Source organism: Talpa occidentalis, unplaced genomic scaffold (genome assembly GCF_014898055.3).
Source record: "Talpa occidentalis isolate TD23 unplaced genomic scaffold, MPIMG_talOcc4v2.1 talOcc4.13, whole genome shotgun sequence".
Taxonomy (NCBI): domain Eukaryota; kingdom Metazoa; phylum Chordata; class Mammalia; order Eulipotyphla; family Talpidae; genus Talpa; species Talpa occidentalis.
This window is the reverse complement of record NW_023601322.1, coordinates 99,471,231-99,542,871: the sequence shown is the minus strand read 5'-3', so window position 1 is coordinate 99,542,871 and position 71,641 is coordinate 99,471,231. Positions and strand designations below refer to the sequence as shown.

Genomic DNA, 71,641 nt, shown 5'->3' with positions numbered 1-71,641 from the left:
AACGTGCCTTCAGCAGCCAGAGTGTACCCACACTAATGTGGCCAGCATGCTGGGGACGGCCGCAGGAGCTGGCGCTGCGCTGCCCTCCCAGAAGCTGATGTTGGACTCGGGGGGAGTCATCAGACCCCATCACTTGTCACTCGCGGGTGCCAGTGCACAATGGGGACAGCCCTGTTCCCCAGCAGCCATGAGACAGCATTCTCCCCACCGTGCCCCAAACACAGCCACCTCTCTCCTTAAAAGAAATCCCTCTTTTCACAATCACTTTTATAGTCCGCCTCCCTAAAACACACTGGCCGAAAGGGGTGGACTCACGAAGCCTGGGCAGGGTCTCCCCTTCATGCTAACGCTACGTCCACAGCAGTTGAAGCATCCACATGAGTCTGGTCAGGATCCTCCCAACAAACTCACTTGCCTCCTGCTCCCTTCACTGTTCTGTTTCCAGGTAGCTAGCCAATCCCTTCCCATCTAGGTTCAGAGAACTCCGTCCCGGCTTCCTCGGGAACATCAGGAGGGACTGTGTGAGGACCAGGCGGTCTGCCACACACACAGTCAGAAACCAGGACTCCGGCTGGTCCTTCTCTCTTACCTGTTGGGGATGAGCCCACAGGCCCTCCTGTGAATGCGCTGGACACAACCAAAATAAAGCGGGAGGTGGGTGCGTTCTCTGGGCACCATCTTCAGTATGCGCACCCTCCACCAGAGGAATTCTATCCAGAACAACTGAATTAACTAGCTTCTCAGGACTAGCTTTATAGTAGATAAAGTGAGATTAGTAGCTACAAGTAAACACTATCCACATTTTTTATTTACCACCGTAAATGTACCAGACAACTGCTCAATCCTCGGGGTAACCTCTGTTGGGCAAACCTATGCTTTTTTGGACATATTTTTATATGTAATTAGTGTTTACAGTTGATAGAGTCAGTTGCCTCATTACTTAAACTGAATGTAAGTAACTTACATTCTATGAGAATGGAATTAAAAAGACTTTGTTTATGTAATGACTGTAATCATATATAGGTATAGATGGCAATGTCTCATGTTTCACATACATAAATATGGAAAACACTGGAAATATAAGACAGAATCCCAAACAGGCTTCCAAAAACTCTAACAGGTGTTTCTGAACTCATTTTCTAAGGTTATGAAGCCTGTTTTTAGGACAGCAGGTGTGACTGGCACCAAATCCCCCAGTGTGTACATCAACATGACTTCCCTGCAGCAAAGCCTTTCTACATACTCGCTCAGCACAGGTCTTCTTTCCACTCCACTGGAGGAATCAATCCACGCAGCCAAGCGATATGAGTAAGTGACACCCAGGATCCATCGCTGGGTTCTGTACCAGAACCACACAGGACCAGCACCTGAGAGACACGTGCACTGCAGCCACCAGACTTCCTCTGCAGCTCAGCCTCCATGCCTCTCCCCTAAACCACCTCAAACACACCTTCTTGTCTATCCAGAAGGTTCAAGCCAAAAAGCAGCTTGGAACTTGTCACTCCCCCTCTCTTCCCCACCCCTCACCCCCATGCACATGCCTGGGAAAGTCCTGTTTTAACGTCTCTTGGTTTGTTCTGGCATCAGCCTCCCTGGCACTACCCATAGTCGTGTTGCCTTTGTCTAGACTAGAATCTGAATTACTCCCTTTAAGCGGCCTCTCTCCATCCATCCACCCGTCTGTCTGTCCATCCATCCATCCATTGATCAAAAAGTAGTCTTCTTAAAGTCTAAATGTGATATTAACACACTTTGACTCAAAATTTTCTCTAGGACTGTATTTTCTTCAGGGTAAGGTCTAAACATGGAATAAAAATGTCCTTCAGAGACTGTGTGACTCTACCACCTTAATTTTACCATTGTGCAAGGCAGAGGCTGCTCTATGTCCATTAAAACCCATCTATTCTTCAACAGTTTCATAGAGCTGGACTACATTTCCCAGCATCCTCTGTCACTGCTCACAGGTGCATTGCTGACCAGTGGAGTACAAGCTGGATGTCTGTGGCTCTTCCCAGCCCCGTGACTAAGGCATGCCTGTATCTTTCCCATGGTGTCTTTTTCCCTGGACCTGCTAAGTCCATGGAAGGACCTGAGGACCTAGGGGGGACAGGGCCTGAGGACAACCTAAGGGGGACTGGACCTGAGGACCTGGGGGGACAGGACCTGGGGGCATAGGGAAGGAGAGACATAAAAGACAATAGAAGGTTGGATCCTGGGATTATTACCTGGGAGGCTGCTGCCAGGAACACTGGCAGTAGGTTAGACTTGTTAGTCTCCTCTCCTTTCCCCATGGCCTTGTCCACCTGTCCCCTGCTGCTATTTTTTCCTGGAAGTTTCGCTGAGGTCTAGGATTGGCACATGCTGTTGAATGGCTGGAGTCCTCTGCCCTCCTGTTTTTTTAGTTTCTCTCCTGACCAACTCTCAGATTTCAGATGAAGCTCCATTCCTGCTGAAAGCCAGCCTTCCCCAAGACGGGATACACTCACCTCTGGTGTGAGTTCATCACTCTCTGTGTCCATCTTCTTTAAGCATGCACTTATCACACACAGTATTGTAACTGCCTATCTATCTGTCCGTCCCACTAGATCTCTCTAGCTGCCTTCTCAAATACTTGGCCTGTGTCTTGCACTGTGACGTACTGAAGCGCTCACACAGGGACCGGCATGCAGTGTGCGCTCACTCTGTGATTGGTAAGTGATTACACTGCTTGTATTCATTCCGCTCACATGTATGTGTCGATACCAGGATCCCAGACAAAGTTGCTGAAGTTCTTGCCCTTGTAGAGCTTAGTGTGATGCAAATGGTGAGCTTTAACATAGATCGAAACAAATGACATGCCTACTGGAAAATTAGAAGGAAAATTAGCAGCAGCGGGAGGATTCATTTGGATTATGAATTGGACCTTCCATGGCCTGGAATTCTCAAATCGAGTTTGTTCTCATTGGGCAAAGAGCCTCATCACGATTTACAAATGAGAGAATAAGGTCGCTGTAACAGGGAAGTCGCGTTGGTACACGAGCCTTTTCCCCAGTATGTTAACACGTTGTTCCTCCACATCTCACACAGCTGCACCCAGCTGACCCAGGACCAGGCCTCCTGCAGCTCTAGCCCTCAGCTCGTCTGTCTGACCACTTCTGTTTGATGATGACACCGCAGGTCTCCCTGATGGTGCATTTCCCTCATTTCCATAACTCACCAACCTCCACCCTAACTTAAAATGCTGACATAAACTGACCTTTGCCTGTTTGCCAGTGGGTAAGTGTCCTGCATGCATTTATGCTCGCAGTTCTTTACATATATGGGACTTAACATCTTTTAAACAGCGCCAAATGTTTTTCCCAGGATTATATTTGGTTTTTGTGCATTCATTAATTTCAAACATTCAAAGATTCTTGGTTTCACAAAACTAAGACAGTTTCAAGTGGCCTACCTCGAACTTCTGCTCTTGCTTATGCCTGCTCTTCTTCCATAGATGTATGGAACACGGGATACTCAGGAGCTGGCATGTTGTGTCGTAGCAGAAACCCCCCTCCTCTCCGCTTCCTTCCTAGCTGGCCTCCAAGGAGTTTCCTCTGGAAATGACTAGGTGCCAGCTCTTCCTGCCATCCACCGAACACTGGGCACGTCATTTGCTTCGATCTGTGTCAAAAAACCTGTCCAGATCTACTTGTCTAACTGTGAACTTGGCCTCTTCACCCATCTTGGGGAGAGTTTTCTGTACAAGGCATTTCAAACTGGATGTACTGTCACTAGCAGAAATGAAACGTGGAGGGGACAATTCTGCGGATCATCCTGCAGTGACAGAGCTCTGTGCTGGTGCCTCTGTCACACTGGGTGATGCCCCTGTATCAGCAGCCAGCCGTGCAGGAAATCTTGGAGCAATTGTCAACTCATCACTGTCTTTTGTTCTGTAGATCCATTTTCTTTAACTTTGGCTGTAATTGTATGTACTCTTCCCAAGTGTGGTCCTTCTTAACTACGCATTCACTTTATCCCCTTGCGTATTTCACAGTGAAATCCTCTCAGTCAGACCTGGTGTGTGCAGCTCTAGCATAACCTAGGAAAGTGAGCAAGTTTGGGGTTTAACGCGCATCAGACTTTCCCTCACGGGATGCAAGGCAGATTAATCAACCTGCCCGAGTGTCTGTTTTTCTCTTTCCTAGGCAGAGTGGGAATACAAAGGTTTAGTGTGAGCAATTGTGCTATCTGAACAACCACATAGACATTAAAGGGCATATTCACAACCCCTGAGTAATAAGATAAAAGACAAATTGACAAATATTTGCCAAAAGTTGAAAGGGTTAAAATTATACTTTAAAAAGTTTTATAAGCTATTATGAAATCAACTGAATGCCCAGTAGAAAATGAGAAAAAAGGGCCTCCCCTGGTGGCGCAGCGGTTGAGCGCTGGGCTGCGAAGCTGCCCTCAGCCTCTGCAGTGCCGGTTCGATCCCCGGCCACCAGCGAGGGTCCCACATGGCGCGCAGACCTCTCCTGTCTCGCCCGCTGCTCCCCTCAGCAGTGTATTTCGCCAGTCTGCCTGTTCTGTTCCCTGCTCTGGCTCTGGTGAATTCTCTCACCCTCCAGTGCTTCTGACAGGAAGGAAGGAAGGAAGGAGGGAAGGAGGGGAGGGAGGGAGGGAAAAAGAAAATGAGAAAAGAGATATAAATGGTTTATAACAAACCAATGTGAAAACTAAAATTAGGGAAAGACATTAATCATACTAGTAAACAGAAAAATACCAATTAAAATGTCTAACAGTACTAGCCTATCATAAAATTGGTAAATAATAAAATAATTAAGTCCAATATTGAAATAAAGTTGTACTAAGCAAAGATACAAACTGGGATTTAATTGGGACAAAGTATTTCAAGATTTCCCAAAATGTATTAGAGCTCTGCATTTTAAAAATTTTGACTTGGTGAAATACCTTCACAGAAAGTTCATGCCATCGGCATTTTCAGAATTCTCCATTCATACGAAATAAAATATAGTGAATCTTGCAATAAATTGTGATATATGGGATCATATAGCTAAAATGATTTCTTAGATAGCACCCTTTGAAAATGAGATTTTATATTTTTTGAAAGTCCGAAGTATGTAGTTTTTATTTTTTTTAGTTTTATGCTAGACATTTGTTCCTGAAAATTTATTATATATATTTAAATCTTTTAATTTGTTATTTTATTATTGAGGTAACATGGGTTTATAGCACTGTATATGATTCAGGGGACGAGGTTCACACCTCCTGAGATGCACCTCACCACGCCACATCACCATAGCACCCAGTGACCTTCCCCGAAGACCCTGGACCCTCCACCTACCCCTGCCCCACCTCGCTCTAGTAGCTGGAAAGGAGAGGACTTTAAACAGACACTGAGCATGCCAGGCCCCTCTCTGTAACAGGCTTACTATGTACAAATCAATTAGAATCTAACTGTGAGATGTGCACACATTTATATGCATGAAACAAACTCACTCTGTTTAGCAGATAATCAAGAGAATACTGTCCAAATATGTACTTTAAGCTAGGTTGCCAGATGTCTACCGAAAGGAGAAAATGTCCCTTAGTCTGTCCTCAGATCCTTTTGCCGTAATAGTCTCAAACAGAACATCTGGAGTATTTGCTCTTCTACTTTTTCCAGTTTCTTCTCCAAGAAGTTTAAAATCGAAGACAATCATTTTCCTAAGCCCTCTCATTCCCGAGGGTGGCCCTTTCCAACAGTCCCACACCACTTTCCTCCGCATTTTCACGTCAACTCACCGTCCACTTCTGTCCTGGCGCAGCTAAGTCCATCTCACATCACGATGATCACTCCGTCCAGAAGCAGAGCTCCGGTGCTTCCTACTTCTCCATTTCTTCCTGCTAAGTCCAGCTCTTTGGTGCTGTTTGCACTCCGCTGGCGACCGTGGATGGAGGGAAGTACACAGCCATGAGCACGGTTTCCAGGGCACTTCACAGCACCCACCGCCATCCACAGTTCCCAGTCAACTCCCTCCATCCTCTCAACTGCTCATCAGCATGCTTCCCTCCCCTGTTCTTGCCCTGTCATCAGCACCTTCTCCCTTCCTGACTCTCAGAAAAGGTGCTTCCTATTTCACTAAGACAAACAAGCAGAAAAGTTTCTCTCCTCCTCCCACTTGAGGAAGGAGGTGTTCTCTGGGGTCTCTGGTACTCGGACCCCCTCAGCAGCAGAAGGAGTGATGGTGCCCAGGTGAGGCCCCTTCCATCTACTTTGTTTCTTTAAGACTCACTGTAAGCTGGCAGCAGGCTTCTCAGAAATTGATATTAGGGTATGTAAGGGGTTTTCTCATATACTGGTTTCCATGAGTAAAGTATCCCGTGGCTCCTGTGAAAGTCAGCCATAAATGATTACATAGTGGTACCTTCTGTCTAATAAGAACATTCCAGTTTATGGGTCATGATGCCTAATGCACAGCATTACCTTTAATCTGGGGACTCTTATCTTTGCAGTTTCCTCCATGAGGCATTTCCAATTCATAGCCTTAGATCATGATTCAGGAAACCACTATAGCTGTGGGAAGCAGGAATCCAGTACAAATGCTCTTCTCTGTTTCCAAATTAGCCTCAGGATCTATACCCCTGTGAATACGAAACTATAGGTGAGCACTGTAGCAGTTCTGAGAGGAGGACAAGGCAGTCTTTAGAGCCCTGGTCCTTTCAACTCGGCTGCAGCGTCAGACAGTCAGATGACGGTGAGCAAATGCCACAGTGACAGCCAGGGAGAGCAGACAAAGGATGCAGGAGGCTGGGGTTAAGAAAATAAAAGGGGAGAAAGTAAACAAATGGAATTTGAGGCCCATTTTCCAAACATGTAAAACAAATAGGGCCACATTCCTCAAAAAAGCCCGTCTTTGACAAACACGCCACAGAGGACAGGCAGACACTCCGCCCCTGGAGCCACTTTTCAGGGATCTCCCCAGTCCTTTGTCTGTATTTTTTCCTTGTCTTTATTCCTTGTCCTGTGTTCATAAATATTGCCAAAGTAAAGCAGTAAGTAGGATGTGGAAAAAGAGCTAAAAGGTTTGAACTCCAGCTTCCCTCTTACAAGCGGGGGTGGTGTGACTGATAACTAGGTCAGTGTGGTCTCGTTTGTGAAACTAGAAAAATAAGAGTCTGACTCCACTGTGCAGTACATATCTACTGAGATAGGGAGGAAACTGATGGTCAAAATGCCCAGCATACTGGGGTACGAAATGCCTCTTTCTTTATATGACTGTTATCCTCGTCCTCCTCTTATTAAGGGAGACACCCTTCCTGGGCAACCTCGGTCATTTCTGGTTTTGGCAGCACAGTTATTCTGTGCTGACGTTCAAATCAATGTCATTGGTCCGGAACGCTGTACAGAGCCCCAGGGTCTACCTGTGAGGGCCCGGAAAAGATTCAGCTCAGTGTCCACTACCCTATTATTTTATCCCCAAAGGATGATTGTGCTTGATTGTGACTGTGCTGCTGGCCTCGGGGACCAGTCCTACCAGTCACCCCGCTGGGGTGGGGGAGGGCTGCTGTCTCCTCTCCACATCCAACACAATGACACGTCTTCTGCCTGTTTAGCCTCCCGTCATGTCAGTGGCGTCACCAGTCTTTTCCTCCTCCCTTTTCTCCTCCACGCCTCCAGTCCTGTTCCACCACCGAGCAAGTTTCATTGTCACCAAAGTGATGTGTCTACAGACAAAACTTATTTTTTCACTTCTTAGGGTACAAACTTCTGTGGCTTCCCATGGCCTACAAAATGAGGTCCGGATCCCTTAGTATGACCTTGTGGGCCCCTAAGAACTGCGGCTCTTCTGGACTGGGTTGCATCTCTACCTCTGCAAGCCGTGGCGACCAGCAATTTGCAGCTGTCCATACAAGGTCATACCTCAGACTTTCTGGCTTCACCCATTCCATTCTCTCATCTGAGAATGGCCTTTGCACCCCAGCCCCATCCAGTCTTTCCATCACCCACCGAGAACCTGTGCATCTTTCCAGGCTGGGCTCATTCATGGCTCCAAGAATCCCTCTCTGATACCTCTTTCCAGACAGAACTGGTACCGCCTCCCAGGTCCTCTCTGTAGTTCTGTCTGCCTCTGTCCTGTGTGCCATGATCACACGTTGTTGATGTGTTTGCATGGTTGGCTCTGCTTACAGTTCAAGTTCCTTAAAGGAAACAACTGACTATCTACTTCATTGTGGTTCAGTGCAGGATACAGAGGCCACCCCCAAAGTTTGCAATTTGTGGAGTGGTCAGTAATGAGATTTCTTTCTTTCTTTCTTTTTTTAAAAGATTTATTTTTATTTATTTGGGCCTCCCCGGTGGCACAGTGGTTGAGCACTGGGTTGCGAAGCTGCCCGCAGCCTCTGCAGCACTGGTTCGATCCCCGGCCACCGGGCGAGGGTCCCACATGACACGCAGACCTCTCCTGCCACACCCACTGCTCCCCTCAGCATTGTATTTCGTCAGTCTGCCTGTTCTGTTCCCCGCTCTGGTGAATTCTCTCACCCTCTCACACTTCTGACTGTACCCAGTGATTGTATAAATAAATAAATCAATTTTAAAAAAGATTTATTTTTATTTATACAAGAGCCAGGGTACAGGCCAGATGCCCAGGAGGGTGAGAAGATTCACCAGAGACAGAGTGGGGAACAGAACAGGCAGGCTGACGAAATACACTGCTGAGGGGAGCAGTGGGCGAGACAGGAGAGGTCTGTTCACCATGTGGGTTGTTCCGAGGCCAGTGAAGATCTAACCAGCACCGCAGAGTCTGTGGACAGCTTCACAGCACTGCACTCAATCACCTGCACTACCAGGGAGGCCCGGTAATGAGATTTATTTCAAGAGCTGTGGGTAGGAATTTTGGAGACCAAGAATGGATAAGTCAGGGCTTGGAAGCTCACATAGAGGAAAGCCAGCCTGAGCGTGAGGAGGGAGTAGTCACAGACCCCAGGAGGGCGGCTGCATGGGGAGGACCTTCTAGTGCCCAAGAGCGGGGGTCTTTTCTTCAGGGACGCTGCTGGCCTGAAGCAGTGCTCATGGGGAGAGAATGGGGCACTACATCCTCCCCTGATGTTGCCCATACTCTGAACCCAATCTGCACCTGGGAGCATGGCAGGCCCCTGCATAAATCTTCAGGGGTGTATGGGTTGGGGGGGGTAGAGCCCACTGGAATGACAAAGGACAATGTACAGAAGCCTAGAAGGGCTGACCATGCTAACTGCTAAAAAGGTAGAGTTTGAGTGAAAATTCATCCCCTGAGAATGTGTCTTTGCAACTTGTTCAAAACAGACAGGAAAGAGTTAAACACAAAGGCTCTGAAATAGCTTTTCTGCCAGCTTTCTACGGGATTATGTTGTGCAGCCACTTAGCTGCTTCAGCAGAGAGATGCTTTAAAGGGGAAGAACAGGAAGCAGTGGAGAGAAAGGTCTGTCATATTTCCTGAGAGAAATATATTCCCAGTGGTGTCACCCAGAAGGTGGTCCTCTCTGACAAAATGGTGATTTTTGCAGAGGAAAGATGCAGAAAAAATGAGGAAGGCGTACCTGTGACCACAGCTTGCAAGTAGACATGACAAGAGCGACGCCTAAACGCATGTGCCAGTGGCACGGGTAGACAACAGAGCGTGGCAGTGATAGGTGGAGAGACACAACGCCTTAGTGAAGGAAGGAGAAAACAGAGAAATATAGTGAGCTAACAAGGAGTTACCGCAGGGAAAGCAGGTGGTAGCATCGGTGGGAAGGTGAGGGAGCTGCAGAAGGAATCTGTAGATCTCCCGTGGAGCTCATAACTGCTTGAGAATCCGGAGCAACCTATCGGCCTGGACTGTCCAGGAAATGATGCCGTTCGCCTGCCAGCAGGCCCTGCCCCAGGCCAGTGCTTCAGTAAGGCTGGGGAAAATGACCAGGAGGGGAGGAGCACCACCCCCCACCGCCTACCCCGCCAGACCTCACCGTCAGTCAGAAGCAGCTTGCGTGGCCTGTACGCGTGCAAGCTAGTTCTTGGCTAAACTGATGGTCGTTTTTACATTCTGTGGGTCTGGAATTAGATTTAGGCAAATCACATGGTTGAATAAGGTGCTAGTCGTGTGGCTGAGAGGCCCCAAGTGCATACAGTCTATGGGGAGAGAATGGGGCACTACATCCTCCCCTGATGTTGCCCATACTCTGAACCCAATCTGCACCTGGGAGCATGGCAGGCCCCTGCATGGAGCAGGGTTTGACTTCAGACGCTCCAGGAAACCTGGAAGCCGTGGCTAGTGTTTGCTCCTGGAGCGCCCGGCATCAGACAGGTCCCTGGCAATAGTCGCTCTACCAGTGAGCTGGGTTTCAGTCTTACTTTCTTTGTAAAGTGTGGCTAATACTAGCCTCTCCTTCAGAGGTTGAGACATTTTAAATCACAACTGGTGCACGTTAACACAGGAGACGGCACAGGTTGTGTTCAAATCCTAGGTAATATTAATAACCATCAATATTACTAAACTATCATAGAACCTGCTTTTTACTTGATTTGTATGAAGTTGAAAGGAAGAAAAATTGTTTCTGTTTTGAAGATTGCAGAATATACATATTTAAGATATCATTATTATAAGTATGTATTCACGGTAGAGGGGGGCTGATCTGAAAAGTAGTTTGAAAGAAGCAGTTTAGAGGTCACCAAGAGCCACACCTGTTGGGGAAGGGACTGTCCAGCCACCACGCTGTAACTGGGATGGCAGATCATTGCAGAATAGTACTTTGGGAATTAATCGTTACAGTCCTAAACTATAATGCCACAAAGTGTCCTGGTTTTTTAACCACATTTTTCTTAAGGTACATAGTTTTCAGAAGTAAAACGGTGAGGCATCTACCATACATACGTGTGTCATCTAAGTGTCAGTTTCAAGAGTTACTACGCTTTGCAAATAAAGCAAGAGCCTGTGTTTACACACATAGTATGCTTTTAATCTTGAAGTTTTCTGACTAAATAGATGAGACTTGTTTTGGTCAAAATTATGATTTGTTGGGCCTCTCCGGGTGGTACAGGTGGCTGAGCGCCATACTGTGAAGATGTCCGCAGCCTCTGCAGCGCCGGTTCGATCCCGGCCAGCTGGTGAGGGTCCTACATGGCACGGCAGACCTCTCCTGTCTCACCCGCTGCTCCCCTCAGCAGTGTATTTCGTCAGTCTGCCTGTTCTGTTCCCCACTCTGGCTCTGGTGAATCCTCTCACCCTCCCGCACATCTGGCCTGTACCCTGGTTCTTATATAAATAAATAAATAAATCTTTAAAAAAAACTAATTAAAAAAATGATTTGTCAGGAATCAAGCAAATGGAAATAAAATCCTCATGGACAATCATTCCAAGGTAAATAACAGTTCTTGTAACCTTAAGAGTTTCGCCCACCTGGATGGCGCACCACAGGCCATGTGAGCTGAATCCGTGAGCTGAGGCCAAGGTCAGGACTGCAATGCACCCACCCTCCTATCCACACTAGCTCCCAGCAACTTCCTCCAGTGGGTGAAAAGTACAGGTCAGCCAAAATCCATTCCCCCATAAAGTAGTAGTTAACCATTGTGGAATTCCTTTGCCGTGACTTAAAAATTATGATTTTTTGAGTCAAAACAATGGATTATTTTCTGTTCTTCGTTTCTTTCTCTAACTTCATTTAGAAAAATGTAAAAAATAAATACAGTTTCATCAGATAGAGGTAAAGGGATAGGCGGATTATGGGCACTTAACTAAGAGTCAGAGTCTGAGGGGCAGATGGGGGGTGGGAGGCAGGATCCTCTTTAGTATTTTAGATAGTGCACTGTTCATCCACGATGGAACTCTTTCTGTTCTGTATCTAGAACATCTATAAAATTAAAACCATTTTTCTGCAACCAACATCCCTAACCACCAACAGTGATTCAGAAAGCAATGACGGTCCTTCTGAAATTGGGGTGTAGAAGGGAAACCAAATGGATACATGTCTAGAAGACCTCCAAGTGATTCTTGCTGAGTCTCCTAGAAGAGTGGATCCCTCTTTCTGCTGTCTCCCTGCTGAGAATGTCTGGGTAGAATTATGGGTGAAAACGAGGTGCAGTGGGCATGACTTATGAGAAGTGTTTTAAAAAGAAAATGACATTAAATCTTCATAAGCTGAAAATTTTTAAGTGTTGCTTGGTTAGACCCCTTTGTACGTGTAAACACACTGCTTTACTCGATGTCCACAGCAACTCTGAGGGGTATGATTCCCAGCCCAACAGGGGAGTGTCCCGGCGGGAGAGGGCAGGATGTTCCTCTGAGATCACAGGGCGAGTGAACAGGTAACAGTGCTGAGATCGGCGCCCGGGCCGTCTGCCTCCAGAGCCCACACCACAAACCACGGCCCTGTGTTGCACAGTCCTGTTGCTGTGTGGCCACGTGGCCTTGCCTGTGCCGCCATGCCAGAGGCTCCAGGTTTTCTCCTGTTGACTGCCTGCTTGATGACAGCCTCCTTCAGGGTGTCCTTGGGATAAACAGAAGCTCTGCCCTGTGCCCCACATGCACACATGCATAACTCCAGCAGAGGCCTTCCTATTCCTTCTCTGCCCCAGCTCTTGGGGCTACCAGCTGGCAGCTCAGTCTTGGTCTGTCACCTAAATTGCTTGCTTTAAGAATCTCCTTGCTGGTAAGCCTTCCATCTTGCATCCCCCAAGTCTAGTAAAATGGCTGCCGGGCAGTATGTTTAACCCTTCCTCTTACTGAAATTAAGATTAATACGTCCTAGCTAGTTGCATCAATACCAATAATCCAGAGCATCAGATAGGCCAGTTCAGAAGTCCAAGAAAATGTAGGTTTCAGACAGAACTGTAAGCCTTTGCTATTACCAGCTTCCAGTCATTTTTAAGTACTAGGTTCAGCATTTTTAGCATTTCTATGGGTTAAGCCCTGTGTTAGGTACTGAGGAGAATTTAGGCATCAAATATGAATAAGGCTTATTCCTAGCTCACAAGGAACATGTGGTCTAGTGGGGAAAATAAAGAATGTATGAGGCCATTAAAAACAGTGTAGTAACATCATAGTGGTAGTAAACAGTGTGGTAAAATCAGAGGAGGAAACACTTTGGACCGGGGTGATTCAAGATAACCTCCGAGAAGAGGAGCCTCCACACTGCAGAGTAACTGGAGTCAGAAGAGACAAGAGCCGAAGCAATAAGGTGGCTGGGAATGATGTTTTGAGATATTAACTCAGATTTGCCTCTTGTAATGTGTTTCCTTTTACACGTTACCCCTCCCCAACCCTCCTCTCATTATAGGGGAGAGATAATATATCACAATATATGAAGAAAACCTTTTGATTTTTAAAAAGTAAAGCTTTTAAATCTCAAAAGGCAAGGCTTTTGCAGTGAGGGAAGCTAAGCCTTGAACCATTCAAGGCACACAGTTTATGCCATAAACAAGGAATAAAGAACCAGACCCCCCAGCTCAGACTACCTGAAGATTCCCCAGACTGAGGAAAATGGAAGCTAACCCAGGAGGAAGCGAGGGCTTAGATGCTCTTAGCTTCCTGAAAAGCACCCTGTGTGCTGCTTACCCTGCCTTTGGAAGGTATAATTAAACTCTCAGGACTGAAATACTCAAAACAGGATGCGACCTATTCAAACCAAGGATAATAAGGAGAGCCAGCCTTCCTCAGCACCTCACAGGCCTGAGTCTACCAAGCATGGCGTCAGGCAGGTCCTGAGGGTCTACCTTCACAGCCTCACCTTTGGGTGAGGCGCTCTGCTGGGTCCCAGAGGGCTGAGTCCTATATCCAAGGCTACCCCATACAAAGGCAGCCTTCAGAGTCCGACCCGAAATCCTGCTCCTCATCATCGTGCCGTGTGAGGACCTCACAAAACTCCCCGAGTCACATGCCAGCACCAGCTGGGATCCAAACAACATGACCTCATGTCAGACGCAGGGAAAGAAAGACACATTTTTGAATGACTGAGCAGGGCGCAAAGCCATAGTAGCAAAGACAGGTTTTCGGGAATGATCTCTTTGAACCCTCCGACGGTTCCTTGTGCAAGGATTACCAACTTAAGTATGAGAGAGTAAAAATTCATGTATACTAACCTGTGCCAGGCTCCGTGGTGAGTAGGTGACCAGCAGGCTCTGACCTCGGGACCTGACTTGTCCATCCGGGACCGCAGTCACCATGCCACCTGTGGTCCTGGAAATGGCAACCACGGGGTGGTGTCAAAATGCCTGGCTTCCGTCTGTTACGGGGGAGCCCCCTATTCTCATCTTGACACCTCCTCCTGGTGGCTCCGGTGCTGTGACTCAGTGTGGTAGACCCCACATGGCCAAGCCTTGTCTGTATTAGAACGATGCTGCTGTCACAGCCGAGATGTGCCCCACTCCCTCCTGCCTCTCCCCTGCCCAGGCTGCTAAACCTGCATCATGACCTAAGCTTGTGCTCTCCTGCGGCTGCTTCTTTCCCCAACCACCAGCTCTTGCATGTCTCACCCGCCTTTGCCATCTGCTACTCAGTAGACCCCCAACGAATGTGATCGGTTCTAAGACTGGCCTGAGAAAACAAGCTGTAAGATGGGGATTCAGTTAGAGCTCATTAGCCACCCATCATGTCTGAAAAGTGGTCCAAGAAAATCACTGGCACAAAGCCCAAGTGCCCGAGATTGCACTGGGTGGTGATCCGCCTTACAGGAAAGATAGTTCTGGCACTTGGAAGCCAGTGGAATTGGCTAGTTCCTGCTAACTCCTGTTGCTGTTGAGCCCCCCACCGCGGGGAGACACCAGGTCATTAACAAGCATTTAACAAGTATGAGAGCCTGAGGAATTCATGGTCTCTCTGGGAAAGCCCTTCCCTCCAGTACCGGGAAAGCAGCCCAGAAGCTGAGGAAAGATCAGCTGGCGTCACGGGGTTCCAGAGGCCTCAGCTGCTCAGAAAGGCAGGTGTGAGCTCAGCCCAGGGTCCTGGTGGGGGAGGTCTTGGAGCATGGCATGGGGACGAGAGGGTGGCAGCCTTGGACGCTGGCTCTGTGCTGGCCCCCGAAGCGGCAAATGGGCCTCTGGCTTCCCCAGGAAGGTGCTGCTGGGGCCCCTGCTCTGTGAGGCAGCCCGTGCGCTGCACGCTGGGCTCCCCCCCTCCCCACCGCGTTAAACCCCAGAACCACCCCTGCGTCTTGCAGGCCTTGAAGAGGGAGGAGAAAGACCACATCTGAAAGCACTTGTAGGAATCAGCGAGTACCAGCGAGAGAGGACGAGGACACCTGAGATTGCATTTCCTAAGCGCTTCCCAGAAAGGACCAGGGTGTAAGATCTCACTTCCTGGCACAGCCTGGAGGTCAGAAGAGGCTCCCCACTTTTCCCCACTAATCCCCTAATTTTTTCCCATAATAAATTCCCTGCACCTCTCCCCCAGGTCTGCTTCTAGGCAGACCTGAACTAACACAAACAGTGAACACAGCCATGGGCTTTAAGCAAGCAACTCTAGGAAAGGAGCCACAAGCAACTATGTAAGAGCCCCACTGATCCGGCACCCTAAAAGCCGGGCTGAGACTCATGTCCTCACCCCTCCGCAAGGTGTCCGAGGGGAAGACTGAGGAAGATTTAGAGCCGGTACTGAACATAAACAAAGGGTGCTGGGGGTATAATAGTTTTGGCACCAGAATTAGGAATCAGATATTTGAAAATCATTTCAAGTTGTTTGGAACTTGAGTACTAATGCCTGCGCCCTCTGGGCGTGTGAGGGACCTTGGCCGTCAGGAAGACTCTCTGTCATTCTGCCTTGAGCTGTCCCAGAACCCCTGGGCCCTGCGTCACCCTCAGAGCCCCCAGATCTGGGGAAATGAAGGTGACAGGGTGCCTTTCAGTGAAGAACCTGCTACCTGGTTCTGTAGGGGAGGCCCTGACCTTTCCATGTGGGTGTTTCTCGAGAAACTGTGAAGGACCGAGACTGTCCTGGGTGTCAACAGATGCCAGAGGGATCCCAGGGCCTGTTTCAAAGTTGCTGTTTTTTTTTTTCAGTACTTCCCATTTTGTGAAATATTTTCTTGATTACAAAATAGAAAATTTTGTGCCACCCCTTGTCTCCACGCCATGCTCCAAGATCTCCCCCATCAGGGCCCTGGGCTGAGCACACATCTGCCTGTCCTGGGCACGCTGATGTCATCCATTTCAACAAGCAAAGTGAACTAAAATATCATGGTGATAGCGCCAGCCTCTAACTGAGAGGCCGCTCAGGTAAATGTAAGCCCGTTGGGAGTCTACTTTAACTGTTACTTATTTCACTGAAGGTTTGGAAGAATATAGTGTTTTATGGAATGATGTAAGTCTGTGAGTTATCTGTGACAGTGACTCTAGTACCGTGTTAGCCATGACGAGGCGGTGCGCACATGTCAGTGACGGGACATTGAGTCTGTGGAAGGTGGCACAGCTGTAGCCATGTGTGAGCTGCCCGCTATCGAATGATGCGAGAAGCCTTTCTGCCAACTAAAATCAAGCAGACTTTTCACTTTGGGACACTGTAGGAGGGACACTGCTTCTTGGTAAGAATCAGTGTTCATGCGGATGGGTGTGCTTTCCACTAATGACTCAGGAATGATAAATAATTTGAAAATTCATAAATATGGAGATAGACTCATTATTAAGTCTAACCACTTATTTTAAATAAGATGGTTCAAGTAGAGTGAAAGCATTCATCGACATAAATGAAAGCAAGTGTAATTAAATTTCCTACAATCATATTTAAATATCACACTCCTTACATTCCACAGCAGTGACCCTGGATCAAACTTTTCATGTTGATACCTGTAACAAAAAAGTTCTCTTTTAATGCCCCAGGTTATCTCTTATTCACACATCCATAGAACCCTAATTCAGGATGTTGCAAATTATTCCTGCTTAGCATTACCTAGTTGCGGTCTTGATTTCTATATGTACATGTTTTAAGCCCTGTACATGTTTATATAATATAAACGGCCAAATTATCTAAAATTTTAGAGCTATTTTCTTCTATTTGAAATTGGAGAAGGGAAAGTGTGTGTATGTATACATACGTGTGTGTTGTACATACATGTGAGCACATACATACATGAACCAAATGTAAGCTGTATCTTCATAAAGCAAACATGTATCTACTGACTGAAGAGTTTCTTTCCAAGTTGAATATTGACAAGGAGTAAGGGCTGACCCATTGGGAAGCCTCTGACCCTCGGGACATCAAGCCCCCCCCCCCCCGCCCCGCCCCGTGCTTATTCCTCCTCCTCCAGCTGAGCTGACAGGCAGTTCTGGCCGCCGCCACGGCCTCCACTCTCCCAGGCAGTGGGCAGTGCCTTGCCAATCCTGCATCACCACACCCCACTACTGTGTCCTGACTCCCGGTTTTCCTCAAACACTGATTGTCTCCTCTGAGCACCAGGGGCCTGGAGACCTGGTTTCACACCCGTGGGTGGGGAGGAAGGGCCGGAGCCCATCTTTTTAATACTTATATGGACAAGGGATGCAGAAGGGGTGCAAGATCCACACCAAGCCAAACCAGGAGCTCTCGCTCTCATTCTTGGAAGCCAGTAGAGGAAGAGAATCATTCTGCCTGCTAAGGTTGCGAACAAGGAACAGGCCAGCCCAGAACTGCTGGTGCTTACCCCACGAGGAGCATCTGCCTGGAAATAAACCCAACATAAGCCAGGCCAGAGTGGAGGGAAGCCCCTGCCAGCAGAGCTCCTGAGTCCAGGCTCAGCCACAGCTGGGAGGGCCCTTCCCCTCCCTGGTCACCCGATTCTTGCTATTCGTGAAGGGACTTTAGGTTGAGGCTCCATCACTTGCAGCTTAAATAGATCGTGGTATTTAGGTTCATCTATAGAGACTGAAGAGGGCACGAGGGAAATGACACCTGGCTGAGCTCAGGGGACCCGCAGGCAGCTCAGTGGAATCTCTCCCAGTGGGGTCTCCCTGGGAGGGAGTGGGCACCAGCTGTTTGCCTCTTTGTGGCTCGTTGCATGTTGAGAGCCCAGGTAGTGCCCAAAGAACAGACATAAAGGAAAAGAACTGAACTAGCACAGTTGGCATGCACGTGCCTTCTAAGGGGACTTGACGTCTGCTCAAGTCAGAACCACGTCGTGGGGATAATTAAAGACTATGTTCCATTTTGTACGTGTAACTTTACCAGACCCATTCTTTTATATCAAATACGCTACTTGATTACCTCCCAGTGCCTCTCTGGGACTCATTTGCTCTTTCTCCCCTGCGTGCCTCAGCTGGGGCATGTCTGTGGCTCTCTCCTTCTGGACACAGAAGCTTTCTCAGCTGTGTCATGTCTGCCAACTGCCCCTGGAAATGCATTCTTCATCCAGGGCTGTGTGTTTCCTCTCCAGTGTGTCCATGTGATCCCTCCCACAGCTCCTCTCTGCTGAGACCACCAGTTGTCTTGCCTGCTACCCACCTGTCCATGACAGCCACGGTCCGCTTTGTCTCTCCTCTCTAGATGCCTCTCTGTGGATTTGGGCCAGTGTTGGCTTGTGATATCAGTGCTCAGAGCCTTGAGAAAAGCCATGGACTTGCTGTGGCAGCTTGTTTTCAGTGTGGAGTTGAAAGTAATACACTTTCTAGTGTCTCCATCTTCCTCAGTGGAAGCCAGGAGTCCTGATTGAGACTTTTACCTGTCAACAAAGTACATCTGAAGCAATCGCTTCCACCCATGGTTCATGTCTTCAACTCTGCCATCTTTGTCTTCGTAGCCATGTTATTCAAGTATTGTATTACATATAGTTTTATTATTTGATAAAATAATAGCATAAAGCAGGAAATATGACTGTTATTCTTGAGAAAAACAAGCATTTTCTTATGAGCTCAAAGAAGTTGCATCCAAGACTAAAAACATGAAGTGCTGAGACTAGTAGACTTTGGGCTTCGATCACAGTCACTCGGGCAAATTCAGTTTCATGTAGACTCGGTGAAGAGACAGCAAACACAATTAAGGAATCAGTATGAAATGCATGGCATGGCTATTCGCAGAAATCTGGTTTGTATTTCAGGATTTTGTGATTTTGTCTTTTTTCTCTGAAAGGAATGCACTCATGCACAGCCAGCATTTGCATACATTGCTGCAAAGCAGTGCGGTGACTAAAAGTCTTGCTGTAAAGTCTGTCGAACTCACTGTGTGTTGTCTTCTTTGTTCCAGAAAAGGTCTTGGGTTCAGGGAGACCCAACTGGAGACACAGTGTGTATATCACCCATATACATAGCTGCTCAAAAAAAAAAAAAAAAAAAAAAAAAACAGATCTTTCAAGTAAACCAAATAGAGTCATCATACAATTATTCAGAAATTATCCTATTAGAATTCTAGTGAAGGGCTGCCAGCAGCCTCTACAGCACCGGTTTGATCCCCGGCCGCCGGGTGAGGGTCCCACATGGCGCACAGACCTCTCCTGCGGCGCCTGCTGCTCCCCTCAGCAGTGTACTTCGTCAGTCTACCTGTTCTGTTCCCCACTCTGTCTCTGGTGGATCCTCTCACCCTCCCACGCTTCTGACTGTACCCAGTGTTTGCATAAATAAATCTTTAAAAAAAAAAAGAATTCTACTGAAGATCTCAGTTTCTGTCTCCACCCTCCAGCATTTCCTGGCCCATTAGCCCTTCAAGCAGACATCCTACAGTAGTCCTTCATTTCTTCCTTCCTCCATCCCACCCTTTTTGCCCTCCCTTCTTCCTTCTCTTTCACTTACTTTCTTTTTCCCTTCTGTCAATCTTTCTTTTTCCTTGCATTCACTTTTTCCTGCCCAATACTAATTTTCCTTTTTATTCCCAATTGTCATACCCTGAATTTCCCTGGAGAAGTACTTCTCTTTCATTCTCAAGGAAATGAGATTGGGAGAGGTGATGTCCATGCAGATCCTCAGGACAGGCTAGATTAGACTTGGCATATCACAGTCATGTAAGATTACCCAAACTTTCCTCTCTGTAATAACTGCTTAGGTGGGGGCCTCCCCAGTGGCGCAGCGGTTGAGCGCTGGGTTGCGAAGCTGCCTGCGGCCTCTGCGGCGCCGGTTCGATCCCCGGCTGCTCCCCGGCCACCACAGGAGGGTCCCACATGGCGCGCAGACCTCTCCTGCCGCCCGCTGCTCCCCTCAGCAGTGTACTTCGGTCCTTCTGCCTGCTCTGCTCCCCGCTCTGGCTCTGGTGAATTCTCTCGCCCTCCCGCACTTCTGACTGTACTCAGTGCATGTATAAACAAAACAAAACAAAAAACAAACAAATAAATAAATGAAGAAAACATGCCTCTATAGAAAAAAAAAAATAACTGCTTAGGTGGTGGGGACATATTCCAATTTAGGGCTCTTAAATACACCAATACTCAATTCTGCAATTTTTGCTGGCCATGTCAGGAAAGAAAATTTCTTCCCCCTAGCCAGGATTCCTACCAATGGAAAGTAAATGTTTGGCGGTGCTAGAGGTCACAATATGAAGACCTGTAGCCTCAGAATAAAGTCACCTGAGAGTATTGCCCAGACAAAGAATAAGACAGGATAGTGGGATAACCCCCTCAGTCTTTATTCAGGATCTTTCTTTACCTGAGATAAGAAATTTCCCTATTATTGTTCCCTATTTAAGCCACTGTGACTAGTTACACTTTCTACCCTCTTTAAGGAGTAAATGATTGACTTTGGGGAAAAAAGATCTAACAGAACACAGAATCCAGAACTCCATTTACTCTTCCAGAAAACAGAAGGTAGATTATCTAATCACTGGATAATGTGGTTCCAACTTGGCAAGTCAAGAAAAGATTAGGTTGAGAATGAGGTTATGAAGATAGGGATGGAGGAGTTTGTATGTGTAATTTATTCTTCACTCCTCCCCTCTCCAACTGTGCTATGAGGTGTAGAGGAAGCAGTAACACACTTATTTCCTTTTAAATTTTTAGAACTTCTAGCAAGATGCCTATTTCCACTCTAATCCATTTTAAAGCCTATTTTTTGCACTAGCCTACAAATATGCCACTAAGTAGTCTACTAGATCATCTTCACCTAGAAGTCTAGAAGTAAGTCATTACTTAACATCTCTTTTTAATAGTGAGTATATAAGACAATCACCTACAATACAAGCAGTGATCAAATGATCAAAAACAGCCATTGAGGGACATTACAATAGCTTTGGTTAGTACCACTGTGTTAAAGCTCCCAAAGTAAGATGACATACTAACTTCATGTCACAAGTAAAAGGCAAATTTATCTTCCAGTGGGTATTTCAGAGCTTACTGTTGGTGGCAGTTGTAGGCACAATTCGAGAATTCTTGTTAAAGCCACTTGAAGCAGATGAAGTCTACACCAGATTCCTCCATCTAGTGCAGCCTCTGGCTTTTAAAGACAGGACAGGGCTGACAGACATTTTCAATCTGCATCAAGAACAGGTTTATTTACCTATTACATGCTACTTCCTCTGATAGACTGGAGAGGGCATACAAGGATGACGTAAAGGGGGAAATAAATGTGCAGCGCTGGCAGAGTGTGTGGTGATTACAGACAAGAATTAATCAGCATTCTCCATGCCATACACAATGCCATTAGAATAGAAACTGCAAATCTGTTCAAGTAATGCAAACACACTGCATACATAGAAGGCTAAACAAGTAAAAGTATATCATCAGCCGTGACTCAGATTACATTGCTAAATTGTGAGCCAGATTCCTTTAATTAGCCTTTTAAGAACTCCATCTCTGACAACTTTATAAGCTGGAAAGTACTACATCTTCTCAGGTTCACAATTTGGTGATGGTATGGGATACATTGAATAATGAGCCTGCAAATGAACACTTACTGGCTGTGACAGTTCTTGCTGTGGATACTTCTGTGATGTTTTCTTAGTGAAGAAATCTGTTGATAAGTCTCAGAGGTTCAGCTGCATCCATGGCAATCCACACTCCCAAAGCAAGTACAGATTGTGGCTTTATTGCTAAATTTTTTTTAAAGATTTATTTATTTATTTATTTATTTATTTATACAAGCACTGGGTACAGTCAGAAGCGAGGGAGGGTGAGAGAATTCACCAGAGCCAGAGCAGGGAGCAGAACAGGCAGACTGATGAAGTACACTGCTGAGGGGAGCAGCGGGAAGCAGGAGAGGTCCACACGCCATGTGGGACCCTTGCCCGGTGGCCAGGGATCGAACTGGCGCTGCAGAGGCCGCAGGCAGCTTCGTATCCCAGCGCTCAACCGCTGTGCCACCAGGGAGGCCTGCTAAATTCTTTTTGACAAGTTTTTTTTTTTTAATTCTTGACATGTCATAAGAGTCTCAACATTTTCTACAAAATTGAAATAAGCATTTCACATGTGAGGTAGTCACTGCTTGTTTGTTTTCTTGTTCTATATTATATTGAGGATCCTTGAGATTTCAGTGTCCTGAAATACAGACCATAAAGTTCTTCCAGAGCTGGAACTACTTGTTCAGTCTCAGGACTCTGCTGCTGAGCATTCAGCGTGGAACCCGTGAGATGCAGATCTCCCTGCGAAGTGGCAGCTTGGCCCCGAGACTAGTGGCAAGGAAATGCTGGTACAAAAATGTTTCCCCTCACATACAAAATAGCAGGAAATGCTTCTTGCCACCCATGCCCCCTGTGAGGCGTTTAGGCTATTCATGAAAATGTGACCAATTCTGTAAAGAATCAAAGGCAAACAAAAACCGTAAATATTGAGAGATTTGTATTCTAATACTTCTTGCCTTATGAAGGAAAATTTAGGCAAACCTGGAAGTCCTATAATAGTCCTTCTGATTGGGAGTCAACCAAGCTCAGTTTCAATTGTCCATATGTGGCTTTAGTATCCACTCATGTTCTGCTTGTTTTAGTCCCTGGAGATACCAAATAAGAGATAATTCATCTCCCTTAATGCAAAACACAGAATCATATTTAATTTTTTAATGCATTAATTCTAGGCCTTTTAACTGGATGGATTTATATCTGTGTCAGGAGAAAGGTTGTCATGTAACTATTGCATTAGAATGTGTGTGGACAGACATGCATGCAGTGGAGATGGGTAAACTGCAGGGGCCAAACCACACACCACCTGAGGAAGAAGTCTGTGGATGGGGCTTGCTGAGATCGAAAGAGGATGGATGAGTCGTAGGAACAAGACAGAATGGGAGGAATTCACCTGAAAAACTTTCCCTCAGGTTCCATCGCTCGATATCTATGTTGGTCAGTGTGGGAGACGAGCGTTAATCAAACAATGTGTAGAACGGAGACAGAAGTTGTAGATCTGTCCCAGGTCTCAGTCCTTGCCATTTCTCTCCCTTATCCATCCACACTCCTGCCCTGATCATCTCATCCAGGCGGATTGCTTGTAAATACCATCCGTATCCCAGCCGGTTCATCCACCTTGAATTCCAAGTCCACATATTCAGTTGTGCATGCGACACCTTTACTTGAAAGGCTAACTGGCAGCTGAAACCCGGAGTTCCGAAATTCAGTCTTCTCCATCTCAGTAAATGGTCTTCACTTTTCCAGGAATGCACATCGAAAACTCTGGAGTCTTTACTAATTCTTCTTTCTCACATCCCTACAGCCCTACTTGTCCACAAATTCTTTATTTTGAACTACATGCTGAAGTCAAGCTCTTTACACCCTCTGCTGCTACCACCTGATCCTACCACTTGGGTTAGGGCACTGGCCTCACACTCTCCACTCTTCTACACTGTTCTTAGCACAGCAGGCAAAGCGGGCCTTTCAGAACATGTCAGCTCACATCTCCTCCTCCACAGCCCTCCGAAGACTTCCTTCCTCGCTCTAAATCAAAGGCAAAGTCCTAGCGCACCAACACACCATCTTGCGTCTCTGACTTCCCCAACCCTGTTCTGTCCATGCCCTCTCGTCCCTTGCTCTCCCACACAGGGACTCCTGCTCATGCTGAAAGCCCCAGGACTGCTCTTGTCACAAGGTCTTTAACTTCCTAGCCCCTTGGGGAGTAGGCGGTCTCCAAGATGTCACACCGCCTTCCTTCTTCCTTGCCTCCCCAGGTCTCTCTTCACGTTACCTTCTCAGATAGTGTTTCCTCAAGATCCACTAAAATGCCAACATTTCCCCATCCTCTTACCCTGCTGGCATTCTTGATCTCATTTACCCGCCTTGCACATGTACATCACAACACTGTCACTGGCGTTCATAAAGACTCGCTTGTTCATGACCACTCTACTGCCACAGAAGCTCCATGAAGGCACAATCTTTGTCCTAGGTTCTCATGAATGTATTCCAGGCACCTGCCTACATGAGCGAACGGCACATGGTCTGTGCAAAATACGTATTTACTGGGTGAATTAATTCATCAAGATTGCCAAGAGAAGGTAGAAGGTACCTTGAAGACCCATGAGTGGTAAATTTGATAGTCACAAAAATTAAAGAGGACTTCCTGTTAGAACGCAAAGCTTTAGTTAAGTTCTGAGGAACAAAGAGGACCGATCCAGGAGGGGCAAGGAGGAGACATGACTATGGGTATTAAGGACCACAGGAACAAAATGCCCTGAGGTGGGAGGAAAATGCTTTGTATACACGTGAGGGTAGCCAAGGATGTCTAGGCAGCCAAGCGTCGAGAGAGGAAGGGATGAGGTGAAGAGCCAGGCTGGGTCCCTGCAGACTATGCTGAGGGGGCTATGCTAACAGCAGTGGAGGACCACTGACACTGAGCATGGGGTCACATGGACTTTACATGTGTTCTGGGGGTGTGGGGGTGTGCTGTGCTTTATAAGGCCTGCCCAGGCTACAGTGTAGAGACTGTACTGCAGACAGAGGAGGACAGAGGGAAGAACTCTTAAGGCAGCTCCTGACAGGTGAGCGTGACTCAGCCTGGCCTGGCGGGTGGTGCCCCGGGGCATTTGCACCTTCTCCCTTAGCTTCCACAGCTGGTCCCTGGCTCTCTACTTCACATTTGAGTTTCACGTCACTGGAGTCGATCCTCGCCTCCTTCTCTTAGCTGGGAGAATTCGAAATGAGAGCTTCACCCGGTGGTCTCTGCCACGCCTCCACCCGACACCCACTCCATCCACAACACACGTGCTTTCCCCGGCCTTTGTGTGCCCCATAGTACCTTACACCCTGGGGCTGAGTTCTGGGGAGGCGGAATTGCTGTGTGCTACTCATCTTGATAGCCCTGGGAGCTGGTACACTGAAGATATACAGTAATACTTGGGAATAAATGAGGAAGTAAATCAATTTCTGGTTTCCCAACACACAAAATTCATGAGATTCTAGTCGCTGCTCTGCAGACATCATGAATGGGGGGCGGGGAGGAGGCAGTAAAGACTTTTTCTGTATAAAGTATAGAAACAACGCATTAAGTCACCTATTAGGGGTCGGACGTATAGTTGAAGCTCAAATACATGACACGCAAACAGCTCAATAGTACATAAATATACCTAACGTTCCAATTATATGAAGATAAGTAACACATTTGGGAAGCAGACTGCATACATAATTTTGAACACAGCCTCTTAACTGACTGGAAGTCGGACACAGTGAACTGAACACTCATTCGTTAGAGAGCCTGACAAGCCCAAGAGCTTCCATGTGGCTCCCCCAACTCTGATTCAGTTCCCTAGGTCCCGAATCATGGAATCCAGCGGCAACTGCACAATCACGATAGTGTCTCCAGGAAGAACAATCTAATGCCCTTTACTGCCCCTCAGCTATCATGGGTATGACCTAACCTCTCTGGCTGTGTGGACGCGTATGTGTGCACAAACACACACACACACACACACAGTATGTACAGATCGATGGCTCCATCTACCACACACAAATACACATGCAGTAATTCTCTATCAATGTACAAAATTACAAATTATAAATATTTAAATAAGATATAAATAAAACTACAAGGCAACTCATGGAAAGGTAAGAAAAGTTCTTGAAGAATATAATGAATAAGAATGTGAGCTACCAATGTTTTATGAGGGATGATGGTATCGAAGTTTAAATAGTATCTTTTTTTTTTTTTTTTTTTTTTTTATAGAGGCATGCTTTATTTGTTTGCTGGTTTGTTTGTTTGTTTTGTTTATACATGCACTGGGTACAGTCAGAAGTGCGGGAGGGTGAGAGAATTCACCAGAGCCAGAGCAGGGAGCAGAGCAGGCAGAAGGACCGAAGTACACTGCTGAGGGGAGCAGCGGGCGGCAGGAGAGGTCTGCGCGCCATGTGGGACCCTCCTCCGGTGGCCGGGGAGCAGCCGGGGATCGAACCGCGCCGCAGAGGCCGAGCGCAGTTTCGCAACCCAGCGCTCAACCGCTGCGCCACCGGGGAGGCCCTAAATAGTATCTTTTAAATGTTGTTTTCTAACCTCTCAGCCAAACTTGCAGGTTTCCTAAAGGCATGAAATTTTAAATACAAAGTCACTTTTTCAAAATGCTTATAAGCAGAGGATTTTAATTCAAACCAGCCAATCAGATTTCCCTACCCTCTATTAGAGAAGTCATGTCATTCAATACTGTATTAGCAATGCTTTACAGTAGCTTCATGCACTATAAGAGTAGTTTTTTAAAGTACTGTCTTGGAAAGAGATCTGTACACTGCTTCCAATTTGTGAAATTACAACACCTGTTAACCGGAATGATTTTTGTCATAAGAAACACACTGTAAACAAAGCACAGACGTAGACTACGATGATAATTTAGTTGACATTTCATTATATATAAATACATTGAAAATAAGAAATATTGACTTAAAAAATAGTCCAAAAAATCTGAATTGCAAAGGAAACAAAGTTGGATTGTAAGTCATGATATTAGAATAAAAGATTAGAAATAAAATTTTCAAATAAGCAAAAATTGCATCTATAAGCTAGGCTACTTACGTAGTATATGCAAATAAAACTTAGTACTTGTGTTCATCTTTGTTTACTTTCAATAACATTTTTCTCTATAAAAAGAAACATAAACAATGGAAATATGATGGAGAATGGCTTCTTAGCATAAAACATGCAAATAAAAACAACTTTCACCAATAAATACACTTCAGTGTGATTTTGCACAAACCACATGAAATTATTACCTGGTTCATTGCCTAAATAACTTACATCTTCCCCTCCCTTTTTGGTTCATTCAAACTATTTGGAAGAGTCACAAGCTCATCGTTAAAGATAAAACTTCAAATATCTATGCCTTGGCATATTACCTGTGCAGTCCAGTTTTATATGTACATTTTGTTGTCCATGCCCAGATATCACAAGGTTGCTCAGCAACTCACCTGAAGAACGGCAGGGGATCCATGATTGTTCGTTATTCATGTGACTTAATCCTCCTTTCTCACCCCACGTGGTCACTTCTGCTGCCATGGCCCAGGAATGTTCTCTCTGTGATATCATACTATCAGAAATTTATAAAATCTGCGACAACCTTCCAATGTGGTGTTATTTTTGGCTGACAGAACCCCATCAATTGAAGTTTTGTGTTTGTGACTGTATTAATGATTTCCAAGATAGAAAAGTGGGGTCTACAGTTCTTGTATTTTATAAGACATCCAAAAAAGAACTAGACGTTTGTTCTAAGAAGCAGTATTATAAATACGGCAAAGCACACTCACCACCAGATAAGCAGCACATGGGTGGATCGCAGTATTTGGTAATAAAAAATGTAACACAGTAAAAATCTAATCTCAGAGAGCTGCGGGAGCTGCTGGAGAGAGCCCTGGGTTTTCCACGCCCACTAACTCTTCTGGCTGTCGGCATTATCAGGAAGATGGCTCCTGGGAAGCCTGTCTGTCACCGGCCCCGGAGAAGAAAGGAGACCTTGATACATCACTTCCTCTCTTTCCTCTCTTTCCGGTGACCTTGTAAAGCTTTCAACAAAAATATATCCTTCAGAAATGTGAAAAGAATGGTGTTTGTTTTCCCTTTCAACACAGAAAAGACAAAAATATATGAGGAAAAAACGAACAGAAGTGGTATATTTTATGAAAGGCATACACCGTATTCGTTCTGCTGACATCAGGGTAAACGCAGAATTATACATTTTTATCACCAACAAAATGAGATTTTCAAGTTCAGAGGCTCTTGACTTTAAAATCCTACAAACAAACATTTGTTCATGGAAAAATAGAGATATTTTGAATACTAAAGTCCTTTATTCAACAACACAGAAATTTCACAAAAACAACTTTACTGGGCAAATTGAATGTGTTTTTTTAAGTTTTTTTTTTTTTTTACAATTTTGTACATGCCCCATAAGTGATTTTCTTTAATAAATACACTGTTTTTCCAAAACTTTTTTTTTTTTATAATTGCACAAGCATACATACACCGTACACAAATACCTAGTAGAGAATGTAATAGATCTCCGCACAGCTCGGACAGGGGGACACAGTGACAGGAGCGCGTGGGCGCGTCTTCCAAATCGCCTCTGGCTTCCTCGCCCTCGTGGGAGTGGAAATCCCTCCTAACATAGTGGCTGTCTTTTATTCACTAGGATACAGATCTCAGTGTGAAACTGCCAAATTTAAAGAAAAACAGAAACAAAAAACGGGGAACATTCCGCTGTGGCGGGAGCCACGAGCTTGGCCCGGCCAGGTCTGGGGGTGCAGCCCCCACCGCGGGTCACGATCGCTCCCTCTTCTCCTTGAGCAGACACGATCAGCCCAAGACTTCACATGCTTTCGTACTGACTATGGTGCACAGGCCTGACTCTGAGGGAAGGGTAGGCCCTTTCTTTCGGTCGTTGTGGGTGTTGTTCATCACGACCCCGCCATCTCCTGCCCCCTAGAAATGTTGGCATTCGGGAGAAGGAAGACGGGTGCCGGATGTCAGCCAGCAGAGGCCCCTGCGCCATCTTCCCCTGGGGGAAGACATGCCTGCTTTCTCTCCCGAGCAGAGGGACATTCACCACTACTTTGGGACCATGCCTCCACCCACCCGTACACAAGTTGGGGCCTGTGTTCTAGACGTGCTAGGAGGCTGGGACTCGAGGGAGGTAGGCTCAGGTGCCCTGGGGGTGCTGGGTGCAGGTGCATGGGTGCAGGGCGCTGCCTGCGTCTCCCCAAGGGTGGCCCAGACTCCCCAGACGCCGACAGAGCGGAGGTCCCCTCGTCCGCACCCACCCAGTGTAGAGGCCTCTGAAGCGGGTCTGAGCTTGGCTGACCTGATACGTGATTTCTCAGTTGTATGGATATGGATAGTCCACACAATGCGCATTCTCGTCACTACATTCTGAATTTTCCTGGTATTGAATATGAAACATACATAAAAGTCACATTTCATTGGTATTTTAGACTCATGGAAATTGTAAACCTTTCAGATCATTCCCGTAGGGTCGCAATGATATGCTTTACAAGTTTCGGGTACCCGGACTGACAGGGAGGAGAAGTAGAGGGGGGCCAGACAGAAATATTTTTCTTCCACATCAGAGAACTTTATATGCACCCTACATCATATAAATAGAGCTACACCAAAAACATCTAAAAAGTGGGTGGTGTAAAAGAACAGTATCAGGAATAAACACGTAAGAGAATTAAAGAAAAGCAATACTTTTCCATTACGGTTATCGACAAATTTCCTTTCATTAAAAAACTGAATTGATATGTAAAGCACCACATTGTACAACATACAGATTAATTAGTTCTTTAAGAAAACAAGCAGAAACACACCGAGACCACCGCACCAGCCTGCGTTCTGGACTCCGTGCCCTGCCATGAGGTCTGGTTGGGGCCTGATGGTGCCTGAGTCCAAGTTCATTTCACTTCCATGACAGTCGTCATTTTCCAGAAAGCTAGAAGAGCTTACCCTTCAAGTGTGAACATGTTTCTTCTGATCTGTAATTAATTAGCAGGTGGATTTTAAGCAGCAAAGCAAAATAAACACGGAAGAGCGGCGCCCATGGCTCTCATTGGTCCCACAGCAGAAGGAGAAATTCTAACTAGAGCCCCTAGAAGGGCTACCCACTAAGTAGAATGCTGTCTCCAAATGGACCTACAGCACATCCGAGGGTGTGAGCAGCTAATTCCTGTCTCTAGACATGGACAGGCAATACCTGACCAATTTTCCTGACAAGGCCCATTTGGCCATAACTTGGACTTGGGGCTCATCAGTGCTCCAGGGAGAGAAGTAATGCAGGTTTTCCACGTTGGCTTTGAGGGGACTCACCCCCTCCTGTCATGCCCTCCACACATCTTAAAGACCTGTCATATTATTTCCCGCTCAAGTCTGCAACTAGCCTTTTAAAATTATTCCTTTGCTGATCTTTCTAAAATGTCCAGTGTTTTTCATCGCCCTTTTCCTTCTCAAGTTATTTTTCTCCATGTGATCCATTTTGGTAACATTTTCCTGGAGGCTAATGGGTGTCAGAGGCTAAGATAACTAATGGATAAAGGACAAGATGTTACTTTGTGTGTTTCTGCCAAACTCTGCTAGTCTCCTGAAGCTGAAAATGGTCTTTGCAGAAGGAAGAAAATTCTTAGTTATTGTGTCATCAGAAATCATATTTGTCCCATGGGACCACCGTAGAGACTGAGGCTGCCCTAAAAATACCTGGTCCTCCCAGAAATGAGCGCCGGCCCTGCGAAGCTCTGTGGCAGTGTTGGGGCTGTGTGGCCCTGCCTCCCGGGCAAGGAAAGCAAGGAAAACCCCTCTCAGAAATGAGAGGGGCGAAAGCAATGGAGCACCCTGGGAGGCTAGGAGGAAGAGATGGAAAAGCCTCACTTTTATGAATGTAGTTGATTCGCTTCTACTTAAAAATACACCCTGTCACGCCTTGATGCAGGGCACCTTCATGTAGTCAAATTTTAAGACAAAACTACCCTTGTTTAATATCATACATGGAATTAAAACATTTGGATACATTTGATATAGGGTTTATTTCCCTACCCAAAGAAAAAGCAAACCATCAACAAAAAATACCTACAGCTCATGTTGGGCTTGGAAAAGAAGTTAGTCATGGATTTCTTCCCCTAAGATAAGAGACTTCATCCTGTACCCTAGAAGACACCGCTTAAAAAAATCACACAACTGATCATCTGCATGTCCCAACTAGTCCGAGTTCTCCGCCTGACAGTGCGACCCCGGACCAACCAACCGCGCCAGCCAGCGTCGGAGCTGCATGCTCTGCACAGCGTCTGGGTGCGGAGCCTGGCAGGACACTACCCTACGACAGTGCTCCGTGTCCACCGAGGCGCTGGCAACACCGTCCCCTCTTACAGCAAGACGGTGGAGGGCCACTGCCGGACGCACCATCAGCCTTGAGTTTTGTCAGACTTGGCAGCGAGTCTCTGCGGGGAGGGGCGCAGCGCAACGCGCCACGGCTGTCGTTGCTTCTAGAAACAACTGGCAAAAAAATATTTAAAGCTAAAATTTATTGCTCCAGATTTAACTCGCAGAACCATACTGTGGTGTACAAACTGTTAATCTCCATAGATGCTCAGACGTGATTGTCTCCTTGTGTCCAAACACACAAAATACAAGCTGCTATCTGTACAGTTTACAGTACTGAAACACATATATTTGAAAATGAAGTATAGATATGTACTTTGCAAAGATACATGATTTTACAGCAGGGGTTTACCCAAACTTATTTTTTTTTTTACAGTCACTTTCAAAATAGACAACAACTTCACTAGGATAGCTAAATTACATCAAAGAAAGATTCAGTGTATCGAAATGAAATAGACCGGCCGATTCCCCACGCTCCCAGATTATCTTTAAAGGTCTTTTTTCTCTTTTCTTTTCCTTTTTTTTTTTTTTTTGAAGAAACCCCGATACATAAAATGAAAATAATATCTGGATATTTTCTTCAGTGGTGGACTAAGCAGTTTCTTAAAACAAGACACTAGTGTGCCCTTCACTTCCAAATGCCTTGAAAATAAGATAAACTACTGCTTTAAAAGAACCATCGGAATGCTTCGGCGCTGGGAACAGGCGTTCTCTATAAAAAAAAAGCAAGAAAACAAGTTAAGCTTTCTTTCTAGGCCAAGAGCAAGTTAGAGTTCTCTCCTTTACACTCGGCAACACTTTCAGGCAGCAATACACAATATAATGTTTTAATATTTGATTAGAAATACTTGATGTGAGAAGATCATAAAAAATATATTATTGGATTTAATGCTGATTTATTGAATGTAGCTATTAAAACACATTTATCTAAAGAAATATAGGAAACAGCATGGGATGCAGATAGCCACCACAGTAACTGAGGAAGCTTCAAGCTAGTAATCAATAGCAGGGAGACTGGCCAACAGGAGTACTTAAAATCTGTGTCTGCTGTCCATGTATGCTTCCTATGTGAGGCTGACGTTCGGAACTCAGTGAAGTCATTTCCTTATGCTGGAGAACTTCTTTTAGGGCCGGATAGTAACTATGATATCAGTGTCACCCTGTCACTCGTCAGTTACCAGAGCTACACATTCTCCCACATGCGCTAATGGGGACTAAACAAAATATGTCAGTATTTCAAAGTATGTCTTCACTTTCAACAAATTGAAATCCTATTTGTGAAAGGGATACTAACCAGTAATACTCAATGGCACTATTTTTTTAACCATAAAAATACTATGGTTTTCCAAAGAACTCATAGGCTAGCACCAAGAACGTAGGAGCAATCCTTTGAACAACATCTGTGAGCATTTCCTGTTAAGCAGTAGTTAGGCTACTGACTCTTCCGCCATAGGCTAACAGTCCAGTAGTTCACCATGCATATGTGTCATTGCAGAACAGAACCACAAGAGTCCACATGCAAGGGACAGGAGAACAAGCTAAGAGTGAACTTTCCTATAGGGGCAAACGGAAGAGAGTTGGTTTCATTCCTTCAACCTTTCAACAAGCCAGTGCAGACTGCAAGATGGCTGCTAAGAGTAAATGAGTATATCAATTGCTAAGCAGACTGTTACCAACATACTGGGTAAGTCCAGGACAACACACCCACCCACACACATGTGCACACACACGTACACACACATACCCCTTGTAAACATCTTAAGGTTGTTAGGAGGAGCGCTTAAATTTCCTCTATGTGAAAAATTCTACTACAAACACTTTAAAAATTGAGGATAGCTTTTATTTTCTTGCACATGGTGTATTTGGCTCACAGTCCTGTTGTAGTAACATCATCTAAAAAGAAAAGTGTATTAATTAAGATGTCAACTGAGATTTAAATAGCTAGCTGCTTTTCACTATCCTCACCAAAAATAATTTTTTAAAAAATTGTCCACAAGTCCCTATAATAAATTTCAAAGTGAATGTCTTAGAGTAAACTAAAGATATACTACAATTTATCTCATAAGTTTGCATACATATATATACACACACACATATATGTAAGTGTGGGCATATATATTTTCAGGTATACGCACACACGCCATACTTGCGAAATATTTTCTAAAAGCACAAAAGGTCCATTATCCCCATAAGCATAGCATTTATGAATATCTGAATCCTTACCCCTGATTATTTAGCTTTTTTCCTCTCCAGTTCACTATGCATACCTGAATCCCCAACATTTAGTGGATAAGAAAACAGACTTTATTTTCTAAAATTAATTTTTGAGTGACAAGCCTATCCCTTCTGTATGCTCTTTACATTTATTCAATCATTATTCAAGGGACCATATGAAATAACAGGAAACATAACAAATTCCTCTGATAGTTGTGTTTCTGCCATACACACACACACGCACTCACACTCACACTCACACATGGTCACACACAGAGACAGTCAATGACAACTCAGTGGTTGATACCAGATGCTAACTTGCTGCCTGACGCCAAATAAGTATAAATTTTATATAAGTGTGCATACTTATATAAATGTAGTCATTTTTAACAAGATAAGCTTGATCCAAGCATATTCATGCAATTACAGATTCACATATGAAAAATAAACATGTGCATATATATTCATATAGATTCGCATTTACATGTGTGGTGTGTGACACGGGGACGCCAACCGGCTCTCAGATGCCAATTGGAAACAAGACAGTGCGTATGTACTTCCATAATCTTGTATCTTGATAAACATATATGTTTATGAAGATAAACATAAAAAATACATGGAGTACATTTTTGTAGCGAGCTGAACCCCTTATGTTGCAGATACATGTTGAATTAAACCTCTTCCTGCTCTCAGCTCTTTGCTGGACCTCTCCACCGCTCCTTTATCTGCAGTGTTCAGGGACAGCAGGATGCGGAGGCCACCTGAGGCACAAGGCCAGCCATGCAGGAAATGGTCGGTTAGTTGCTCACTGCCCATGCGTGCTGCGAGGTGACCAGCTAAGGGGAACCTGAGAGAGGCATAGGGCTGCTTTCTGACACCAACACGGGAAGTCAGACACCCCCGTGTCTCCACACGGAGGGAGGGACCCACCTCTGCTTCAGGGGAAGGGAGGAGGCTGGGAAGCATCTTCTCGAAGTCATTTCTTTCTTCTATTAAGGAAGGTGAAGTGGTGAAGTATAAGAGTGATTAGTGGGAAAATAAGCTAAAATGTGAGAAAATTTAGCAAAGCCACAAGCTCCTTCCAGAGACAATGACCAAGTCACTCCCCGGAGTTCTGAGGGGAGCTTTCTCTAGCAGTTTTATGTCAGGGTTAAAAACCACAGAAGTACTGAGTGGCCTGCAGTCGCCTCCAGAGGGTGCACAGGCACCTGCCTGCCCTGTCGCAGCCAGTGGGCGCGCAACCTGGAAGGGCACGTCTGGTTGGGAGGCTGCCATGTCCTCAAGCGTGGAGGGCTGGTTCCTGATTCAGTCTCCACTCATCCGGGGACCTATCCTGTCTAGTTCTGTCAGCGCCTGAGGTGCACTCTGGAAGAGACTTCTGTTTCTGTGTTGCCAGGGCTAGGTGACTGGACCAGCTTCTTTCGGGTTCTATAAATGCCAGAGTCGCAGCTGGGAAATCACACTCCTGATGAGATTACAGTGACTTTCTGGATCTCCGTGATGCTAGCAGGAAATCGTTATCCTGAGTGACAGGAAAGCCAGATTCCCAGGAAGAGGGGGGCGGGAGGGGAGGCGCAGGCCAGACTGGCGCTGATCAGCATTGGTTAAGGCAGCCTTCGCTGCTGCTCATGCAAGGGCGAACACTCCCTCGCTGGAGGCAGCCTGGCTCCCTGGGGGCCAGGCCAGCCCTGCAGCCTGCCCTCTGCAAAGCCTGGTCTTCCAGAGAATTTGCCCCTACCTGCCAGATACAGCACGACCTTCAAGCAGAAAGGCATGCCTGCATTTCCCTCTGACGCTTGAAAAAGCACAGGTAGTTCCTTGAATGAAAGGATGACATCATCCAAGGTCAAGTGTATTTCCCACTTACTTTAAAAAAATACAAAAATTATGACTATCTCTGGCAGACATGTATTTCAGTTTGGTTTCTGTTAAATCAACAATGAGGATGAATCAAACAACCTAAAATAAGGATCCTGAAAGCCTCCCCCTGAAGAACATCAGCATAAGTGTCTCTTTCTTAGGGCCTCCTGAAAGTGATATGGCTGGGATAGCTTCAGGCACAGCAAGCACCTACACAGCTGTGCTCACTACGTCAGCTTCCAAAAAAACTCTTCTCCTAAAAGTGGAAGATGGGGTGCCCATGATCTCCACAAACACGAACGAGGCTATTCCTATCTAGGCAGAGCTAGCGAAATGCAGCGGAATTCACACCCCAAATAAGACTGACCGGCTTTAATCAAATGACACGTGAGTTTTCAAAGACCAAATTATGGTAACCTTCGATGCTAAAATGTACTTCAAAATAGACAGTTACAAACTGAGATAATGATTATGACCCAAGCAACCCTGTAACTCAAGGTGAATCTGTCTTTCCAATCCTCACACACAGACCTCGTAGCCCCCAGAGCTCCGTGCCCCACGCAGGCTGGGAGCCCCACTGTGAGTAGGGGGCACATACAAAGATTCCCAAGCTGAAGCCAATAGTTTGGGGACCATTATTCCTACGCTGAGCGAAAAACGATCCCCTGTTCTCCCCACACACATTATAAAGGAAATCCGAGTCATCCAATCGTTCCCTAACTCCCATGTCATGACGTGAAGCCTGCTTTCTCCATGTCTCTCTGAACTGCCCACAGCCCTGTGTGACCTTCCAAGATTCCGCCTCCCCAGGAGGGAAGACTCCTGGGCAGCTACGTCCTTGAAGCTGGCTGAGCCATCCCTGAATCTCCGTTTACCTCTTCACACCAGAAATTGAAAACCTTAGTGAAGCACTAAATTTTGCAATGGAAAGGATGAGACTAAATATGGACAAGATGACAAGGTTCCGTTTTCCGCCTGTAGATAGTCTATTACATTTTATTTTGGCTTCATCTGAAAAGTTCAAGCTCTGGGGCATTTTAGATGAACAAAAGCAAAAGGATTCTTGATGGTTGGGGGAAAACTACATTTTCCCCTGACTTGACTGGTAAGGATGTCAAAGTACCAAGCTATGTAGGCTGTCCAATGTTTTAATTGACAAAATTTCAAAACTTACTTGGACAAAGAGAAAATGGTAACACACATGCAACGCTGTTCATGTGAACACACAGGACATACATTAATATCAATCTTTGGATAATTAATAATTAAGGTCTAAAATGATACCTAGCTAATATGAAAACCTTCCCAAAATGTTTCTAGCAGAAAGATTTTTCTATATTCTACTTATGAATAATAAATTTAAAAATAATATTTCAGTAACTATAACAGAATTATTAGCAAGCATAGATACAGCACAGGTCAGTAAGTCTGGGAGAACAATTTACTGGGAAGGGATAATTTCACAGCCCAATAATTAACTTATAGAAAAATTTTAATCAATACCTCTACTTTAAAATACATGTTCATATGAGTATATACTATTTCTCCTTTTTAATGACATCTAACTTTCTCCTCTCCTGCTATAATATATGTGTCATATATGTCAAATCTCATAATCCAGATTCATTTATCAAGTAACTGTATAAATCTTTGGTATCCTCACATCTCACCTTGGCCATTATCCAGGTGTAATCCAGGACAACTATGAAGCCCACCCCTGACTTGCATATTGCACCCCTGTTTAAAGGGGACAAAACAGAAAGGGCGCCAAATCAATACCTGGATTGCTTCTGGGATAAGGGACATTCTAGCTTCTGTTTCCAAATGGACAACCGGGGCCAAGGCTTCTCTGACTGATGGTGGAGAGGACAGCTGCCTCCTCGTGTGGGCCCAGACACCAGGGCTTGGGCCTCCCCCCTCCTGCGTGGCTGCCAGCCTCACCAGTGCCTGTGCCTCGCCGCCAGGGCAGCCAGGAGGGCACGTGTGTAGGAGGGACAGCTAGCGCAGGTCTGTACAGGGGAGAAGGTCCATCATGTGGCTCTGCGCCAGGCCAAGACAACACTCGGGCAGAGCAAGTCAGGAACACACGTGTGCACAGGTGCACTTCCATCCACACCTCGGAAAAGTCTCCCACTTTGGCCCTAGAACCTAATAGCACTTTATTTAGGCAACTGATATGCTACAAATGATCAGATTTCAATGTGTTTTGGTAAAAGCACTTCCTACCACCTCGTTCCAAACAACAAAATATTTCCTATTATAAATGGGAAGCTGAGTGATGACAATATTCTTAGCCATACAAAAATAACTATGCTATCAAGGTACCAGGGCAAGCAGAAAAAGGAAAATTTTTCAATGATCTACAAATTAAAATGGCATTTTTAGGAAATTATTTTATAGTATATGTTTAACTCTATGTGCAAGAGGGAGTGTGAAAGGAAAATGAAAACGGAGATTAAAAATACAAATATTAGGTTGATGAATGACATCAATACTATCCTGTCCAAAATGATTTAAAATTTAGGATTAATTTTATTTATATGTTTATACTTCATTTGTGAATCTTTGCATACACAAATGTATATGGCCGTTTGATAAGCGGATCTTAATACCACCTCCACTCACATGCACACAGCAGCGACAAAAGTTAGTAACTATCTCCCTCTAGGTCAGTCTGCTGATTCCTGCCAAGTGCAGAGGTACCTTTAGGTGAGGTCACTGCCAGCTACTGAAACACCACCTTCAACCTTACCATGACCAAGTTGTTGGACAGTTTTGAAGAAGACACTGGAGTCTCACCTATGAGACAACTTAGTCATCTGGACACACCTTGGAACAATTTTGAAAATGTTGGTGATTTTTTAAAGTTGTCAGTGAACTGCCTACTTCTTTAAAAAAGAGAAATATTCATATGAAATGTGAGAAAATGGAAATCACTTGAAAATATTAAGAAGTGATTTGTACAACTGCCCTCACGAGGACCACATCTAATAAAGTAAGGTACAATGTAGTCAATAAAATACAATGTTCACTCCCGACCTCTACACTGCAATTCGAACTGTGGTTCTGCTCTCTGATTATCAGAGTTCTGGGGAGCTAAAAAGTGTTTCCCTTTTCTATATTACATAAAAATGTGAAAAATATTTTTTCTTAGGCTAAGTTCTGTAGCATTTGGTATACAGTCACTGAACTTCCTTTGCTTGAGAATCTTTTATGACAAAAAATACAGCCACTGGGATAGTCCCAGTCTAAAAACCAAAGCCCTTTAATGTCCCTGAGTTACTTAGAAGAATGCAGACACAATTCCTGATACTTTAGTCCTTCAGATACTCCTAAGCCACACTTAACAGACCAACATGCTGCTTGTGGAGTATTTTTTTTTTTTTACTTTTTTTAATAATAAATTATTTGCTGCCACAGCAAGTACACAAACCAACCCCTCTGACTTTTCGGTCTCTCTCCTTAACTTCTTTTTAAATAATAAAAAGTCCAGAGTCCACAGCACTATAATTTACTTCTATCAAGTGGGTATACATTACTTAGCTCTTTAGAAACATATTTGAGGTCATCTCCCAGTAAGGGAAATGCACTTTTACGTGTTCTCCACCACCAGGTCTACAGAGCCTGTGCTAGAGCAAGCCCTCAAGTGTCTCCTCCAGATTTGTCTTCAGGGGATGGCCACATCCTACTTCTTTCTGTAGCCACCCTGTGTCCCATATTTGTGCAAAGACAGTTGCCTTCACGTATTTACCTAACTGGCAGTGTCCATCAAGAATCCTGACTCTTCTCCAGGTATGGGATTGATAAGATGTAGTGATTAGTAGTCTCTTCATTCTTTGCCACTTTTTTTTTCCTGGAGTCTTCTCCATATGTGCAATTCTCTATTTCCTAGTAAGTTCTCCTTAGAGCCACTTAAAAATCACACTGATATTGTGGAACAGCTCACTGTGCATTGATGCTGGGTGGCTTCTCTCTCCCTGAACACCATCGTTGATTTTGAGCATATCTCGGCCTCGCTATGTTTCTCACCACCCTCTTGGAAGGAGGACTCTCCAAAATAAACAGGAAGAGAGAAATGAGTGGTCAGTTGTCCCTGAAACTATTTTTTCTGCTGTGGCAGATGAACAGAAACAAAGCTCGGTGGATTTAGCTGGGTCCCACTCAAGACATCTTTGCTAACACTGTGAGACACTGATCTAGTCTCATAATTTCTTATTTACACAGGCTCAAGGAGATGATGTCCTGTGTTCACCCTTGTGCCCACCCACCCCTTCCTGATTTGCCTTCAGTGTGTAACTGACATTGGCCCACCATTTCTGCCTCCTTCCCTCCCTCCATCCCTCTCTAGCATCTTTTTCCTTTGTTTTCTTCCTTGCTTTACTTGTTTCTGTTAATATAGCCCTTTCTCTTCAGATCAAACAAGTGTCCCTGGTACTTGGCAAAACAGCCTTAAAATAGCATGTCACACTGTTGCTCCTCAGTATGTTCAAACATCCAAGCCAACTATTCTTTTCTTCTTACTCCTTGAAAAACTCTGGGATACTGATAGAAAGCGTGAGGCTTTGCGCCGTGAGCACTGCAGTGGCCAGGCAGCGGGCAGGTGAGTCTCTTCTCACTGTCTGGGGAGACACTAGGCCAAGGGTGAGTCACAGACTCCCAAGGCTTTATGAGGCAGCGTCAAGAGATTTCTAAAATTTCAGTATCTCAAAGGTGTCCACTTCTTATATAAGTTAGATAACTAAGCATCGTGGATGAAGGATGAACACATAGAGTCAGGGAATAAAAAATTGGGATAATGAAAAAAAAAGGTGTGAATAAAGTTTTGAGTTCCCTAAGCTGTGTGTGTGTGTGTGTGTGTGTGTGAGTGGGTGTGTGTGTGTGTACAGCACCTACTACAAGTCTTAGAAAATAACAGTTCCCTACCTACAGATTTGTTAACTTGGATTGCATTTATTTATATTTATCAAGAGTCTACTGTGTGCTTATTAATAAACCATGTGCTCGTGGTTTTAGCAGCAAAGGTACAGACCTGCCTAGAAGACACTATTTATAGAAACACATTTACTATCTCATTAACATTGTTCCATTGACAAACATAATTTCTTTCCTCACTACACACTTGTTCAGTTGGGTTGTTGCTGTCACTCAACGAGTGTTCTACAAACTTTCTTGGGCTGGAACCACCGGCGGGCGATCCGTCGGACACAGCGGCGGGGCACACGCATGCACACAGCCGCACACAGCCGCACACAGCCGGGACAGTCGCCTTCAGTCAGAAAGAACATCGACATGTCACCCAAACAACATACTCACAAGGAGAGAATCACGTGTGGAAAATCCTGAGCCATTCCACTTCCTACCCAACTGCTCTCTCTCGGGGCGGCCTCACGCAGAAGGCCCAATATACATTTCCTTCCGGGTGGAAAAGGCCAGTGTTCTGTTTTATTTTCATGCAGGAAAATCCAAGCACACAATGTATCCAATGCTTCCTAGGAGACGCCACATCTTCGTTCTCATCCACCTGCACACAGCTGAGAATTTTATCTGTTCCTCATTCTGGACTCCACGAAAACCATCACTGAGCTCATTTAACACATAAACAAGAAAGGTTCCCACAGAGGAGTCTCTCTCCAGCGCAGTTATTTTTCTACCCCTGATTCCCCATCACTCATAATCATCACTTCCACACTGTGAAATTTACGCCGCCTGTTATTCTTTTACATTTTGACTTCATCTCTCTTCTCTCTGCAAGGTTTTGAGGAAAATTCATCTGGAATTTGCCGGATTTGCTGAAACATACGGAAAGGCCCGTGGCTGCTCCTGAGCGACACACACAGCCAGCCCCAGCTCTTCTCATCCTGCCTGACCTCTAGCCTTTTGATACGATCAAAAGATAGTTATCATAGATTTTTAGCACCTTCAGCAGTTTTCTCCCTAGTTGGATGCTTTTCTTCACTTTCCTTAGAATGTCCTCTGAATGGCAATTAACATGCAGGTGACCCAAACGGGATTCCATTTTCCACCCACGTTGGGAGGGCTGTCTCTGATTCACGCTTCGGAGTTACCCCACCAAGTATTTTAAATAAGGAAAAATGATGACATCAGCCAAAGCACAATCTGCTTTTCCTGGTCCCTCCATTCCCCCTGCACCTCAGCACCTCAGCTCTGACTCCCAAACTTGTCTCAAGTCTTGGAAAGACCCCCCCCACCCGCCTTCCTTTCCTCGCAGTCCATTCTGGGTAAACCATCGTAACTGCTGAAGGAAGCAGACCCACTTTGCTGTCGTGAGGAAGCTCCTTCCAGACCCTACAGAGGCCCTAGCTTGACTATTCCTTTCTCCTTTGTTTTCAACATTTTGTGGTGAGTTTCTGAATCTCTAGGGCTTACCACTCTTTTTCTCCCAGAAACCACCAGCCCTTTTTCACTGTTGCGTTCTAACTCTCCAGTTCATAAATGCTCTTACTAAAGAGGGGAGGGGGGGAAGGCAAGCTCCATAAAGTCATTTCACTTTTAATCTCAAAATGTTTCCCTACTTTAGTTTCCTACACATGCACACCTCTATCTTCTAGAGCAAACGTTAATCTACAATCTCCCGCTATTTCTTAAATGTCTCTAACTAGAATTCATGATAAGCATTTAACTATTTCTTTCTTACAACAATTTCCTTCAACTCACTCATTCACACTTAGAAGAACTCCCTGGGTTTGTCCAAAAAAAGAAAACAGCAGCCACTGAAGGGGCTGGGTCAGCAAAGCGAGCAGCTTTAAAGACAGAGAAGTGCACAGCAGCAGGAAGGAGGGCAGCCCACAGGCCGAGAGACCTCCTCACTGGGCAAAGTGATACAGGCACGGAACAAGGGAAACCTGTTTATCAGGCTTATCTCTGAAAGTGGAATCAAGCCAGATCTTCGGGAACTAGATGCTTAAATCAAACATTCAGAAATCCCAAGGCCCCCAAATAGTCTACACCCGGGCATTCACTTTGGAAAGCTGTAAGTAACCAGTGGTGTCATCTACAAAGACAACTGTCTTCCTCTTTCTAACTTCAAAATGGGTACAAGAATTTGCTTAGTACCTTTCAGCATGCAACACCCTCTGACCTACATGTCACACTGAAAAGGTGTATGGCGTGCTGAAATTACCATCCCCCATCATAGCTGAGGAAAGTTCCGAGGAGTTATGCAGTGGGCCTGACTGTGTCCAGCTGGTGGTCACCTGCACCAGCGGGTCTTTCCCACAACCTGTCATCTACAGGTGACCACATGGCCCAAGTATCCTTTTAATTATCACAGCAATGAAAAACCAAGAAACTAACAGTATTTCTGAATATAATTTAAATTTGGTTTTGTATCAACCAAGGAAACATCTTTAGTATTAGTTCTTTGAAAAAGTAATTGTTTCCTTTGAATTTTTTATGAGGATGGCATGTGCTGTGAAACAGATGGGTTAACTATGGCAAAACAGAAAAATATGTAGCAGGCTCGCTCTCATACCTGGCTATGGAGTCTCAGCCTCCTAAAATAAATTAAGCGAAAGCCCTGGAATTTCACAGAGGAAAAAATATTTCTCATAATGTTTTAGAGTAGAAGTTAACAAGCCTGCTGGGATCCTTTTAGCCCCTGCAGAGCTAAGTCTTCAACATTATTAAATGGCTGTCGCATCTGAAGTGTGGAGCAACATAACGCAGAGAACAACGGAGGACACGCGGTGCGGAGAGCAGGGAGGCTGTGCCGTCGCTGGGAATCATTCCATTTCAGGACAGGGGTTTGCATGTGATGGAACAAGGTATGACTGGAGGATGATCCCCCCACCACCCCAATATCCTGAAACACCTATGAGGAATAACAGAAGCTCATGGAAAGGTAAGTTAAGAACAAGCAGAGGTGCTGCGGGGACAGAAACATGTAACATGGCCCCAAATCCTCCCCATGCTCGCCAATGACGAAAAACAAACAAACGAACAAACTCTGTTGAAAGCAAGTTAAAAAAAATTTTTTTTTCTAGAGTGCTCTGCTTCCCTTGCCAAGATCATCTGCCATTCTAATCGGGGATTGAAATGCTTGCATAAAAATCAAATATTTTATAATTATTTTGGGTTCCTTGCTCTTTTTGTTTTGTTTTTAAGATTTATTGATTTATTTATACATACAAGAACCAGGGTACAGGCCAGAGCTGTGGAGGGGGCGGGGTGAGAGGATTCACCAGAGACAGAGTGGGGAGCAGAACAGGCGGACTGACTGAAATCCACTGCTGAGGGGAGCAGCGGGCGAGACAGGAGAGGTCTGCTGCGCCATATGTGGGTTAGCTCCCTGGCTGTGGATCAAACTCATGCTGCAGTGGCTGCGGAGAGCTTCATGGGTTGTGTCTTAGCAAGGCCCTGGATTCCTTGCTCTTTAAAGACTAGTCTAAAAGAGAAAAACTAAAAAAGAAGTCTTTTCTCCAATTTGCATATTCACAAGAGCCTTTCAGTAAATCTTGAATTTCACCCGTTCATTGACTTATTTTTACATGACGAATACATGAGATACTTTTTTAATATTTTGCATAAGGTTGAGTATAAACAAACATAAGATACCAAAGCGTATCCACTTATGTGAAATTTATTGAAAAGTGGGGTATTTTTGCTATACTTTTTGGAAGAAAAATGAAAAACAGTATTTTCTGGTAAGAGTGAACTTCATCCCCAGACCATCTGACCAGTGATGGCTGGATGTTAAGATTGAGGAGCACCAACTCCTTTAGAAGAGTTTTTAAAGACACGCTATTCCCTGGGAATAATCAAATGCACAAGCTGGGCCCATGACCAGCCCGGCTGCGCGACCAAATACGCAAGGGGAGCCCACTTGGGCCGCGCTCACAATGTCAGTCTTTCGACTATTTGATGAAAGAGTCCCATATTTATCAGCCTTTGGATCTGACTACACAGAACTCAAACTATTCACCCGGGGGGAAACAGTTGTGTGAAACAAACAAAATAGCCACTAATAAATCAATGATCAATTAATTAAAACCCCTAAAAATTAAGTGGCTTTTATTTCCCTCATCACTAGCTCACACTTTCATTCCTTATTTGAAGTGTCCAAACACTTTTTTTCTGGTTAAACTGAAGTCTAGACTTTCAATGTGCCCCACTGGCTCTCCTGGTGGTTTGTACTTGAATATCACATGTCCTTTTGGAATAATTTACAAATTTATTTTCACTGCCATCCAAAACATTGCTTAGCATTTATTTATATGATGCTTGGATGGATGGGATGTTTTCATCTGGGAATTATTGAAAACGTGTGGCTGTTTAAAGAGCCACTTTGCACCCGTGTTTTGAAGCTCATGGTGGATCAGGCCGCCACGCGCCCCACCCTTGCGTGGCATGCGACATGGCTGCTACAGATCTCTGCTGCGACTTCAGCTGCTCCTCTTTCCCTTGGAGTTTAGCATTTTCAGGTTAAAACAAATGTTTATGTTTCCTGGTAGATGTTTCATTTTAAGGAATGAATTATTTGTGTTTCACCCATAAGTGGAATAAGCTTCAAAGTTTCAAACTTTAAAAACTTAGTGGACATTCATGGCCTGATTCCCCTATCTATGCACAGACTCTGAAAGCGAGTGACACACTGACTCTCTACCCGGCTTTGGGGAGCAGGTGCCCCCTTTCTGCCCGTGCGGCCAGAATGCCTGTGGCTAGCTCTCAGTGGCCAGTGCGGGGAGGCTCAGGGCACAGCCCAGTGTGTCCACCCCGAAACACTCTTCTCAGTCAAGTATCAAATTTGGAGCAACACCTGCATACGCTTCCTCCTGGGTACGTTTCCTCGCACTCCTTAGATGCCCAAGCTCACTTGCAGGAAATTATCGTGGGCCTGTACAAGCAGCAGGAATGTTTTAAAAAGTGGAAAAGAACACACACAAAAGGGAGAAGGGCATTGTCCTGTCTCCTGACTTTGCAGCTGTTCGGTCTCTCACCGGGTGTCCCTACATGGTCCCTCCCCCACTCACAGAAACTCTGGGAGGTGACAGCAGAGCAGACTGGGCGCAGGGCACCTCCCCAAGGGCGGGCACTAATGTGACTCCATGAATCAGCTGATAGGAGAGAAGCCAGGCCAGGTGGTCTCCACCCAGCTCCATCATGCCACCTGAGCCAGGTGCAGGGATGGGAGGTGGGGCTTGCCAGGGACAATTTCATCCCTGAGTTACAGCAGGTCCTGCTACTTTGAAGAGTTGGAGCTTAGTATCAAAAATGTATCTGTTGTGAGTATATAAAACTGAAGGATTATCTTTGGGGACAAAGTGCTAGTATGTAACAAATGACAATAGCTGATGTTTCTAGGCATATCTAGGGACTTATTAGTGGTCACTTAGGATACAAAGTTTCCAGATAAGCTGTTGAAGGAAAGACATTCAGCTGCTTAGAAACTTAGTCACAATATTTATTCTAGCAATTGACTAAGAGAACAGTGGGGTGTGCAAACTAGGGAGCCCTCTACCCTTGGTAAAAGACATTTGTTTATGCGGCTTGTTATCATATGAAATGTTACCAAGAGGTCACTGTACGAACATATTTTGAAAACATGAGAGATGCTCTTAACATGAGAACTAAGCAAGAAAATGTGGAAATAAGTCAAGCAGTTTGGAAAGGAAGGTTGGAGGGGAGGCTTTTTAAAAGTGTGGGTAAGGATCCCAACACACCCACGTGTGTCTGTCTTAATTTCAGTGTACTCACCCTGAAAATCTGATTATGGCTCGAGGCTCTGGGATGAAAATAAGTCAAAGGGAAAAAGGACACATCGGGTATGAAGTGACAAACGAGAATGTAAGTGATGGCCGTGAGCCACTCAGGGATGGGTGTCCATAACCCAGCACCAGGAGTTGGAGGCACTGAACTGATGTGTGGGCAGGTGATGTCCACAATGGACCCCCAAATCCCTACCCTCCGTGAAGCAGCGAAGGGTCTGTGCAACCTCTACCCCATCTCCTCAGATGACGGTAAGGAACCAAGTTAGAGAGAGGCAGGTAGGCCAGGGGGTGGGGGGTGGGGGGCCTGCACTGACCCACAAGCACTGGCCCAGCTCCACTTCGGGCACCACCCTCTGTCACTGACTCGTGCCGGGCTGGCTTCCCAGAAGCCCCCTGCGTGCTGACACGTGTCCTCAAGGAAGCACCCTGCCATGGCATTCTGTGAATGGTCCAGGTAGACACTTAGCCAATGACAACCATTTTCTCCTTTCTTCCTGCCAAGCAGCGTTCCATGATGGATCTTAGCCTCAAAGCGGGGCAATCTTGGGGTGAGAGGGGTGCAGGTCGCATATCTCAGAGGCTGCACTGCAGACAGAAACTCGCTGCTCCCTCCTCCCCCCATGCCCAGCTTTGTCAAGACCAGCAGGACTGTGTACAAGTGGATCTTAAAAAAGAACAAGAGGTAATGCAAGAAGACTTTGTGATCAGAATGCCTCGGGAATCTCGACAGCACAAGTTGGTGGGACAGCCACGAAGAAAGAGAAAAGGAAACTGATGGAATCCTCTTAGAAACCCCCACAGAAAACCCGGGAGACGTTGGTCAAGCTCTGTCATCAGGGCGGTCATTTACTAAGCCAGTCAGAATTACACAGTGGTCCCGTCCACTAACACCCTGAACCCGGATGCTGAGAGTCACCTGGGCCTGGCTGGAGAGGAGGCCCACCAGCCCCCTGAGGAGAGACCATTATGGTTCCAGAAGAGGAAGGAGAGGCATGGGGTCCTTGTCAACTGGGCGAACAGGAAAGTTCCGTCTGAACTGGATTTTAATTTCTCACAGGCCTTAGAGACTTAAAGAAATTACAATAAGAAATCGAGGAAAAAAGAAAAAAAAGAGAATTCAGAGGCTGAAAACTCGTTTTTGCCACCTAAGAAGATATAAGGACCTGCGTTTCTATAATTGCCATTGTCTTTGCTCAAGCAGAGCTGCTGAAGGAAATGAAAGAAACCTGGAGCTCAGTCAAACTCTGCGCTGAGAGGCTTTCTCTTACAAAGAGGGCCAGGCGCGCGGTTTGGGTGGAGACGGTCACCACCCATGATGCCCTTGCCCCATTTCCTCTGATTTCTATGAATAGAACTAGAAGCAAAACTACCTCATGTGTGCTCAAAACCTGCAACAGAGATCTTTCACGCTTCTCTCTGATCACTTTACAGACCTGCTCTTCCGAGGGGACGCCCTTGGCGTCACCCATCACCTTGTTCTGGAACGGGCGGGTGCTCTGTGATGATGGTGCCGCACGAGACCCCCGGTCGCCCAAGAGCCGCACCCCAGAGCCCACACCTATGGGCCTTCCCTACGGGAGCAACTGACGGCCTGCGGGACGTTTCCTCGAAGGGCTAGATTTGATTACCGACCTTATCACCTGCCACCCGCAGCCTTCACCTGCGATTCCCCCATCGTTCCCTTTCTGTTCTGATCAGGTGATGAAAACACCCCAAGAAACTTGCACCGAAGACATCCATCTTTGTTTTTAACGTAATCAAAAGCCTAATCCACCATTACTTGGGCGATCGTCTGGATGGACGTCGTCCGTCTCCGGAACAGACGGGGAGGAGGAACCACTCCTGCCTCCTCCGCCTCCTCGGTGTCCCCCAAACCGCGTGGGGCACAGCGATTCGGTGGCCGCGGAGCGCAGACTTGGAGCAACGCAGGGGCCACGGCGGCGGCGGGACGCGCCCGGGCGTGAGGAAAGCGCGTGACCCCGGGGGCAGCAGCCTGTGGACGCCGCCCTCCCCGCCTGGGGGGCGCCGGCCCTGCATCCCCGAGGCTAAGTCACGTCTCCTGGCAGCCGCGGGGCCCCGGGCTCTGCCCTCTCGGGGCTAACGGGCGGGCCGAGCGCGCGGTGGGCGGCGGCGCGGCGCGGCGAGGCGAGCCGCCTGGGGGGGGGGGCGGGGGCACCCCCGGCCGCGTCCTCCCCGCCCCCGGCCCCGGCCCCGGCCCCGGCCCCGGGCGGGCGGGCGGGCGGGCGGGCGGGCGGGCGGGGGGCGCTCAGAGCCGGCAGGGCGCGTCGGGGCCGGGCGGCGGCAGGCGGCAGCCCGGCCAGAAGCCCGGCAGCGGGGAGGACAGGGGCGCGAGCAGGGGCGGGGGCAGCGCGGGGAGCAGGAAATCGTCCCCTCTGACCTCGAGCGCCGCGCCCGGCTTCTTCTTGAGCTCCTCGCACTTCCTGAACTTGCAGATCTGGTGTCCGGTCTTGCGGTTGCGGCAGCTGCTGCACACGCCGCAGTTGATGAGGCGCTTGCAGGGCACGCACACGCCGCAGCGCTTCCGCTTCTTCTTGGCGGGCGTGGCGGCGCCCGAGCCGGCGGGCGCGGCGGCGGGCGCGGCGGGCCCGGGCGGGCAGTCCGCCAGGCTGGCGATCTGGAAGGCGCTGTCCGACACGGCGGCCGAGGCGGCGGCGGGCGAGTGCAGCGCCGTCATGACGATCACGCCGGGCGGCAGCGAGAGGCCGCCGAGCGCGGGCAGCGCGGGGAAGGCGCCCACGCGCTCGGGCAGGTTCATGAGCTCCGCGTCGGCCGCGCCGCACTTGAGCTTGTTGACGCAGTCGCCCGCCAGCGGCCGGCAGTGCTCGGGCGCCAGCGCGGGCAGGAAGTTGCCGTTCGCCATCTGCAGCGCGGGCTCGGCCGCGCAGCCCGCCTTGCCCAGGCGCGCCGCGTCCCCGCGCGCGTGCAGCCCCGCGCGGCCGCCGCCGCCGCCGCCGCCGCCGCCGCCGCCGCCGCCGCCGCCCCGCCGCCGCCGCCGCCGCCGCCCCCCGGGCAGCAGCGCCGCCGAGGCCGCGGCGGAGGAGGCGGCGGCGGCGGCGGCGGCGGCGGCCGAGGACTTCCTGCCGCCCCCGCCGCCCCCGCCGCCGCCGCCGCCGCCGCCGCCCCCGCCGCCGCCCCCGCCCCCGCCGCTGCCCCAGAGCATGGCGGTGGCGGCGGCCGCGGTGGCCGCGTTGTCGCAGGTCCAGGGGGACATGCCGATGCGCGCGGCGGCCGCGGCGGCGGCGGCGCTGCTGGGGAAGATGGGGGTGGTGATGCGCGCGATCTTGGCGGCCTGCGGGAAGGCGCCGCCGCCGCTCTTGTAGAAGGACGAGGCGAAGGAGCGGTAGCGCTCCATCTCCGAGTTGTAATCCACCAGGCTGTTGAGCGCGCCCTCGGGCAGGTGGCTCTCCTTGGGCAGCCCCGGCGCCTCGGGGCCCGGCCCCGGCTCCACGCAGACGTTGGTGTTCATGGTGCAGGGGGGAAGAAGGGGTGCAGGGTGCAGGCGGGGGCCGCCGGGCCCGGCCCCGCGGCGGGAGGGGGGCGCGCGGGCGCGGGGCGATGGTGCTGCGGGGCGCGCGGCGGCGGCGGGCGGCGGGCGGGCGCCGGGGCGCGGGGCCGGAGCTGGAGGCCCGCGCTACTCCGCGCTGGGGCGCATGTCCGCGCTCGGCGAGGTCCCCGGCGGCGTCGTCCTTTGCATTATCCTCCAACTGCCACAACTAAAATAAAGAAAGTCATTCCAGCGGGCTGCACGAGGACCGGGCGGAAAAACAAACAGTCCCCGCGCTCCCCCACCGCAGGCACCGCGAGCCCCCACCGTCCCCGTCAGGTCGTTTGCATAACAATCGTCGAGGCGCGACCCCCTCCCCTCCCCCACGCTCCCACCGCGCTCCCGCCCCCTCCCTCCCTCCCTCCCCCTGCCTCCCCCTGCCTCCCTCCCCGCCCGCCCGCCCGCCCGCCTCCCTCCCTCCCTCGCCCGCTCGCCCTCTCCCCACTGCACGCCACAGCTCCTCCCCCCTATTCTTATAACCCTCCTGAGAAAACGCATTAATAGCCGGGGTACCCGGGGAAGGAGGAAAGACGGGGGTGACAAATGCCGAGGGAAAAGGGCAACTGGAGTGCTAAAGACATGCAAATCAGGGGTGCGAGGGCGACACTACCTAGAAGCAGAGGGCATTTAAACATTATGAAATGTGTGAACGGGCGCAGCCTGGGCATGCAAATGCTGTAGAGGAGAGAACAGCAATGGCCCTATGAGGAAAATGAACAGGAAATTAGCAAATGAAGTACCGAGAAAGTCGACAATACAGCCGAGTATAAACTGTAAGCAAACACAATGCCGCCGAGAGCCCAGAGCCTGCCCGCAGACAATCCCGGCCGAAGAGGCCGGGGGAAAGCAACTACCAGCTGCCACAGTGTCCTTCTGTGTCTGCGGTCATTAGTTTGAATCCCAGCACAGCTGGCTCTGTTAGGGTCTTAATTCAATGGACCAAGGACAGGTCTCAATTGTACAAGCCATTTGGCGGCGGGGCTGGGTGGGGGTGAGAGGGCGGCGTTCTACTTGTTTAAAAGGGGGAAAGGAACGGCAAGGAAGACGGGCCAGATAAAATGCAGAATAAAATGCAAACGAGTCATGTCACAGGTTCTGAACCAAGTGTTAGTAATTCCTGATGGAGAACCCTGGCTCTGTCTAGGACCAGAGGCACGCATGGCACTTTTTTTAAAAAGGATTTCTCACTGTCACTGGTTTTCACATCGAGCAAAAAGGTGGGGGGCGGCGGGGGGGGGGGGCGGGAGGAGGACTGAAGGTGCTGTTTACCTCAAGAAATAACCATTGAGATGATTTTTCCTTTTGCTCTTTTTCAGAGCAAAGTTTAATGTCAACTGGGTATTTGCATTCATCTCTTTGCATACAGGCCATTATTATGCTTTAGGAAGAGGTATTTTAGCTGTTTATTACAGAGGGAGCCCTATATCATCGCCTTTTAAGAAGTAAAGCAGAGACATAAAGTATATATTAACCTAAAAAACCAGTTTCTTTGTTTCAGATTTTTTTTTTTTTTTTTTTTGGCCAGAATACCTTCCTGTGACACCTTCTGAAGTCCACATATCCGTCTAGCATGTGGAGTTCAGGGAATTCTAAAGGAGGGCCCAGCAGTCTCAGTTTCAAATATTCAGATCAAAATAGATATCAATTATAGTAATTATGCTTATAATTAGATTAATGAACCATTAATGCCCCAACTCCAAGTGCAAAAAACTTCAAGACCTACTGATGAGGTGCCCTAAAAAGAGGGGTTTATGTAAACAAATCCCTATTAGGCAAAGTAAATCAAGATAAGGAACCTCACCCCTGGCTGGATTAGAAGCTAGCAGGCATCCTTCAATCACAGCAAGTCCCTAATCACTCAGGAACCACCTCTGTGGTTTCGCATTAGGGAAAACTGCTCCCTTCTGAGGCCTGATGGCAATACAAAGGGTGCCCCCCAAATGCTCCTGGCTAAATGTTCTTCATGCTTGGGAGGGGGTGGGGGAAGGCAGCAAGAATATGCACCGAGCTTCGGTTTCTGCGAATCACATTGTAACTGCACCGACCATCATAACTGCTACTCAGGAGAAACTAGTTATGCCAACCATGCATTAGATCTCATCGCCCTGAGTGGAGGGAAATTTTTCTACATTTTAGTCTCTGACCTTGTTCCCAATAAAGAAATATTGCAAAGCCCCCTTTCAGAGGAGGAGAGTGGTGTTTTTTTCCACACAGAAGCTTCCCTGCTTTTCTCATTACCATCGCCTCCCCTCTTCCTCCCTCAAGGTTTAAGACCACCAGAAACTGTAGAAAATGACTGTGCCCACTATCCAGGTCATTATTGTTTAATCGATGCATCTCTGGAGCATGAAAAAGGTACCTAAGCCACAGCTATTGTTTGGATTTTCTTTAAAAAAAAAAAATAACGCCACACACACACACACTCTCTCTCTCTCTCTCACACACACACACACACAAATAACTACAGTCCTCTTCCAGAGCTAAATTAGACACCCAGACTTCATGACCCTGCTCTGCCTTTAAACAATGTGACTGTACAAACCTAATATTGTATGTCTGGTCTACCAGCGACACAGAGATCAAAGGTCATATTTAACATTCAGGAGGAGGGGCGGGTGCAGATTAATTAATAAATTAATACAGCGACGCCTTTTTATTGCTGGAGTCCAGCATTCATAATCTACTTTTACAATCCCCACGGACAGCAAACATTTAAGAGGGGGGGAAAAAAAAAAAGGCAGAGAAAGAGAAAGAACAATCACTTACCAGTCTCTTTTTATTTGGGGAGCCTTAGAATTTGCAGACGCTGCCAGTCTGCCTTTAATTAGTTGCACATCACCCCCTAACACAAAGAAACACAAATCCAGATGTGTCTTGGCAGCTCCCAATTACAACTTTAATACTTGTAAACAAACTGTTGGGGAGGGGGGAGAAATAAATATGCGGATCAAAAAAAAATACCTGTAAATGGCTTTTTTTTTCCTGTTGCGGAGAGGAGGAGGAGCAGACGGTGCCGGTGGCGGGGGTGGGGGAGCCGGGCGTGAGCGTGTGTGTGGGAGCGCGGGGCTGCTCGCGGTGGTCTCTCCTCGCCGGCGCGGTGCTCTCCGTCCGTCTCCAGTCGCCGTGTGCGCGGGAGGGCGGGCGGGCGCCGGGGAGCCTCTCCTCTCTCCGCTCGCCCTGCTCGCCCTCCCCCGCCCGGTGTTTGTGTGTGTGTGTGTGTGCGTGTGCGGCTGCGGGGGAGGGGAGCGCCGCGCGCCGGGGGGAGGCGCGGGGCGGGGGCGGGGCGGGGGCGCTCGGCGCGAGGTGAGCAGGACGCAGGGGCGCGGACACCCACTGGTGATTGGCTGCAAATTACACCGGGAACAAGAGGCGCACGCGGGCCGCCGCGGCGCGCTCCGAGCCTCCGGGCGCAGCGGCCGCGGCCCCGCGCCGCCCGCGCCGCCTCCCTCGGCGCCCGCCCGGCCCGGCCCGGCCCGGCCCCGGCCCCGCGCGCGGGCGGCGCTCGGCTCCGGCTCGCTCCCGGGGCAGCGCCGGGCGGCGGCGGCGGCGGAGGGCGTGCCCGCCGGCTCCCCGCGCGAGGGGGTGTGTGCGGCGCGGGGTGTGTAAATAAACTTGTCTGGGCTGGCGGGCTGGCGGCGGAGGCGGCGCGGAAACGCGGCAAGGTCGGCCGCGAGCAGCAGGCGCCCGGCGCGCGGCCGCCGCGTGCGCGGGGCTGGAGCTCGGCGGCCGCGGGGAGACCTCGCGGGCCCACGCCGGGTCGCCCGGGTCTGCACCGCGGGGCGGGGGGACGTGCAGGTGCTCCCGCCGGGCAGCGCTTTTAAACACTGCTAAGCCGCTAAGCCGCAGCGCTGAAAACATGGATGGCGGGATGCTTGACCCGCCCGCAAAATCAATTTCATTTTTTCTCTCCCCTTCCCTCCCCCACGCCTCTCCCCGCCCCCCCAAGTCGGGTAGCCCCAGTATTTCTACCTGACTGCCCCGTTTTTAATTGCAATCTTTCATTAAGCAAACCCCACTTTTATATCTGCATCCATCTAGCTTATGCGGGTGTGAGTTCCTGACACATGGCTACAGAGTTTAATAATTGAAGATAAATCTCTTTACCGCGGGTCACACGCATAAATAAAACTCACTCACAAGGCACCGAGGAATTAACTCCTCCCCTTCTGCCTTCAAGAAAACGAGAGAGTCCCCATTACATGCTGTCCTACCAGGAAAATGAAGAACATGTTAATGGAAAAGGCTCCGGAATAAGATAGGAAGATAGAAATCTTTTTCGACAGTTTTTCCTAAGAGAAAAATCACAGTGACCGAAGAAGAGAAGCTATAGAAACAGAAAAGGAAAACCCCCAAATTCTTTCAATAGGTGCCATAAAGCAGAGAACAAGTTTTACATTAAAATTTCAAGTCCATGTGCTAATCATTCAATAGCATAGTTTCAAAAAAGTAATGAGTATGAGTTGTTCCTTGTATAACATGAAAACGCTGAAAGACATTTTAAAGGATTTTATGTTTGATGTTTCAAAAGGTCGACCTTGACCTTTTGAATGAAGGCGGACAGCATGCAAAGAACTGGGGTGCACCCAGTGCCAGTGCTATTGGAGGATGGGCAACAACTGACATGGGGCATTGTTTTGTGAAGCATTCATTAATAGGCATGTTTTGTCAATTTCTATACAGAATCGTTTTTGTTATAAAATCAATCAAGCACATTACTTGGCATTTACAGACCAAAAAAAAAAAAAAAAAAAGCTGGGTGATTAATAATCACTTCAGTTCATTGATAAGATATTTTTATACTTTGTTATTATTTGTAAAACCAAGGAGGGGGATTTTCCGTTTGATTTTTCTGAGCCAAACATCATAAAAAATTTATCAGCAAAACGCAGGCACTTTTAAATGAGTGGACGCATACCAGAAAAAAGATAACTTATTCAACATCTTTTCCAGATATTTAAAATACCAGTCCATAGTAGAAGTTTTGAAATTTGTATGTATGTAAACAGTTTTAAATTCGAATCAAGACATCATGCTTTTTCATGCCAAATTCACTTTCCTTTTTCGAATACTTCAAGTTCACTTTGAAAATGAAACCATCACCAAAGACAGAAAATAAATTCTGATTTCCAATTTGTGTTCTAGTTTATAAAGGAAAAACTACAGAACATTTACTCTTAATAATTACAGACTTAATGACCGGCCTCAGCCAGACACCATACTAAGGCATTACTTGCCGTCACCTGTGAGGTAGCTGTTACTACTGTCTCCATTTTATCAGAGAGGGAATTGGTACCCATAGAAATCAGACAACCTGGTCTGGATCGTAACATTAGTATAATATATAACAGGGTTGAAATTTGTACCCAGCCCTGTCCATCTGCAGACCCCTGAGCTTAACACCTCTACCCTAGTCTCACTATCAATTATTAATTAATCAATAAACCCCCTCTGCATACTGGGACCTTTGCTTTAATTATGGCCATAGGTCTCTCAGTAATATGACATTAATTAAACATTTGGCATTATGAACAATCCTCTCCTGGCTCGTCTAGGACATCCGCTGCCTTTCCCAGGAAACCGACCGCTTCGTTAGTTGCGTGGGACAGAGGGGAACACCATGTTTCTGCTACACCTCTCACCTTCTTATAACACTAGCTTGGCCCCTAGGGTCTCTGCCATGTGGCACATCCTTTGTCATCTTCTCCGGGATGACGCGCCATGGTTTTTGTAATGATGGCTGAGAACACTTAGTCCTCGGTAACCCCCTTCAGATCCATGTTCTGAGCATCATCAACTTAAGGGTCGTGTCATCTGCAAAATGCCTGCTACGGCTCCATTTACCTGGAAGGGGCTTGTGCCTTTATTCTGCTTCTTGTAATTCAAAGCTGAAGAATACAGGGGTCTCACTGAGATCTTCACGGGAAAATTAAAATTCCACGTGGATATCACCGGAAAAATTTCGGCAGAAACTTTGTGTGGTGTTGAAGGGCTGCCACGTCCCATCCTGAGCGACATGGTCCCCATGAAGCTGGAATCTTGGCCCAAATGAGCCATCTGGTATTAAGAGACTCCAAGATATAGCAACGCACAAACCAGGGCGATGTGTCTTTGCTCAGGTGACTGTCCCCAGGGTGGGACTCTCAGGTGGGAGGAGGTGCTCCCTGAGAGATGCAGGCGTCCGCTTTCCTTCCACCCTGGACCTGGCTGGTCCCAAGGGAGCGCTGGTCTACCCCACTGGCCGTGCCCCGAGGAGTAGTGCTGCAGGAGAATGAGCTGCTGGCCCAGGTACCAGACCACAGGCCTGCAGAGTCCTCCTCCCCGGGGAGTGTCTTACCCTTAGAGATAACTACTTACAGCAGCTAATGACTTCGTGGAAAGACTGAGACTATGAACCAATTACGCTTTCTTCAATACGTGTAGGCTTGCCAAGCCGGGGCCAGACTCTTCACACGAGAATTTCCTCAAGACTCAAAGAAGCAGAAGTAGCACAGGCAGAGGAAATGCCACCTCCCTGAAATGAACCGGCCAGAGACAAGGCCAGGGAGCCTTAGAGTCTGTCTGCGGGTGTTTTCAAGACCCAGAGGAGCCTGTTCGCTCCAGCAAAAGGGGCCTCCATGAGTCACAAAGGCCATCCACCGCACAGGCGAGCAGGGTGCAGCCTCCTGCAGCTAGCACTCCAGATCTCTCGCGCTGAGCACCCACAGGTCTGTCTGCCAGGGCCTCTTCCCACAGGAGTTTGCCCTGGAAGTGATCACAAAGCAGCCATGCCCCTCAGAGGCCTCGTACCAGCAGAAAAGGGAGGGGAACCCCTTTAGCTCTCCTTTGACTGTCGAAACCTGGGACTTCACGCATCTGTCTTCTTTACCAGAGTCGTGGTCCTTGGCGTCAGGGATGCTGTCTTACTTGCTTGGCGCCCCTATCTTGAGGCACATGGCAGGCTCCTCTCATCCTGACTCAGGAAGTGAGGAGAGCAGCAGGCACGTCTGTGGAGCTGAGCTCCCCATTGCCTCAGACAGGGACAGTACTGCATGACTCATAGATGCCACCAAGGGGCCTCTCCAACGGGTGCCATCTCCAGGTCCGCATCCTCTGTGGCGCCTTGCAGATACCCTCCCACACCCCTGCTCCTGGAAAACGCTCGAGCCATAAGCTAAGAAGAAAGATGAAGGTGGTACTAGTGACAGAAGAGAGACCTTTGGCTTACGATGCCTCGTTACATCACCAGCTATCTTAACCCCCCCCAAGTGAACATTTTTTTGAAAGATTTATTTATTTATGTGTACAAGAGCTGGGGTATAGGCCAGAGATGCGGGGAGGGGGGGTGGGTAGAGGTGGGGGTGAGAGGATTCAGCAGGGACAGAGCGGGGAACAGAACAGGCAGACTGATTGAAATACACTGCTGAGGGGAGCAGCGGGGGAGACAGGAGAGGTCTGCTGTGCCATGTGGGTTGCTCCCTGGACGGCTGGGGATGGAACTCGTGCTGCAGAGGCTGCAGATTGCTTCATAGTGCGGTGTTTAATCCCTTGCACCACCAGGGAGGCCCCTGAACATTTTTAAGGACATTTTCAGAGATTTTCTTGGTGACTCAACAAGTGGGATTTGATGAAATTAGTTCTTAAAATCAATATGCTGCACACCTGTTATTTTCTTTCACCTCTAATTAAATATCGATGCATCGTTAGCACAGCACTGACCTCCGCCGTGGAGGCTGGTCCTCTCAACCCGTCAGCAGCAGGCCGGGTGCCGGAGCTGCCGTTCCCAGCGGTAATAACTGTCTGAGGCGATCTGCACTCTTGCCATGTCTCTTTCATGACTAACAGGATGTTTATGGGATGGCTGGCCACTGTTAGGGATGAAATCTGTGATTATCGAGGTTAATGAAAATAATGGGTTCACAGGGTTAAACCTATTACCTTGGCCTCATTAGCACCACATTCAAATCGCCTCTGCTGGTCAGGGACATGCCGTCACCTCTTCTACACAGACGTGGCACACCAGACAGATAAGTACCACATATGACCCTGAGCATTCATTTTTAGAATTGTTCTTTGCAAGAATAATTTTTTTTTTTGGGGGGGGAGGGTTTGGACCCAGTCTCATTAATTCATGGCACTCCTCATTGTGTAAATTGTCGTTTCTATAAAGTGACACGTCTGGTAGTCCAAGGCAGTGCGATAGGATTTGCCCCCAAACACAGACGCCGCACAAGTGTAATACCGTGGACGGAGGCGCGGAGCCACCACACGTCTTCACGGGCCCCAGCCTGGGCTTGGTTCTGATGAGAGCGAGAGAGTTCCTTGCAGCTTACCATAAAGATTTGGTGTGCTTTGGTCACTGGATTATTAGCAAACCCAGCAGTAAGTTCCAGATTAGTTTTTCAACATACTGACTCGAAGGTGAAAAAATAAATGAATTATTTGTTAAAAAAAACAACAATGACTGGTGAAAAAAAACAAAGAAACAGAAACACCAAGTTGGGGTGTGTAGCTCTTGCCACTAAAAGGTCTGCACACAAATTTGTCATTTGAGTCCCAGTGGCTCTTAGGGGGTACCAGGCCACCTGTACCTGCCTTCCTCCCAGCATACAGCACCTCAGCTGTGGGGCAACATGTACCTCTTGGGATAGGCAGATCACAATAAAGCCATACCAAGCTTGGGTGTCTGGTGAACCCGGTGTCCTTGCGCAGTGCCCCGTACTGGCCAGGTCTGGCCAGTGTTCTCTGGACCTGGACCACCCTGCAGGCGGCAGGTTCTGGTTTACAGTGAAGGTGGGACGCAGACTGGAAATTTTGTAATTGAGCTTCTGAACCCCCAAACCACCAGACAGGACTCGTGTCATTAGAAAAATGAAACACACACACAACCTCCAAGAATTATAACAGTGAAACAGTTTCTAAAACTCATTTCATAAAGACACATTATTAGGCTTTAAAAAAGTCATACTTTTTGGGGGGGGCCTCCCTGGTGGCGCAAGGGGTTAAGCACTGCACGGTGAAGCAATTCACAGCCTCTTCACCATGAGTTTGATCCCCGGCCAGCCAGGGAGCAACCCACATGGTGCATCAGACCTCTCCTGTCTCGCCCGCTGCTCCCCTCAGCAGTGGATTTCAGTCAGTCTGCCTGTTCTGTTCCCCGCTCTGTCTCTGCTGAATCCTCTCACCGCCCCCCCCCCCCGCCACCCCCGCTTCTCTGGCCTGTACCCCAGCTCTGGTATGCATAAATAAATAGATCTTTAAAAAAAAATAAAAGTCATACTTTTTTTAAAGCTCTGTAAAACTTCAAAATTACATTTATTTAAAACTTTTGTATAATATTTATCAAAACTATTTTTGAATTTGCTGTTTTCAAACAAAATAAGGACAATTTCTCAGAAATTTTTGAGATTGTTTTTCCCCTTCTGAATTTAAGATTTTGACTTCCAATCTAAGCTAAAAATCCTATGTGCAAAGACATAGGTCTCTGATACACCACCAATGTTACACTTCAAATCAAAATCATTTTTATGCTTGATTTTTAAAATGATGCTTCCATGATTTTGGTTTATCTTCAATTAACCCTTTTTTAAAATAAAGGATTATTATCTTTCTTTGTGGAAAGGAAGAATTCAAGATAATATCCCTGAGTTGTTACCGTTCAATCCAGGGAGGTTTTTCTCCAGTGCTGACCTTTGTTATGCCGTAGTTATAGCAACAAGAAGAGTTCCTTCTGTCTGTCTGCTGTGTTTTCTTTCCAAACTGATGACAGTCTTTTCTATGCGGTTGTGTGGTATGGAGAATGCCCTACGTGCATTGATTTCTTGATTTGCTGACGCGTTTAGCTAAACCAGCAATTAAAATGGAAATTTTAAATAAATGCAATTAATTGAAATGGAATTTGCATATTATATGTTTATGGAATATGGATTGTTCATTTAGATATTTTTCCTATTGTCTTTAAGTTTCCCTAATCAGCTTCCAATTTAACTTCTCAATGATCAAGTTTATTTATCCTGTCATCATATCAGAGAGAGGAGCTAGGAGAGCCCGTTTTGGTGGGGTAATATGTCCAAAGAACATGTAGTTTGTCTGCCAAAGTGGGCCACGCAATCTCAATCTCACTGCGACCTTGGATATTCTAAATCTCATTTACTGATCTGGAATATCAGTTTAATTATAGTAATTACCTATTTCTCAGGGTTTGTGAGGTTTAATTAATGTTAGCAATGCTAAAGCTACCTAGTAGAACAGCACCACCAAAAAGAAAGTACCTGGAAATCACAACTCCCCTCCTCACATAGGACTTAATTTTACTTAATTCCTTTCTTTTTTTCCCTTAATCTGATTGATTTGCCCATCGCTTTCATGACTATCAATTTGGGAGCACAGGCCCACCTTCCACGTGTGTACCCGCTTTTCTCCCTCCTCCAAGCTGGGGGCCACGGCCCCATCACCTCCCCTCCCTGTGCCTTTCCCCCCACCCCTCTGGGAAGCAGTGCATTTCCAGAGAGTTGAAGAATGATTTTCGCTGGGCCTTGCCAGTTTGTTTGCTTTGGTTATTTATAGCCACAAACGAGCGACACCAGAGGTATTTGTCTTCACCCTCTGACTTCACTTCTCCAGAGTGAACACCACACCTGCAGCTGCTCCCCAGGTCCATGGCCGTTGTGCTTAGGACTTACCCGGGGTGACAGGCTCTGCCTCTGCCCCCTCACTTGCCTCATCGCCCTGGAGTGCTCAGACACCCCTGAGTCCAAAGACCCCAGTGCTCCCCCAGAACATGAATAAACAGCTTCTACCACCACGTCCCTCAAGTCAGAGATGCCAGGTGCAGGCCACCCCGGAAGCCGGGCTCCAGCACCTCTGGTTGGGGGCAACACTACAGTGCTAGGTGACCTGGGAGGTCTGAAAATACTGTGCACGTTCCTTCCCCAGAGAGCTGCTGGAGCTGCAGTGAGAGGCTAGGATGGGGTCTCCAGGCCCCCTTCTCCTGAGAATGCCCTTTCTCTAGCGCCTGACCACCTCCCTAAGCACAGAAACTCACCACTTGGGGCCTGTGAGGACACTGCGCCAGCAGCTCGTGGCCAGCCACACAGCTCTGCACGTGGGGGCTGACGCAGGCCGCGGCTCTGCTGGCCCAGCCACCTCTGGGCTCCCAGCACACGCGGCATTCCAGGGAGCAGAAATGGCCTGGCCAGTGCCCGAGCTACGTGTCAACTAGGCGAAGCAGCGCATGGCAGAGCCACTTGAATCAGTATTAAAAAATTAGCATTCCAGCACCTCTGAAACCTGTCGGACCATACTAACATTAAGCTTAAAATCATCTTCATTTTTATCTTTACCCCCTTTTACCTTTACCCATATTCACCTAAATCCCACTCCAAAAAGAACGACCTTTGAAATGGGATATAAAAAATATCTAAATATAAATAGTGTCTACTCACTGTAGCCGACCCGGGAGCTAGTTTAATTGAAAGTTAACAAACGAAAGAGTAACATTCATCGATGTTTGTAATGATGTCATGTTTTTTTTTTTTCTCAGGGAGGGGGGTGACAACTCCTTTCTCCTTGAAAGAGGAGGCCCCATCCGTACCCCACATACCCCAGTCTCCCACTGCCACCATCAGAATTTTATCTGGGGGGTCTGCTAGGAAGAGCAGTTGTTTTAACCTGACTGCAACTTGGCTCTTTGGAAATGCGTGATGAGATGATGGCATTTCCTGTTGAGTGTTTCTATTCTTAAAGCTGTTCTATTCCTGTCAATTTTGGCAATCTCGTATCAGCGACAAAGAGCAGCTCTGTCACCCAAAGATAACATCAATTGACAGGCCCAGTCCCTTGACCAAATTGCGAGCGCCCAAGCCTGGAGCGGCGTCCGGCGCAAGCTCACCTCCAGGGACGCGGCTGCCGCAGCGCGTGTCCTTTCCTTCTGGAAACAGAAATCACTTGTTCAAGATGGAGAGAAGGGAGATGACTGAAGCCGTAAGTGGCAGGGTCCCAGGTAGGGGCGGCTCCCCGAATGGAGCACTGGGTATGTCCCGGGCAGCGCGGTTCTTCCCACCCCTTCTCTCCTGACCCCCTCATCTCGGCTCTGCCTGCAGCCGTTTCTCTGGGTAGAACAGCCAGTCAGTAAACTACGCAATTAAAAAAAAAAAAAATCAAGGACAGCAAAGGGATGTCTTTAAAAATCTCCTCGAAACACTAGGCTTTGAGGCTCCTGGGCTCTCGCCAGGCCAGCTCAGGTTTCCTGCTCACACCTCAACCTACCACTCAGAGAGGCGAGGCTGACTTGGTCCTGTAGGCGCCTACTCTCCCCGCAGCTAGAGACCAGGCCTGCATCCAGCACAGTGTGGAGGACAGGGGCCCGAACACCGTCAAGGCTCAATTAAAAAAGGGGTATGGCTGCGAAGGATGCCAGACCCCTAGCCTTGGTGAGACAGGAATCGGTGTTGCCTCAGGTGACCCTAACCCCTCATTTCTGCCCCGGGAGGACACAGCTAACAGCGCCATCACGAATCACGCAGATGGCGTTTGATAAAGGCAGCCAGTGTACCATGTTCCTTAGCCTGAATGCATCAGTGAATTATGACTTCAGCCATGCTTGTCTATAATCAGGCGTGTTTTAGCCACAAGCTTCCTGGGCAAAGTTTTGGTTTGTCTCCTCTCCCTGTCGAATTCTCTCATGCTCATCATCTTAGAATATTCGTGCTATGCCAAGCGGGGCACAGTTGAGTTCAAGCAATAAGAGACGGGGCTAAGAACTCAGGGTGTGAGGAAAGGCAAAGACAACAAGGAAGTTCAAAGAAATTAAGAGAAATAGTAACCATTCTAGGTTCTGGCACATCCATTTCCATAATTAAGTCCACCATGAGTCATTTCCTCTTACACCTTCTGCTGGCCCTTAAGAAAACATTACTTTAACATATTTGCAAGGTACACGAGGAGCAAAGTAAATAGCCAGTCGTTAAAATTTCAAGTTGATCCCCAAACTGACTCAAATTTGCAAAAATCTGGCATAATTTAAAAGTAAATAAATAGAAGCAACACTTAGCAGAAGGTTCCTAACATAAACAAAGCTGTGCACGTTTTGTTTATTTATGGGATCCAGGCAAAGTGTCATATTCATTTAAAAATATTCAGCACAAGAGTGATTGATTTAAAAATTGAATAGAATTAAGGCACATAAGCCTTCTTTAAATTTGAAAGTTCATAAAAGGAAGATTTACAATTTTTTTTTGTAATACTGTATTGGGCAAATCATTTTTCTCCTTTGTGCCTATTCAGATTTTTTCCTAGGGATTGATGGTGAGAAAAATGGACACCCTTTCTCAAAAGTGTATTTATTTGAATTGAGATGTGACAAACCCCAACCTTCACATAACACCTGTCTGCTGCTCAAGGTTAAGTGTTGAGAAAAGTGTGAAATCTCCTACATGCCTCTTGTTCCTACAGTGCATTTCTGCAGCACTTGCCAAAGACAAAACAGTTTACAAGCTCTGTCCTGGTAGAACTTACTGTCTGCAATCATCTCCCTATCAGCTGGTGGCGACTAAGCCTTCCCCTGCAGCCTGGATTCGTCCCTACCCCACCTTAATTGAGCACACATTTCTTAAACACCAGTTCTATGTGTGGCATAGCGCCAAGTACTGAGGGAGTGAGAACCGAGTAATCTAGTAGAGAGAACGCAGACAAGGAGGAAACACAGAGATCTCGTGACAATTCCCTCACTTCTTAAAAAATAAGAGTTTTAATGAATAGGCAAATCGTAACAACAAAAAAAAAAACAGACTCTGGAAACTTCTATACTGGGAGTATGGCTAGGACTTAACAGCAAGAAGCTGGAGAGACTGTGAGCGCCTAAGAAAGGCCTCGCCAGAGTCCTGTCGTCCTTGGTCTGGTTTTGGGGGGAGGGGGGGCAGGACACTGACAAGGGAAGAGGAGGAGGAGCATTCGGTGTGAGGTTGAGCCCCACTGGAACTGGCGTCAGCAGATGTGGGAGGCCTGAGAGTGTCCAGAGCCCACAAAGGGTGTGCTGTTGAATGAGGACCCCAGGAGAGAAAGAGGGAAGGGAAATGAGCCAGGGAAGGACGGAGTCAGCCCGCACGTAACCTTTAATGCTGTGCTGAAGAAAAGGCTCACTTCGTCATAGAAAGAGGCCATTACATGTTGTTTTGTTTTGTTTTGTTTTTTGTGGGACCCTCGCCAGCGGCCGGGGAACGAACCGGTGCTGCAGAGGCTGCAGGCAGCCTCGCAGCCCAGTGCTCAACCACTGCGCCACCAGGGGAGGCCTAGGCCATTACGTGTTTTGAGGACAAGATGCTTACAATGAACTTTGTCGTATTTGGAAAGGATCCCTCTGACCTGCACTGAGGATGATTCAGAGGGAGGGGAGCCATTCTGTTTCTTCAGAGTATTTTAGATTCAGATGCCTGCTGCGAAGCGGACGTGGGAAGACTAAGCAGAGTGTGTGGCGTGCGAGCCCACACAGACAGGCTGCAGGAGACAGGCAGGTAACTCAGAAAGAGCCACAGGAAACAAGACCATGGCGGGAAATCTGACAAGGAAGGGCACCCCTGACTGCTGAGTGGCCCGCAGAGGCCAGGGGGTCCTGAGGCTGGGAGGCCCAGCGAGGCCCGAGAGAAACTGCCAGGCCCCCCAAGGCTGTGCTCAAGGCAGAGTCATCCCCAGCGCCCACTGGGGTGGCAGGAGACACCAGACTCCTTGCTATTCCTGAGCTCGGAACAACCCCACAATTGGCCTCCACTCATTCAGGCCTCAAGAACATGCTTATCTTATAGTTTACCATGTGGGAAACTTTATGTGGAAAAACAGAAACTAGAAGTGCCTATTATGTATTTGAAATGGTATCATACAGAAGTAAAACCAAAGCGGCAATAAGGAGGCTGGTGAGAGAAAAAAGTTACTGTTCTCTCTGAAATTTGAGTCTGAGAATTTCAGAGGTGACAGTAGTGCTGAGGTCTCCGAAGGCTGGGGCCACTGACATGTTGGGAGAAGAAGGTCAAAAGGTGATTAGTCACTAATAAGAATGAAGTGTAGACTCAGTGGCTAGTGAGAAGCAAAAGCCGGAGACTCGGCATTTCATTCAAAAGGAATAGAGCTCTTCAGAGGGTGGAATCCTCACCTCTGGGAGGTTGGCCCCGTCAAGGTCAGGTCTCAGACTAGGAAAGGGCAGAGCTCTGAAACCAGGAGTGTGGATATCTGGGCTTAGGGGCCTCCAAGCACCCTCTGAGCCCTCTGAGATGGTCAAGGTGATACACCTGCTATTACCTTCTTCCCTGCAAGACCAAAGGGACAGCTGTCCCCAGGGTGCGCCCTTCTTCTCTCTCACCCTGGATGCTCAGCCAGGAATAGGGTTAATCCACAGCCCAGCCCTCTGGGAATGGACTGGTCCAGAGCAGCAGGGATTGCAAGCTGAAGGGGAATGAGCCAGTGACACCAGCTGGAGCCAGGAGAGTGCTAGATCAGAGACCGTGTGCTGAGTACCCTCCTGGTTACAGGGTGTAACATGGATGTAGAGTCCCTGGGGTGGGCATGGAGGTGCCCAGGGGCTGGGTCGGCTCCTGAGAGCTTAGAGGCTGCCATCGGCCAGGCAGAGTGCTGGCCTGTGGGGCTCACAGCTGTGGCAGGGTGAGCACCCCGTGGACACACTGGTGAGGACATCTCCCGACCTCTACCAGCACAAGAACCATCCCTCCCGCCAAGGGCACATACGAGCATGGCTAGGGAGAGGCGTGGGGCGTGTCTGAGAAGGTCGAGGTGGCTAACGTCCCCAAGCTGGGGCAACAGCCAGAGATGCCGGGAGTCACCAGGCTTGGGGACCTGGTGGGACTAGCTACTAGGGGCCGGTGGCAGCGCTGACCTGTCAGAAACCGGCAGGAAGTATCAGGATGAACAGCAACAGCAGAGAGGTGGCCAGGAAGGGAGACCAGGAGCAGCCACCAAAGGGACGACCGCAGCATGCACAGCAGGCAAGAGGCAAAGGGCAGCATCCTGGTCACAAAGCTTCACTCTCTCCCCCGGCTCCAGACCTAGAAGTGCTGACATCTCCATTTTGTGATTACTTGTACTACCTGCAGCCCCACTGCTTCCTTCCCCATCCAGGTGATATTCTTTGTCCACACCTGTATCATCAGTTACACATATTCTGATGCCCCCTGGGTTTTCTGGCATCATTTGCTTCAGGTGTTGAGATGGACAGAGGCCCCACCAGAGGGAACTGCAGTTAGCGATGCCCTCAGCCCCCTGTCTCTTTGGGGACAGTCTCCACTGCAGACAGCAGCCCCACCCAACGTCACCCCAAGTCCTGCAGCCCCATCAAGGGCCTGAGACTGGTCAGAGTTGACTTACTGGCCGTTCTGGGCGATGCAAGGACACTCTGCTGGCCCATTTCAGTTCTAGCCCTGGCCGGGGGCCAGCCAGCACTCTAGGTAGGCCTGTTTCTCAGCTCATCTCCCTTTCACAGGTGTTGACTCTAAAATACTTCCTAGTGAATATTCTAAAGTCTAAACTCCACGCGAGAGTCTGCCTCCTGGAAAATCCAACCTGCGGAAGGGCTCACATTATGTATTCATCTCTGCATCTTGCTTTCCTCCCTCCCTATAATCATGGACTCTGTCCCAGACAATTGCCATAGATCTAATGTTTCCTTTTGAATCACTATGTAATTTTCCAGGGTCTTCATGTACCACTATTTGTCCAACTTCCCCTACAAGGGAACATCCTAGTAGTTCCAAATTTTATTTTTAACTGTAGGAAGAGCTCTGGAACAAATGAGTTTCTGTCACAGACCAATTTAAACTCAAAATTACATGGATCCTTGCAAAGTTCCTATTACTTTTTTTCACTCATTAGCTCTCTATTTTCTTGATGAAGTTGATGGCAGTTGACTTATCTCATCTATATTCTGAGGATTTCAATATTACCAACACGGTCAGTGATTGGAGGTATTCATGGTCAATATCTACAGAATTTAATTCCTCTACAGATTCTCAGCATTTGGGCTTACGGGTGCTGGCAACCACATACGTCTCACGCAAGATGTTTCCCATGACAAAACAGAAATCCATGCTTCAGAAGTAGTTAGTGTTGTGCTTCCCTGAAGTCTTGCAGGTGATTTCTGGAAATAGTTTGCTATTCATCGACCCAGGAAGTCCCACAGAAATCATGCAGCTCAACAGGGTCAATTTTCCATGTTTGCTTTGAGAACCCTGTAAACTGCCCAGTCGTCAAAGGCCAAGGGTGAGCTGAGGATGTCCTTCTGCAGTGGCCAGCACCTGCGTCCCACCGCCCAGGGCCGGTGGGTGTGCCCAGGTGCAAGGGTGGGGCTGGACACGGGGTCCATGGTTCATGAAGGAGCTGAATTTCTGTGACACACACTTCAAAAAGCAAGGGAATGCTGAACTTTCATGGAGCTCCCGCAGGGAAACAGTCCCGAGAGGTGCCACCTCCTCTCAGAGCTCAGGGCCAGACGAACCCACACAGGAGCTTCTTCTGCCACCTGAGGCCCATCTTCCTGCAAAAGAGCAAGTTGTTCTTAAGCCCCAAGAGGAGGCTGCTCCGAGGAGGAAGGTGATCCTGAAGAATTTGTCTGGGGAAGAAAATCAGCACAAAGTCAGTGCCAGTGAAAGCCTACAAAATCACCTCAGGTGGGGAACGTTACCATCGCTGTTTTATTGCAGCTTTGAGTCCCCAATGGTGCGTGCTCAGTGTCGCCAGCACCACACCTGCTGACAGCAGTCCTGTGTTTTATAACAAAGAGAGAACAATCTGGATTGGCTTTCCAACTCCTTTTATATCTAAAACCTCAGAGAGTCCTTTAAGATCAACTAGAACCTGCGGGGACACATGTGCTCTCTGGGGAAAGACAAAGCCCTCGGAGCAGAGGGTCACAGCCCGTTCAGCCCACAGTCACACTGGTCACCCCCCTCCCTGGTGCTGACACTGTGGCAGCTGTGAGGTCCTCCGGGGCCACGTAGAGCTGACAGACAAAGGAGAGCAGGGGAACACGGGGTTTTGCCACCACTTGCGTAATTTTTCGTGAGATGCTCGCAGGACATGGCTCCGAGGCGTCCCCTGGAAGGTGTGACTTCACACCCTGCTGATGGGCACAGCGACTGCATCTTCAGGGGAGTGGCTGAAAGGGTTAAGCTGTGTCAGGGAGATTTATAAAACGTGAAGTTGTCTCTGCCAAAGTTTTCTCCACATGGGTTTGGTCACTGGTGCTCCCCAGTGGGCAGGGTCCATCCTCAGACTCACCGACGCTGGGTCCCCAGCTCAGCTCTGCCCTGGGCACTGTGCAGGGGTTTCACCAAGCTGAGTCAGGTCAGAGGGCTTAGGGGTCAGAGGGCAGGGGGCGGGACGGGGAAGGCTCAACCATTATGGACATTGTGTGAAATCACCTCCGTCTCATTAGTTTTGGGAGAAACAGTTCATCGTGCTCTTTGGTGGAGGCCAGAAACCCTGGAGCAAGATGGTACCTTCCACCAACACTGCCACCACCGTGGCCCCGGCAGTGCCCCTCTGGCCATCTCACTTACGGGAAATCCAACTACCAATTACAGACACTGGAACTCTCAAATTATAAATAAGAAAAAATTATAGTGGGCGAAAGAGAGCAATTCCTGACTCCAATCAATTAAATTATGTTGTCAAAACTATGTTTCTTAGATTAATTTGATTCTCATCTGAGGGGGAAAAAACAATTTTAAATCCCTTCTGGGACAAGTGAACACTGAAAAAAAATTTATCTGGAAGAATTTCCCTGCTACTAACTTAACCAGAATGCTTACATTTTTCCATATTGGAATACTCCAAAATGTAGTATGTTGGCGAAAACCTAAGAAAACAAAAGTATGAAGTACAAAGGTGCCTTTTGAAGTATAAACATTTTGTATGTGTGGGAGAGTTCCAGGAGAACAATTATATTGTGTGAAAATTTGGCCACTGAATGTTTATTTGCCGAACAACATTTCATGTTTAAATTTTCAACCCAGGGCGGTAGAAAGTGTTAGCATTCTACTTCCTTCTCCCCGCCCTCCCCTGACTGGATATAGAGCTGCTGATACATGGAGACATTCAGCTGCTGTCTCTCTATCCACCCATCCATCATCTGTCATCAAACCGTTCAGAACTTCCTACTCCCTCATTCATTGCACTCACCTTCCACACTGCCATCCCCTCATGGCTGCTAGCAACCGCAACCGCTCTCACTCTCTCTTCAGTGCTGCAGCTCCATCCCTTTTCCTACCTGTGCCTCTGTCCTATCCCTAACAAACTACTTTCATCCTTCCTTTTGGGCAAAGAGATGCAGAAAGCCATGGTGTGCAGTGAACTTGAAAGACTGGCAGAGTTTCACCAGGAATAAGAAGCCGACGAGACACAGAAGAGGAGGTGGTCGTGAGGCTTGGGTGGACCTTCGCAAGCCAGGAGCCAGCACAGAGTCCGGGAACAGTGTGGCTGGGTTGCGCGAACAGGGGAGGGCTGAGTGAACCCTCACAGCAGGATGGCACTTGGACAAATTAGTCCCCCCAGCGTTAGCTGACAAGACTAAATATCCTGGACCTTGAAGCTCATGCAATTCCCCCACCACACCTGCCACTTCACTATGAACCATTATCCACAGGGCACTAGCGAGTGACCCGTGACTTCTTACAGCACCCTGCAGAAGAGAAGAGCTATCCAGTGCTCCTGCAGCCCCTCTGCCTACTCGGCCCTATTAGAAACCCCTGGAGGAAACAACAGATCCTGTGGTTTTCACCACCACCTTCTGCCATGTGGCAAGCTATTCCCCAGCACTCTACCCAGCCCAATGGGGAAGCGTTTGCCCAATACCTGTGAGAATGTTACTGTGGATCAAGTATCTTAAACGAAAAATGTTTTCCGTTTTGTTCCGGAAAGAACTTGGTTACGCATCACATGTAGCAGTGCTGTGGTTGGCGCACCCATGGCAGGGCCTGATGGCGCTAGTCTATCAGGACATGTCCTGGCCCACAGGTAACCCAGCCCTGGCAGCTGACGGCCATGTGGCCTCAGAAGGAGAAAGCTGTCTGAGAAAGCTACAGGACAGAACAAGCAGTGTGGCGCATCAAACTGTGCCAGGCTAAGAAGACTCTAGAATTCTACGCCCTGATGGGTATTTTCTTTCACAGTCAGTGCTCTTGGTTTCCCCTTGTATTAAGTGGCACAGAAAATTTACTTTAAAAAGACGACGCCATGAAGAGGAACTTTACTACACTGCTGGTGGGAATGTAAACTGGTGCAGCCATGATGGAAAGCAATCTGGATTTATTTAAAAAACTCAAAGTGGAAATACCATATGATCCAGCAGTCCCACTCTCGGGCACCTATCCAAAGAACATGGAACCATCAACACAATAACGATGACAACAAAAACAAAACAAAACTATGTGCACGACCATGTTTACTGCAGCACTATTTACCATAACTGCGACATGGAGACAACCTAAGAGCCCACTGATAGAGGCTGGATTAAGAAGATGAGGTCTGTCCATAGGAGGAATATTATTCAGCCATAAGGAGAGATGAAATGCAGCCATTTCCAGCACAGTGGAAGGAGTTCAAGGGAATTATGTGCAGTAAAGCAAGTCACAAAGATGAATAATGTAGATTTATACAGTGCAAGATTTGACAGAGTAAAATAGTTATAAAAACTAGGGGGCAATAATAAAAAAATGAGGGTTGTGAGGCTAAGAGAATGCATGAGGGCCTGGAAAGGAAGCTGGTGCGGAGAATAAAATAAAAATAATACATAGTTACCATAGTAAACCTGGAAAATAGGGAAAATGAAATAAAAAATGCCTGTACTCTTATCACTTAGAGATTACCATAAACAGCAAATAAAAAGGCTCTGGGCAGACACTTCTGCATGCACTTGAGCTCTTGCTTCATGGACTGAACTCTCTTGCCTGTGGTTCATCGCTTCTCGCGTTAAGCCCCAGATTCGCACCCCTGCCCTGTTCCGGTGTCATGGAGGAGAGAAGGTATAAGAAGGTTTTTTTGTTTAGTTGGGTTTTTTTTGGGATAGAAACTATGGCAATTCCAAATAGGCTGTTTTGAAAGATGAACGACTGCAGGAATACTGATGGAGGCAAAATACAAGTTAGCTATTAAAATATATAACTGGATACTAGAAACTATAGTTGTTTAGTTTTGTACATAAACGAGCACTGGTGATTTTTTTGTGACATTACTAAGGTTGTACGTTTACTTCCTAAATGATAATAGGTACCACAGAAATATGGTAGAGTGTGAACTCAGAGTTGCTGACATAGTAGCTGTTAAGATATATTGACAGGGCCTCCCCGGTGGCGCAGCGGTTGAGCGCTGGGTTGCGAAGCTGCCCACGGTCTCTGCGGCGCCGGTTCGATCCCCGGCTGCTCCCCGGCCACCGGAGGAGGATCCCACATGGTGCGCAGACCTCTCCTGCCGCCCGCTGCTCCCCTCAGCAGTGTACTTCAGCCCTTCTGCCTGCTCTGCTCCCCGCTCTGGCTCTGGTGAATTCTCTCACCCTCCCGCGCTTCTGACTGTACCCAGTGCATGTATAAACAAAACAAACAAATATAATAAATAAATAAATAAAAACATGCCTCTATAAAAAAAAAAAAAAAAGATATATTGACAAAGTTTTGACCCCAACCGGCATATGATTGTTAATATATCAAGTAATCTGTTATTGACTAAACTCAATAAAATGTTAGAACTTATTGCTGTTTCATTAAGAAGAACCATCTCAAGGACATTCATATAGAATGTCAATAAGTATTTGGGGCTGGGAGACAGGTACAGCAAAGGTAAAATTCGAGGGAGTGCAGTAAAGGCGTTTGTGATCCTGAGGATTAAGCTGCACACACAAGGCTGGGGTTTCACTGATGATGACATAAATTCCGAAACTGGTATTTCTGTTCACACAAACAGAAAACTAATCTCAGTGATAGATCACATTCATGCAATTAATTAATACAACTTGTTAAAATATGTATGAAGATGAGTGCGTGCCTGAGATTGAAATGTAACAATAGGGACAGAGATCCTACCATCGCTTTCCCCAATGATCTTTAAGTACTTGGCTGTAACGCAACCTCCTGTTACTATACAAATGCAGTGTTGATGCAGAAATGCACCAGCTACCCCTGCGCTGCCTCCAAACCTC

The 71,641-nt window shown here is 47.5% G+C and overlaps 1 protein-coding gene and 2 long non-coding RNA genes across 3 annotated transcripts; all 3 read right to left on the bottom strand.

Moving 5' to 3' along the window:
• Positions 1 to 4,486: 4,486 nt before the first annotated feature.
• Positions 4,487 to 16,751, bottom strand: LOC119243667 (uncharacterized). The gene is made up of 5 exons (XR_008551572.1): positions 16,711 to 16,751; positions 14,057 to 14,153; positions 9,541 to 9,650; positions 5,764 to 6,603; positions 4,487 to 4,591 (listed from the first exon to the last, which is right to left on the bottom strand). It is a non-coding gene; the product is annotated as an uncharacterized LOC119243667 (long non-coding RNA).
• An 11,272-nt stretch (positions 16,752 to 28,023) lies between these two features.
• CXXC4 (CXXC finger protein 4) lies at positions 28,024 to 49,398 on the bottom strand. Its single transcript, XM_037509608.2, has 2 exons — positions 48,310 to 49,398; positions 28,024 to 31,822 (listed from the first exon to the last, which is right to left on the bottom strand). Exons 1-2 carry the CDS (start codon positions 49,396 to 49,398, stop codon positions 31,778 to 31,780), a joined length of 1,134 nt encoding a protein of 377 aa, XP_037365505.1. The 3' UTR covers positions 28,024 to 31,777.
• A 194-nt stretch (positions 49,399 to 49,592) lies between these two features.
• On the bottom strand, positions 49,593 to 52,581 carry LOC119243666 (uncharacterized). The gene is made up of 3 exons (XR_005124791.2): positions 52,438 to 52,581; positions 52,243 to 52,318; positions 49,593 to 49,645 (listed from the first exon to the last, which is right to left on the bottom strand). It is a non-coding gene; the product is annotated as an uncharacterized LOC119243666 (long non-coding RNA).
• Positions 52,582 to 71,641: the final 19,060 nt, after the last annotated feature.

Excerpts from the sequence above, each read along its gene's own strand:
- CXXC4 (XM_037509608.2), bottom strand. The coding sequence starts at position 49,398 with ATGAACACCAACGTCTGCGTGGAGCCGGGGCCGGGCCCCGAGGCGCCG. Across the intron at positions 31,823-48,309 it reads AGCCGGGCGCGGCGCTCGAG|AGAACGCCTGTTCCCAGCGC; the intron begins GTCAGAGGGGAC and ends TTTTTTTTATAG.